Raw genomic sequence first — 72,089 nt, 5'->3', positions numbered from 1 at the left:
TTACTACTTGCTGGGAAACACTCTCACAATGTTTTTCACCTTTTAACAGCATTTCAGAAACACACAAGGCCATAGTGCTCTCACCAGCACTGAAAACATCTGTGACATTTGTTCTCAGTGTGCCCTGTGGGACTTGTCACTGCTCCACCTGCAGTGGTTTGCCCACAGTGCTTCATCTGTGGGATGCCAGATCCCTTACACAAAGGAAAAGAAACCTCCTGGGAGAAGTTATATGAAACCCTCACTTGTTCTTCTTTTGCAAGACTTCACTTGAGCAAAACTAGAACAAAATGTTACATGGAAAAGCAAATAAACTAGAAGAAAGGATGTATCTGAGAATGGAAATACAGACTGAAAATTTAGGACGGAATCTGAGTTTGTAAACTGCAATCCTTACTTTCCAGCTGGCTCAAAGTAAATGCTACACTTATTCCAATGGCTGCCAACAAAAAGCAAATGTCAAGAGAGTGAGAGGAGGAAGGAAGGAAGAGCCAAAGGCAAAAGGGGGCTTAGAGAGGCTTCTGCCACAGGATTCTCTCACAGAGTACATTCCTGCTACCAAAGAGGATACATTCACCTACTTTGTTTTGGAACCACTGTTTTTTTATATTCTTCCATTTCCCCAGTAACATGAAGCAAGACTACTTCCTTCCTTATTTTTTTATTAGTTATTGTCTGATACTGAATTTTAAAGCAATGAGCTTCAGTAAATTAAAAAAAAAAAAAAAAAAAAAAAAAAAATTGGTCTGAAACATCCTTCAGGACTTTTTGAACATTTGCCTTCTTTCCAAAGTTCATGCCATTCCTCTACAAGACATCTTCAAACTCCAGTTCTTGAGTACTGCATTGTTGGAGTCTGAGGTCTGTGCTAAAGACCCATCTACGATCTTTTGCAAATGATAATGTGTCAGCCCAGGATGAGTCTACTTTGCTTGGAACACAGCACCATTACATTGGCATACTTTAAATCATGTTTGTGTATAATAAGAATTTAAAATATAAGATAACAAGTAGACTGTAAGTAGACTCTTTGAAAATAGGTAGTTATTTTTCTAAATTAGTACAACTGTGTATATGATAATGTGGTTCCCAAGCACGGCACAAATTGTCAAACAATATTTTCTTCAAAATTTTTACCCCAAATGTGAATCTCTTCACCTAGATTTTATTTTTCTTTTCCTGTAGGGTAACATCCACAGCAGGAACAGAGCATCAGCAAGCCTTAATTTCTAAATTTGCTCTTCATTCAGCTGGTATAAAGTTTTTCATGGTGGCCTTTCCATGTCATAAATATTAAATGCTAATGTGTAAGCTCCATCTGGAAGACTCTTCATTCTCGAATTCTCAGCTCTGTTTCCTCACATAACAACCAATAACAGAGATCATTAAATGAGAAAAATTTTATTTAGGAACACTGAGAATGTAACCTATAGTAGGCAGCATATGCAAAATATTAAGAAGTCATGTTTTATTGGCCAATTTTTCTTTATTGCTGCTTATCTATGAAGAAATGAGAAGATAAAATCATTAGAGTCATAAAAAAGCTACCATACCAAGTATACTGCTTGCATCTGAATTTGCTTTACTTTTTTCATGTTGTTAAAGTACAATAAGGAAAATATGCCTATAAAACATTTCATACTAACTTCTCCAGTGCTGCTCACTCTAATATGAAGCTCTCAATTTCTTGTGTTCCTATTTGACACTAATTATTCTCCTTGGAATGCTTCATTATGCTCAGTTTTCTTTGCATGTATATGTGCTCTCGTGTGTGAAAAAGATGTAAAGTCTGTTGTTCACAGTAAATTTTACTCAGATTCAACAGTACCAATTTATAACCATTTACATTTACAGAATGCTTTTCACTTTGGATGATCCAAATGTGCTTTTCAGACTTTTATATTCAGAACTGTAGAATGCAGCCAACTTCATATGGATTGTTGTACTGTCTGATAGCATCCAGTAGTATAAGAAAAATGGTCTGGAAATCCAACAGTAAGAAGTGCTAGTGCAGAATATCAGCACCAAAGTGGCTAGTTAGTGGTGTGTGAAAAACAACACTTTCTGTGACCTTATGAAAAAAAATGTTTGTTTATTTTGTAAAATTAATTTTTTTGAGGGAGTAAACTATCACTCTGATATAGGTTTATTATTAATAAATATTGAGTTTAACTGGAGCTTTTATAGAAAATACATGATTTTCCATTAGCCATATCATGCTAAGAAGTTTTGCAAATTCTTCCTAAAACAAGATCTGTTATTCACATTGATAAGCAGCGCCATAGAAATCAAAGGAAGTAAGAACAAGGATGAAAAGGAACTGTCCTCAACCTTGTGAGTTCAAAAACTCACAGCATTTCAATAGCAACATTTTCAATATCAACATTTTTGTCTTTTGAGAAGGAGCTCCAGAGAAATTAAAAGTGTGTGGCAATTCTCCAGGAAATCTTTCCAAATATTTGAATGTATGTTCTATGTAATAGGTTTTTTTTTTGCAGACAACAGGCCTGAATACAAGCATGTGTTGCACATGGTAACTTCTTTGTTGGTGGAATATATTCCTATCATTGATTCCCTTTCTGATTTCTATATTCTTCATTTATTTGTTGGTTTTTTTTTCAATTAGAAGAAGAATAATTACTGTTTTTTTCCTGTTGTTTCAAGTTTCCTTCTTTCCTTACACAAAAATAAAAGCAAATGGAAACCAACTCTTGCTGATTTTCTAGTGGATAGATTACAAGCAGTTCACATTGTTTTTCCTGAATGGTTTTTGTAATTCCCTAGACCATCTGTAAGTTTTAACATACATCACAATTCCATTAAGCATGACACATAACTGTTGCACACCACGGCGCACCCATCAAGCTGATGTTTACCTGAAGGCCTTTGAATAGATTTTGTCAAGATCAAAAGTAATTACTTCGTAAAGTTCATTTCCCACCCTGCATCTCTTTTCTGCTGAATAAATATTGCAGAAGATGAAATATGGAAGGGTCATTTACATCCATCACTTTTAAATATTAGCAATAGGTGTATGTAGCTCACTGTTGTGTAAAAATCATTTGGATACATCATTCCAACTTGAATAACAGATTATTTTAGATAAAGAACTAAGCACAGTTTATCCTTGTCAACCTGTATTGAATAAAATGATGGGAAGGGGCTGCCTATTAATTTTATGGCTAATATATCTTCACTCAAAATTGTCATACTTCGTAAACATTTTTGTTAGCCAATAATATTCAAGTGTGTATATGATTCAAGCAGCTTTTATGTCTTATTAAAGTATGTATTAAATTATGTACAGAAACACACAGTAATACAGCATTTCATTCAAGTAATGGATATTTTAAAAATGCACCTACTTTCCAAGTAAAGATTTACTTGGAATATAACATTTCAAATGATTTTTTTAGTGATTTCCTTCTGGAAGACTCTCGAAGGCATCAGTGAGCATCCTCCAGTGAAGCTTTCCCTATATCAGGGGATGGAAATGCAGAAAGAGAGTTGGAAATGTTTAATATCACCAATCTTTGTCCATTTTTTGAAATTTGTAATAACTTAGTAAAAGATGTCTCGAGATGAGTCTATATATCCAATAGTAATGCTATCCAAAATGATATACTGTAAATCCTTTCTAACAGAGTAGTGTAGGATGCTCTGGCTTTATTATGCTGTAGCTTTACTCAGTCACAACTTGACTGTGACACAACTTGAAGATTTGTGTTCATGTGTTCATATTGGCTCATTACTTTTTGCATGTAGACTTCCAGCACAATGTTGATTTTTTTCTTGCTTTAATTGACATGAAAATGGACATGCCATAGCAGAACTAATCCTTATCTGATTTCACTACTTTGTCTTTTTTTCTCTTCCCTCCAACAGAATTCCGCTGGACATTGTTGTCTAAAGTAAAAAAAAAAGATGGGTGCTGTTGGGTGAGGACTCAGATATTTTGTGTATGAAATTGTTTTGTAAGCATTTTCAGAGAGACTTAAAAACTCATATTATGAAGGATTTTGCACATGTTCTGTCATGTAACGAAAGACTCATACATAACATTTGTTAATCTTGGATGGTGTGACAAATTCAAAGTGTTTGAAAGTCTCTCAGGACAGTTCTTTAAAGTGTGTTTTGCTCTCTTTTTCATTAAAGATCCAGGCTCATGTTTGAAGATGAATCCTCAGCTGGAAAGTTGCTTTCAGTTTTAAGTGGAGAATTGACAGATTTTATTCAATCAGGTTTTGGCTCCAATCCATTCTTGTCTGTCAACCTTTCCAGAACTCCAATTTCCTTCTTCTTTTTCCTTTTCTTTTTGAAGTCTTGGGAATTGAATTAAATAAATAACATGTGGCATCCCAGAAAAAGCAGACTAATGTAACTACTAGAGCAAAGGGAATGTTTTTCAGTTGGAGAGTGAACAATGCAATGGAATGGTCTGTTACATCAGTCTGTGCTACCAGTCCAACTGTCGTTAGGGAAATTAGGATTCTTGCCATGTTTCATATCCAGAAATACAATTTTGTTTGTACCCAAAAACTAGATTCTGAGTGACAACAAACTTCAAAATGTGTATGAATTCATATTGAGCTCTAAATTAAGTGGCTTAATCTGTCATTTCTTGTAATTAAAGATGTGGACGCAGCAGACATTAAATTGCTGGTAGGATTAGCATCTTTATTTAGGAAATTCATTGTCCTTCATAGTCTTTAGATAGATTGGGAGTAACAGAAAGCTGTAACTGCTAACTCTGTGTATCTCTTTCCCATATTGCAAAAGAACTGTGGAACTTCTTTGATTGCACAGCTTTGACTGAAATCCATTCAGAGACTTCCTTGTCTCCTTTGCCTCACTGACTGTATGTTCATCTATTACCTGTTTTATTTTTATGCTGACATATTCATCCGTCCAGCCTGAAGTAAAATGGTTTATCTTTAGTCATTACATGAATTCTTATAGCAATAACATTCAGAGGAGCCTTTTACTGAGACATAAACTGTAGGCTAAAATGTCACAGAATTTTATTAGACAATCTAAACTTAATTGCAGATAAATTGATGCTCTCATAAAAGATGATGCGAAATTTCTATTAACTCCAACATATGGTAACTATTCATAGGAGGACAGCAAATAAAGATATCACTAAATGTTGCTTTAAAACAATCAGATTAGCAAAGTGCTTTATTTATTTTGAATGAAAACTCCTAATACATCAATTAATTTTAATATTCCATAAGATATTAAAATACACCCATGTTGCCAAACTATTCTGAACTTTTACTTATACCAAATCTGAGAAATGCCAAAGGCTGAAATAGAGAGCTGCAAGGTTTACTTAACAAGTCTTCAACTTGTTACTTCAACCTCAGTAACAAACTATGACACAAATAGATGTCACTGCTTTGGCATTTCAGCTCATGGCTGATATTCAGCACTGTCACATTCATGATTGCTGAAGTTTGAATTTTCTATACGGAATAAAATGGCCTTTGCTCATAATACGGCCCAGCAAAAGTTGGACAGAGAGCCATGGCTTTTGGCTTCTGTTACCAGTTTTGTCACCAAGCTGTCAGATAATCATGTCAGCCGTGTAAATCTTAAACACCTTTCTCTTCTTTCACTGAAGTTCATCTGAGATTTAACTAATAAATTAATCCTACAGTGAATGACACTTGCAGGTAAAAGATACTGCAGATAGCAAAGTTTAATTATTTGTGCCATTACTGACCCAGTCTTTAGAAATGTTAGCAATAAGCCCTAACAATTAAATGAACTGTATTCATTACAGTGCAAACTTTATTCCGTCTTGTTCTCATGCTGACAAGTTCTGAACCATCCCACTTTGTCTTGATACACAGTTTAAATGTTCCATGGTGACTTTAAAGCTGTTCCAAGTTAATCACAAGCTGCTAGAGACCATTGCACACAGACAAGTCCTGTGCTAGCAATTCTGACAGTTCATAGACAATTATATTTTGTGTTCGCCTCAGCTAACATATCGACTGAATAAAGAGTGAGAACCAAAAACAGCTCCAAATGCTGCACTCAGTAGTTAGTTAAGTAATTTCTTTCTTTTTTCATTTCATTGCCAAAAATCAAGACGGTTTCTGAAGACATTTTAAGTCTATATAGACACTTGGCTATAGTACAGTTGTTCTACTGCAACTGTAATATGTAAGGGAGGACTGGAAAAGATCCAGGGAGCTTGTTTTCACACCAAAGATCCTTTATAGGATTTGAAATCATACTGGAAGGGCAGTGCGCCCCAGAGAGTCAAACACCATGATGTGAGTTCCCATTTGACACTGTGAGTAATTTGATGCTGCATAATATTTACATAGCCACCTCTTCAGGAGTTGAGATTAAAGCATTCTAATTATATCATATACGTATGCAACAGAGCTGAACATCCCAACCAGACTGTTATCATGACATACTTCCAGTTTTCTCTTTGCTTGCCCAACTAGACAAAGGACACTTTTAAAGGCTTAATAGAGTCCACCAGTAATGTCACTACAGAAACATAATCTCTTAGAGACTGCTACTTAAGCAGAGTGCCATCTTTGCTCACCCAGAGAGGACTTAACAAGTCTTAGCTAGAAATACCCTGCAGTGCCAATGATATGTATAGTATTCAGGGCTGTCGTGATCATACAGAACAGGACAAGAAGTAGGACATCAGTGAAAAAGAGTACTAAAAAACTGCCGTTACTGACTTATCATATTGTAAACCAAAGCATGTGAATTGCTAGTACTGTGGGTTTTTGTTAGAAAACAGTAAGTGTGAAAGGCAAAAAGCAAACAAATTTGCAACTTAATGGAGGATGCTGGATTTGTATCTTCAGTACTTATCCTGGGGAAGAGGATTGTACTTCCACAGGCAGATGGTCAGTGCAGATAGACACTGCAGTTGCCACCTAAGAGGTTTATTCCCTTCACTCCACAGGGAGTTGGGTTCCTGCTGCAAGAGGCCAAAAATCCACTAATTCTCTATTCACTTCAATATATTCCTGTGTTGTGCCATGTTTGTATTATCAATATTTATCATACTCAGTCAATGAGTTTCTGTCAAACCTGTCAAGGAATGCACTCTGGAGTTTCTTGAGGAAAGCTTTTGTAGCTTTTAAGGATTTCATTGATTACATTTTTTGTTCTCATTAGTACCAATTAAGAACCTAGACATTATGTGTCATTGTGGAGAATGCTAAAAGAGTATTATAAGTATTTTTTAAAACTTTAGCTTTGATTTTCTTAAACAATGCCTTCCACATAATGTGTGATAAAATATTATATATTCTGGAATGTAACGCTCAGATATCATATTACTTCTATTCACACTTGATGAAAATGGATAAGACTGTTTCTTGGACTGTGTTCTTCTATTTTCCCATTTTGCTACATAGATAACAACCTTCAAAAAAATAAACAGGCTTCACAGAATTAAATCTATTTCAGCAGCCTAATCCTCCAAGTTTAGTAGAAAGCAACAGGAAAGTGAAATATTTGCATTTCAGTTTCCATGTCAAGGCTGTACTCAGTTGTGAATAACAGTCAGAATCCTGGGGGTACACGCTGTCCCTTCCAGTGCCTCACAGCAGCTCTTCTTTATTTCACTTCTCTTATCCTTTCTGGTATTTTAAAAGCAGAACATTAGAGCACTGCTACCCAAATAACCAAGATTTGAAAGGTCCTGCATTAGTTATTGATACTGGAAAGTGAAGTAGTGGATAGTTCCACTCTAGTCTGTCTTGATAAATTTGCTGTGATAGGTGAGTTAATAGAAAATAAATAGAGCAGATCTAGTAATAAATTTCTATCCTGACAGATTTGACATCTCTCCACCCATGTACTGAAGACAAGTTGAGAGATGTGTGTATGATTAACATCGCCTAAATGGGTGGTGTCTGAATTAGCATACTGTGCTGTAGGCACTTGGAAGGTTCTATATTCTGTAGTAATACCTAACAATTAAATTGCACTTTACATTTTGAAAGTACTTTGGTGATGAGAGATTAGGTTCCATTAAAAATAGTTACAGATCCATATGTGGGAGAGAAAAAAAATGCACAATGCTGACTGTAAGCATCGAGGCACTAGTGGAACAGAAACAACAGGAAGATGCTGCAGCATTTCATAACAAGGTAGCTTTGCTTGTAAAGACTGTTTTATGAGAGTTGACTGCTGAGAACAGTAACGAACTGTAGGAAGAATGACTTATTCTGTCCAGTTTGAGGTTCAGTTTCTCCAAGTGTTTAGGCACAGACCTAAATTACCTTCTTATAGAGGTCTATTCCCAGTTGATTTCCATAAACATGAAAATGGATCAAGGACAGAATGAAATGTGGATTCTCTTCTTCCCATATACGTATTGAGTGGAACAAATTGAATTGCCAATATAGCCTAGGAGAGACATGCAGTACATCAGTACTTTCTCCTTTCCTATTAATTTTCTCTGTATTCCTTTTGTGCAAAATGTAATTTTTTGATTGCTTCCCTGTGTGGCCACACTCAGTTTCTGACACGTTTTGCTATACAGTGGTCCAACACGAGCAAGGAGAATCCAGCTGACCTTACATTAAACATAAGAGAAAGGTAAAAAGTGCTGTCAAAGGCATAAAGTTAGCTGACAGACACAGTAAATCTAATTTTGGGTAGGTATTGTTCATAACCAAAACAGAAATATATTTGAAAAATAAAAAAAGTGATTTTAATCATTCCTTTTTCCATGGAAACATTTCAGGGTGGCAAACACCATTTCAAAGTATATGATGTGATATTAACCCTGAAAAAAAATGAAGCAGTGGAGAAATCTTGAGTGATTTTAAATATTTGCTGAGAATCAACGGCTCTCTGGCTCTCACTGCACTCAGTAAAGCTGCAGGAGCTCAGCAATTCATTATGCTTGAGATCAACAGCCTCTAATCCAGACCTCTTTCTGACACAGTTTTAATAGAGTTGGTTTCTCTAATAGATGAATGTATTGCATTCTTTCTCCTTCAACATTGTTTCCTATTTTTTTCTTCAAAGAAACTTTTTATAAATTTACAAGCAAGGCAATGAAGCCCTTTGATCTCTACAATGTATGTACTATTTATACCTGAGATGGTGAAGCTGGTTTTGTCTAATTATTTTTGACATCTTGCAAATATTTGCAAAATTTTTCACGGGGATTAAAAAGAATCACAGCGTTCTATCTCTCTGTGACAAAAAAAAAAAACCAAAACAGTGTTCTCAAAAGGTAAAACAATTGTTTGTCTGTTTTCTCTAAGATCCTAGACATTTATCTTCCAACATGGCACATTTTCTCTCAGGTAGCAAATGAATGCATCCCATTTTTAGAGGATCGCTAAGTTTCCACAAATAGAACTGTTCTTTGCAAGATCAAAATGAAATAGTGCTTAAAATGGAGTGCATTTGAAAAGCATCAATTCCACCTTTTCAGAATGTGTGACTTCGACGTTGTGGAAGCTGTTCTATGCAGAAGCTGCCATTTTAGGGTACAGTATATTTGAGCTTCTGCTAAACCACTTACTAGAACAGAACTGCTGAGGCAGTCACTAATTTGCTCATCTCTGTTGGCTTACACAGGCTTGGAGAAGCTATAAGGTGCATGGCCTCCATCAGGACATGCTGCCAAAGCCAGATCGTAATAAAACAACAACAAGTTTCATGTTAGTTGCCAAAACATTACTTTTTAAACTATTGCACTGAGTGGAAACTTTGTCTCAGAAGTGATTTTGCACTGCAATTTTGCTGCCTTTCCTAAAACTCCTGTGTTGTTCGTGGAAGTGCAAGAAGCACCATCAAATTAAGATATATAACTTCTTTAATAGTCACGTCTTATGGACTTCAGTTTCTCAGTAAATTGTTTCAGTTTCTTAGAAAGGTTCTACTGTGGACATGACAGGATTCACGCAGCACAAGCACTGCAGTAAATTTATATTAAGAATGTCACTGTGTCCCTCATTTTGTGTCCTTTCCAAGGTGAACAGAAGTGTCATCAGCAAGTGGTTTGTGAAGGTGTCTGTGAGTATTGGCAGGTAAATAATTTTTTTAAACCAAAGTTAACAGTCCATGTAATCACGTGCATCAATCTGATTTCTGTAGAGGCAGCTGTACTGCTTAGTCTGCTCAGGTAAGAAGTCCAAAACACACAAGATAAATGGGAGCACAAGGCTGGCAAGGAGCACACTGAGAGCACTCCGTGAAGATGGAATACATGTGATAAGCTCTGAAAGTATGAGGTACAGAGGGGCTATGCTAGGTGTGTGCAAAAGGAGTGACAGATACAGGGGGCCTGCTGGTTTGTAGGTGGCTGTTTAGATCAATCTCTTGTTATTATTGGAAGCGCTATAATGTTCCTTTCTGAGCGGAAAAAAAAACCCAGCAAAGTATTTAAGATGTTAAAGCTTTGTACAATAACTCAGTCTTGTATGCAAACAGCTTCCAGCTATCTGCTAAATCTGGATCGGGATAGATGCTTGTTTGATGCCATAGAGCCAATAGGACTGCCAGAACCAGAGCACTCAGGACCATATTCTGTAGGGTTCCTTTAGACCCTGACTATTGTTCGTGTAACTCATTGAAGGGAAATCTCAGCCTTATGGGTCTGTTCTACTGTTTTTAAAGGGCTGCTATAAACTTCACATAGATCCTGAGATTTCTCTGATGGTGAGATGTTTGGGTACCGCACATCCAGGCAAACCCTACTTTTTCAGATGTAAAGCAGTTTCTTGACAAACACCTTCTGCATCGCTTCTTTCTACAAAAGCTTGAGGAAACTTCCATACTGGTATAAGAGGTTTTCTGTACGAGGCAGAAATTGCTCAATGTTGGATTATAGGACTAAATAAGTCCCAGTGGCCTTATGGCTATAGACAAGCTCTTCAAGTCTTTTAATATGTTTTTTACAATCAGTTGCATTAAAAAATACTATTTCAAGTCTCCTCCTAAACCCTGATGATTGCACCAAAGAACACCCACATTTTAGTTAAGATCCCTTGTTTTCTCCCATTGTGTGCCACCTTGTGTTAGTGTAGCCTTCATGTTATTCAGCCTCTTGGCCAAAGACCACTGGTATCTCATGTCCTTTTGGTGGATTTAGACATCTCCCACGCCTTCTACTGACAGTCAACACGAAGGCTTGAAACTCTTAATACTACTTTGAGAATCTATTCCTCTGTACTTCAGATGACATTTTGCTGCACTGCCTTCAGCAGAACTGCAGTGCTATTTGTTCTCACAGCCAATCAAAGCTACAGTTTGTGTGGCTTTCACCAGTGAGTGATGGCCTAGTGCTGTCACTTTAAGGATGTATTGCTCTCTCAGAGTATTTACATCTTGAGCTGGACTGACAGGAAGATGAAAAGAAGGCTTGGGTGCTTGGCCAGCTTTTGTTTTATAATTTAAAAGAAGCTTTGTATTCATACACTGCATCCCTATTTCAGTGTGTCTCTATTTCATCCAGGAGCTGAAAAAATTTATAGCTCCCAGATCTTACATAATTTTTAAAGTAATGTTCAATAATCACCATCAAGACACTGATAAAGAGCTATTAGAATTCTATTTCTTATTAACCATTTATAGTTTTAAATTGTATACTTCGGTAGGAGTGTAAACTAGGCAGAAGGACAAATTAGTTTTGCAATTTTGATTGCTAGCCATCCAGGTAAAATATTTCACATGATGGCAGAAGTCAGTAAAAATTTCTGCAGCTGCTTCTGTTTTCTGTTTGGAAGACAGGTAGTAAAATCACACTAGATTCAAGCTTTGTGAACATACATGTGAATGTAGCTACTTTTGGTAGCATCTCCCACTGGTAAACTATCAAGACACTAAAGATTGAGGAGGCCATTTTGAAAAGCATTAGTTTTATTTTATATATCAATGAAGAAAAGTCTGTAATCAATCATTAATTACTTGTACTGCAGCAGTACTCCAAGACACAAGCAGCTGCTCAGGTTCCAATGTACTAGATGTGCTGTGAATGCACTGGAAGATGTAGTCCATTCAAAGAAAGGGTCGGTGTAAATAAAATAACTAAACTTTTCGCTCTGTCATATATCAGCAACCGGCACATTTTTGAAAATGTTCCCCAAATGTTCTCCCTTGCACAGACCATACAAATGCAGCGAGTAGCAGACGGCACCCAGCAGGTGTCTGCACAAAATCTGCTCCTGGAGAGATTTCCGAAAGCGATTGCTCTGCCTTCACTTTTGATCTTTTCCCCAACCAAAAGCATGTTGTGTTTTTGTTTTATTCTATTCCCTCTCTTACTATTTCATCCTCAGCCACAAATGCATTCTACAGCATTTCTGCCCCTCGTGTTTTTCAGTCTCAGTGAGATCTTTGAAATTTGACTGGCAAGGCTAAATACCTATTTTGCTGTTTAAACACCAATTACTTACAAGAATCTTTCATTCTTCAAGTAGTTCCGAATGTCTCACGTGAGACTGAATATGAAGACAAGAGCACCAACACTCTGCTGACCTCCCGTTACTGAGTAGCTAATTTTATTGCACACCTTATCAAATTAGGTAGCCTTTTGGAATTCAGAAATGTTGTCTTATGAATTGTTATAGATGCTGTGCCAGAACATCAGCTGATTAACATAAAGATATTGCTTACTAATAAAAATAAATATGGGTTTATGAAATTAAGTATTTACATAAAAACATATGTCTGATGGTATGCTTTAGGTGTGCCATCTGTCATGCTACCTTGTTAGCAAACACAAAGATGCTGCCAGAAAAGTTTACTATCTGAAACGGACACAGAAATTATGGCGGTACTGTGGAAGTAAAGCTTGGACATACTGAAGGAAAATCAGGTGGTGAGTATTGGAGAATGACCACCTTTTTTCCACCTTTAATACTGCTGCAAAGCTCAGCTGCATGCCCACGTTTCTGTAATGAAATTTGAGAGAGAATAACATGTATTTAAAGCTAGCTCAGGGATCAAACATAACATTTAAGCTTATTTTAAAAATTAGGTGTATACAAGAAATGCTAAGTCACAGTTTGAACCAGTGATGAAGCACCTGATGGGAAAGCAGGGCCAACCCAGGGGAGCTCAGCTGTATGCAATGAATCTGAGTGACTGGAAGGGCTGGAGTCAGGATCCTCCCCTTCCTGGACCTCATTTAAGGTCGGCAGCAAAGGCAAGGATATTTTGTTGGAGATTGTTGCCTACTGAAGGTCTTCTGAAAATAAACAACTTTCTTTCTTTCTTTTATTATGTCTATGGTAGCTGCATTTGGGATATCCTTATTTGCTGTAGCTAAAGGCTTTGCCACACTACTATTGTCACTGCATTTTTCCATCACATTATAGCAGTACAAGGTGGCATGGAAGTTCTTAATGCCTCGTTCTTGATGATGGTGTTATTTTACTTTGTGTTAGTGTTTTTGTGCTTGTCATGGCAGTGAGTATTTAAACATTTTTGTTGAACTGCTGGATTAAGATGTATCATCTTAGTTTGTTTTAAATAGGTGATATAATTGCCAGAAGGTTCTGAATAGTGTTTCTCCAAAAGAAAGAGAATGTGTAGTCTGTACAGGAAGGGTTAAATGAAGAAGTAGTCCATGAGATTTCCTAGGAAGAACCGAGCTGTGGTATGATTAAAGATGACAGTTCCAAGGATAGTAAGGGAGGTAACATGTTCTAGATGACAGAGCACGCAAAGAATTCTCTCATGCTTTTATGAATACTCATTTTTTTAATCCAAAAGGAATAGTCAGTCATCACTTTCTTCTACAGCTGACAGCTGATTTGGTAACATAAGTTTGTGCTACTGCTTGGGGTTGCAAATTCTGGAAGCATTTCCTTCCTTTCTTGTTCAATCTGTGTGTGTGGCCTTTCCCCTATCAGTAGGGACTCCAGGGTGCTCTGCAAGTCCCCTCACCGTTGCTGGAGACTGCCCAGCATGCTGTGGTTGGCTGCTCCTGTTTTGCCCAATTAGTGCCTCTCCATGCAGCATCTCCTGTCAATCATTGTCCTGCCAGTGGTGCTGCTTCCAGCAATGCCAGCTCAACAAAGAGGAGACAAACAGTCTAATGGTTGCCAGCAGCTGAAGTAAAGCTGAGGTAGAATAATTGTTTCAAGTGTTTTAGGCATTTCTGAAATACTCACATACAAAAGAACAAATTGCTAGACAGGCACGGGAATGGCAAAGTGGCACCTGAGTTTAGCTCTTTGGTACCAGCTGCAGTTTGTTCCTGTTGCCAGCAGCAGGAAGGTTCACTAATTGAATGGAAAGCTTTAGGATTTGCCTCTCTATTCTCTTTCCTGTAAGCCAGAGTCAGTCAAGAACACTTCCATAGCCGTGCCTGTCATGGTCCTCCTGTTCAGAAGTAACAGGCATGGAAGTGTCAGAGCCACAAACTGGCCCACGGAGACTGCAGACCCTGATCTCTACCATCATGTGACTCACAGAGATAAGCAACAGCTGCTTTACATTTAAAAGTCTGAAATGAGTCATTTTTGTGGGAAAGAAAAATAAATGAGCCTCTGAACAAACCCACCTGCAAGTACTACTGAGAGCTTCATGCAGAGTCTTGTTCCAAACAGCCTCTGGGCTTCATGCTATGCCATGAAAGAGATACCACCTCTCCATCACGTTATTCACAGCTGATAACATTTCTGCAGCTTCACTGCACTATTTAACTTGTCAATTTATGGCTGCAGCACAAACTTTTGATTTCATTTCCTTAGATGTGCCCAATGAGAAAAAAGTGTCTCCAACTTTACTAAGACTGTCTTTGACTCACTAATGTGATATTTATTGGCTGAGATTAATTTCTTCCTGCATTAAAATTTCCCCATCATAGACTCTCTAACTAGAAACATAAATTCTGCGGACAGGACCGCAGCGTTGTACTTCACATGTTGCTTAAAACCAACATGAAATCCATCATCTCCAGGCATGCAAATTTCCTGCAGATATACGATCTGTTTTATGTGTGTGCACACAAGAAACAGTTGTGGTTTACAAAAATCTTTTACTTTAACTTCCAAAAATCTATTCAAAAGGCAAAAACAATCTCCATTTCGTTTTCTGCCTTCCAGACTTGTTAATAATTCATGTAATAATAATATTAATGAAAAAATAAATATAAAATCCTAATAAATATGTTACAACTAATTAGGTGGAATGTGGCTCATTGACTTGGTTATTTTTATATCAGTGTCAATAGCTGTGGGATTTTCAGGCTTCATTATATACTGCATATACTTGCTGTTGGTGCTTCTCCACTTATTTCTGTGGTAATACATTTGACACAAGGGACATATGTAACAGTAACATTTTTATGATATACCTACCCAATAAAAGCTTTTTCAATTTTGTTATTTTGACAGGCATATTCCATTAATATATCCACAACAACCATGTTCCTTTTCTTCAGAATGCAGGAGAAGAGAATTATTAAAAATTACAGTCAATGCTTTTATACTCTTAATCTCTCCAAATTCACTTTACAATTGCTGTCAACATCAATAATGTCAGAAAGTACAATCAGGTTTGCACAAAACATCACGACATGGATATTCTCAAGAAGGAATTTTCTTTCCCTGCCCAGCAATGCAATTGTTTTGTTGGGGAGGTCTTTTCTATCACAAAGAGAATTCCAAATGCATGTGGAAAAGCCAGGTGCTGTGTGGTAGCCCTCTTGTGAGCTCCTTCATCCAAATCCATTCTCCTTACTGTACTTTGCATTTCAGAGAACATTTGGTAAGTAATGTGTGGACTGGGTCTTCCAGAGATCCAGAGGAGATTTCCTTTAAGAGAGGAGGGAGCTTAGGGTTCATTCTTACAGTTAAAGCTGGGAACCTGGCCTTTACTAGTTTTGATAGCTGGGGCAAGGACAAATTGAATCCTTTTGGAAATCTACATTTCCATTAAGGTTTTATGGGGGGGAAAAAAAGCACATTATCTTCATGTATACTGACCTTACATCAAATTTATAGCTACTGATTTTGTCTTTGATTTTACTGGTAGAATTTCTGTTAGGTTCCTTTAAAGACAAACTAAACACCCAGGGTTTGTTGCCAGTCTCCAGTGTGTTATTCTAGCAATTCTGAGCTGTCACACACAGATAACTGAGATACAAGGGTATTTCTATCTAAAATCAAAAGTGATTGAAACTGGGAAATAACTTTTATGCTACAAATGTCTGTATGGGCTTCCAACAGTAAGTTAAATAATGATTACTTAATAACACCAACTTTATATTGAACAGGGTACTTTCATCCTTTTATATTCTGGCATTTCCTAAACTCATTGCAAATATCTCTGATGGAGGAGACGCGTAGCAGAAAATGATTCCAATGTTTGAGCAATAATACAACATCAATTGCATAGATGCTCCATATTCTTAATGTGAGTGATGAACCCCTCATCCCAGCCTAGGCAGAGCCTCAAGCAGATAATCTGATTCCTTTTTTCTTAATGCCCAGTTTGTAAACTGCGTGATAGATACTTCACAAATATGCATATGGATATAGATCAAAAGGGTGACTGCACACGTTGACAGGACACTAATTAAATTGATCCACAGTTAATGATTTATCTATTCAGAGCTGTTAATTTTGCAAGCGATAAGATAGGCTGCCTTCCTTTTTATTTTTTTTAATTAAAGAGGCGCTGGTACTGTCTGTCTCCTCAAGACATTGAGTGCCACCTACTGTGCACTCGCTTCCTCTGAGCTGACAAGAATTCATAATGCTATACGTGCACACAAAGAGAATATTCTGCTGTAGTACAAAAAATTGCTCCTCTGTCAGAGACAGTCTCTCAGTTTTGACCTGTGATGATGGGAAATAGTTTTATGGGGATCTCTTTCAAAGAGTGAGGGGCAAGAAAGGAGAATGCACGTAAATGCTTTTGGGGAATGCTGGTGACTAAGAAATAAGTGTTTTGTTATGAATTATCTGTAAAGGAAGTAGGTATGAGGAGGTTTGAAAGCAAATGCATGTTCTTTATTTTTGTGAAAACTGTAGTGGATGCATAAAAGTCTTTAAGTTGATTTTTTTTTTTCAAGTTAGTTTACCTCTTAGTAAAGCAATGGAAATGGTTCCTTTTAGACTGATGAAACCAAAACTATTCCCAAGGCCAGAGGAGTCCACAACAACAGGAACTGCACAGTTCCCTCTTAACTGTCTCTGGCTTAACTGGTTTAGATGAGAAAAGGATTTTTTTTTTAAGACTTCCTAGAACCGTACTTGGATAAATAAGAATATAGTTTCTTTACTTAGATTGGAACACTACACAAGTCCTCAGAAAGTTCACTTTCAGATCTTGATTTCTGTTGTTTAGGAAGGCTTTTGTAAGGCCAAAAGCAACAGCATCTTTCCTTCCTCTATGACTGCCCACATGCTGCTCTGAGTATTATTACATTTTATTGTAACGTGCCTGAAAAAACAAGAAGTAGGTCAAGAAATTGCCAGGTAAATGAGTTAATATATAAACCATTACAAAAATCAAGTGCTATACAACTGAGTATTTTCTATTTAACTTTGAGACAGTAGAGTCAGTAGAATGTGGTGACATTAACGATTACAGTTCTGAGATTTTGTTACCATGGTGTGTTTTTAAAAAGAAACCCTTTTAAGATGTAAATTAACTTTGTCTTAGAATTTTCCTCATCACACTCTCAGTCAAGCAGTAATCATTATTTATAGGCATTTTGTCAAAAAGATATGTTGAGCTGCTAGCACAACTCAGAGAACTTATTAAGTATTCCCATAACAGCTACCATCATCTTTATTTTGGCCCTAAAGTAGAAGTATTCAATTTCTGCTGTGTCTTCTTGCATGTTCTGGCAGATACTTTAGTATTCAAAATTTTTTTGCAATGGTCTTAACATGAAGGCTGGTAATACTGGATTTGTCCCTGCCTTTGGACAGCCCAATTACCAGGACAGTGCAAAGTGCCTGCAAGCCCTGCTTGCTCCTTCCTTCAGATCTCAAACCAAGTATAGCTCAGCTGCTGGGGTAAAGTCCCTTTTATACACACACACATTCATTAGAGTTTGTTTCTGCAATAGCTACCAATGAAGACTGCAAGACAAACAGGCATTTCACCTAATTCTCCAGATTCATCTCTGTCTTCTGGGTTTGATCTAACTTGGGTTTTTAGAGGCAGCCAGCAGCAGACTGGGCTATTTTCTGAAATCAGATTGCTTTCTCAGGAAAAGGAGCTGGGAATAAAGTCTGTGAGGCCTTGGGGCAAGACCAGAATAGAGATGCTGGGCAAGCATTTCTGGGTTGGGTGAAGAACTGTTGAATAGATGAGATCAGGGAGCTGGCAAAAAGGAAAAAGAGCAGGTGAAAACATGCTTTAAGTAGGCACTTGTGATTGTAAATCTACAGTGAAATCGGTGTTCCCAAATACACAAAGTTGAATTTTCCAGTGGGGAATATTGTGTAAAGTACCCATAAAATAGTCCCTGGAAGGCAGACAAGAGATGTTATGGCTACAGAACAAAGATGCTATTACTGTAAAGAGTAACCATTTTGTGTTTTCTGAAGTGAAAGACGATTGTCAATAAATTAAAGTCAGAATTCATAGCAGAGCACAAGGAAGTCAGACACTCAAATGCCACTGAACTTCATATAAGCAGGTGAGTGCCTACATCCTTTAGGCTCCTCTTGTAAACCCTTCCCTGAAATTATGAATCTGCCCTATAAATAGAAAAATCTAATAGATTGAAAGAAAGGTTTGCAATAAAGTATGGATCCATCCTAAATCCTTTGTTCGTGAGCTGATGATCAATATGTATTAAATATACAAAGCTCTAATGTGTTAGTGCATCACTTTGACATTGAACTGTTTTTACTTCTTAATTTAACTTTGTCTTTTTTTGTTGCCAACTATTTAGATCAGCTCTTCTCTGAAGTAAGAAAAATAACTTTGTTAATTCTATGGTTGTTGGCTCAGTCTGTAGGCAAGGTTTGTAAATCTGCATCTTTTTGCTTACAAGCAAATCCCTCCTGTAGAAGAGTTGCAAAGTTTTCTGCATAGACATTTGAAGTACATCTTGAGCTTCTAACCTCACACTGCAGTGAAATTTAGAAAATGAACTGGAGTTGGTTTTGATTTTAGCTAAATTTCAGCTTTTCAGCCTTCAGATGCGAGTTACACCCAAATTTATTTTTGTTTATTCCTGTTTAGATTTCAAGAAATACTGCTTGATACTGCCATGTTTAAGAATGTCTGAGTAAGAAACTGCCAAGGTTCTTCATTCTGTCTCGATTTTTATAGTCCAAGCCTTTTCAACTTCTGATGGCACCACAAGATTTTAGTTTCTTTTTCCAAACTCTGTGAGGTTGTCTCCTTTTAAATGTATATTTTCCCAAATATCCTCTTTCAGAAAGACCTATAGTTCCTCCTGTGTAGTGACAGCTGCTGTAAACAGCATGTCCTGGTCACAGGCATGGATGTTCTGATCAAGGAATGTATGGAGCCTCATTCTCTCAGTTTGATTCATTTGAGCACTCTGGCTTTACTAGAATCACTCCTGATTTACCCTAAAATAACAGAAAGATCAGGCACTAGCATGAGAAATCCTTTCCAGTGTAGGTAGAAATAAGAACTCACTTGTCACTACTGCTTTCAAATGAATTTCTAAATGAAAATACCTTTTATACTGTCAGTAATGTAACGCAGAGATGACAGGTTCTGTTGGTTTTCCATCAGTTACAGTCTGTGTCAGCAGCTTTTCAGGATCTGAAATACACTTTGGTTCCTATACTAAAAGCCCATTTTTTATGTTGGCTTTTTCCTAGGAGCAATGGTGAGTGCTTGTGCCTTGTAATACATTTGCTGTTCTTTTTTCATATAGAAATCTGCAATGTGTTCTTAGAAAAATGTGTTGGTAAGGTTTCCACAATCAGTTTCAATTATTTTGTGTCTCTCCTAAATGCAGTTCAATTAGATAGGTTGATGGTGTTTTTATCGATCTAAACCAAATTCTTGGCAAGACATCAGGCTGACCTGGGTGAGTTTGTGTTTTATGGTAGCCTTTGCTATAGCTAATATTTCCTAAACTACATGTTTAAAAATCAAAATGTGTTTTTTCAAATGTAAGGCTCCTGTTTTTGGGTAGATAGAGGCTATTTTGTGCAGGAAGCAAATATTACAGGGTAAAAAAATCCTTCCACAGAAATTCTGCAAAATATGTTGGAATCTTTTTCAAAAGTTCAGGTTCTGTGTCTGACTGTTACTGCTTTCATTGTGGGAACATCTTGGAACCATAATTTAAAGACTAAAATATCTTCTTTCAGGTACTACAATGAAATAAAAGATGACAACAGCCCATACAATATTTATACTACAATTAATTGATGTTTAACAGAGATCAGGAAGGAAGGTCCAACCACTGCACAGTTCTGGAAGAAATAGGTATGCTTAATATTTTTCTTCTCTTTCTCACAATATGCTCATTTCTTATAATCCTGGACACTTTACCTTTATCTGTTCCTTGGAGCTAATTCAGAACTTACAGATGTGCTGCTTGCCTTGCCTGCAGAGCTGAGCTGTTGCAGCTCCCAGCTGATGTGCAGCAGCACTACTAACCCAGCTCCCTGTAAGGAGGGGCTTGGTAAATGGCTAGGAAAATGAGATGAATTTGGAGACCATCAAGATCATTTTCAGCAGAATTTGACCCAAGGTCTGTGGAGAGTTACTTGTTTAATTGTGTTTCTTCATGAATTCATTTTTGGACAATATCCTGACAACCATAGCAACAGCCATCATATTCCAAGTTAATAAATTTCATACTAATCCCAAGGACACTCTTATTGTAAAGTAATACACTAAAGACTTGACACTATCAAATGTCTCCTTGAACCACGATGTGGGCATTTAAAAATGTTGAAGGAAGAGGAAGAAACTATTCTCTCCCTGATTTTGTTCTTCTCTGAAGTATCAATTACTGCAGTGTGCAAAGCACCTTCATTTCTAATGAACTGTATAGGTTTGAATACTGAAAATACATTTTGGAGTATGTAAATTGCTTATGAGGGAAGTTGGTATTCAAAGCCAGCTGCAAGGGTAAGTCCTCTTTTTGTGATTATAAATGGTCATTTGTGGTGTGAATGGATCTCCTACATGCACTACGATTTTAGAAACTAAGACCTTTTGAAAACTGAATGGAATGAAATGAGCTGCACAAAATATAAACAAATACAGATAGAAAAAAGTGTAGACATCTCTTATCAGACATTGTTACTATCTCTTTTCTGAAACAAACAGTAATAGAACTTATCTAATGTACATAAACTAATCTGAAAGAAAGATCCACAAATATCTGTTCAAGGTTTTCATATTTGTCTCCTCATCTTCCTTTTTTTGAGTATTTCTGCATAGCCATTGAACAGCACTTTCCTTGCAAGATGCTGATGAGGAAGTCTTAGAAAAAAAACTTTTTCCCAGTGACCACATCAAAATATGAATCCTAAAGGGCCTTTTTCGTTTTCCCTTTTTGCTACTGGAAGGTCCATAACTGGCTTAGGTATGCCATCTTCAGGATATCTGCAGAACTATTTTTATGCAGAAAAAGCTTCTATTGAGAAACATTAGTAATTATCAGTGCTCTGGAATAATTTGCTAATTGCTTCCCAGAAGTAATTTTCTTTCTTATTTTATAGAATTTAGAACAAAGCAAAAAGTTCTGAATTATTAATAACATATCATATTTAGCATTTATGAATAATCAGTAGGTTGCACCAAAAGGTCTTTGTACGTGTGGTCCCAACAGGCAAAGAAGAAATGTAGAAACATATCCTTCAGAGTAAGACATGCTTTGTGAGCCTGAGACTCAGTTCACTACCCATAAGGCAACAGGCAAAGCAGGCTCCTACCCCCAAGACTCAAGCAAATCAAAGCAGGCATCTGAAATGCTATTGGAGTTTTTCAAGTGTCTTCTCTTTCTTGAGAAATATACCACTTCCCAAGAATCACATCTTCAGGCTAGAGTTGAGTAATTACAGCAAATATGCATTATCTTATTCTAAACATCAAGAAATTGCCAGGCCAGCTTGCTGTGTTTTGCTGGCAGGGCAGGAACACTGAGGTTTCCATTTTGAACTCTTCTCATCACTTTTGAAAAGCATTAAATAATGGGCATGGAGAAGGCAGAAATGGCACAAGGATGTGGTGGTGCAGCAGCCATATCCCTGTTCTCTGTGTCCTCTGGCTTTTCCCCAAGCAGCAGCTTTCCAAATGCAATTACAGAATAAGATGGAAAACCACATTAGAATGGCATAATTCTCTCTCTGTTCTCAGAGTTCAGCAGCATAGCATGTCAGTTAACAAAGAAAATGTCCATTTTCATTTTCTGCAAAGGTAAATAGTGGCTTTTGAACTGAGTTGAGAAAATTTTCCAGTACTACAGGTGCTCTATCAGTTCCCTCCTTCCTCTCAGCAGACAGGTAGAGGAGCCCCATGCCAGGCCCTCTTTATGAAATATCAATCCAACGTTCTATTACTAAGCATACATGTGAAGCACAACAACTCCTAAGGCTTTACTGGAAGTGACAAATTGTGGCCCACCCAGCGTGTGGCTTACTCTTCACTCATAAAAACTCTTCTCACTCGCTTGTCTTTTAAATTACTTCTTTTAATAGCTTAATTGGGATAAATGTGTCCTTCAGAAGGGAGAGATGATCCTAAAATGGCTCAGAAAAGGCTCAATTACAATTCATACTCCTTCTCAGCAGAACAGAGGAAATAGCAGGCAGGGAATACATTTTATTTTTGAGACAAAAAGATTTCATAGATTTCATTACTAATGTGCTGACATGCACTCTCTATAGGGTCTTCCTGTGATCAGTCTCTCTTGTTTCCTTTTAAACTGGGAGGCAGAACCTCAGCTCCGGTGTGATTAATTTCCCCTTTCCTGATTATATGTCATTTACTTTTAAGTAAGGTTTTTATAAATGAGGCAAAACAAAGACAAAGATGAAGATTGTGCGGAGATAAACATTTGTGCTGCTGGGACTCCCACTGACTTGGGCACAGCGGGGGCCAAAAGTAATGGGGATTCACAGGCATGGTGATTAGACCTCTCACTGCGAACAGGTAATTGAAACATCGTAGCCCATCACCAGCATTTAGGAGGTACTGTGAAGATACTTGGTTTAAAGCACACTCAATAGAGGCTTCTTACACAAAGCACAAGCTCAGGCCATCAGTACTATATATTTTTGTTTGCATGCACAGCACTCCTGTGATGCCACCCTGGCACTGACCCCTGAAGAAGGGCAATTTTCTGCTGAGATTTCTGTAGTCAATGCATGAGCTGTCTGCTTGGCACTGGGGGGGCACAAGCAAAGGGGCCTTGAGATGATCTCATTGAATGTTTAGGTGTTTGTAAGCATGACATGCTGTAGGCTCAACAGAACTTGTATGGAAGATGTTCTATAGAGCCACAACACAAGTCTACGTGAACACTACACACACACAAACAATACTTTCATTATTATTTTTAATCTTGCATCATTTTCAGTGGAAATAGCAGAACACAGCTCTAATCTTACCAGTGTGGTTCCACTTTGCAGCCATCTTGCTTGGCACTGCTGTGGATTTAAAGTTTTCCATTCAGAATGATGTGTACAGGGCTGTTCGCTTAAATTAGTGGTTTAGTGTAAAGAGATCTTGCTGCTGGCTTTTAGGGAAACTTAGCTGACTTCTATTCAACTCTATTCTCCAATCACGTTTGACTGAAGTTTCTAGCCATGTATTATTAGTGAATAACATCTTACAAAAGTGTAATTTATTGTCTAAGTAAACTTTGGAGCAAAAGAACAGTGCCTTTGATACCAGACTTAGTGTGTGCCTCAGGAGGAACCTTTCTGTTTTAGCACAGAAGTGGAACAGAGCAAAAGTAACACTGTGACTAATTCCACTTCTTATGTATTTCTTACCTGAGGGCAGAACACTTGAAGTTTTCTTTCCTCATTTGTGTTTTGTAGCACCAATAGTCCCCATGCTGTAACTGCTGTCAAACTCGTACCAACCACGCTACTTAAAAGTAACACATCTGTGGGTCTCATATAGTGAAAATTCATACCGTCCCTTCTTTACAGTGCTACTTGCTATATCACTGATGCCATACCTTCAACTTCGCAGCATGTTTACAGTGATGTAATAATGCCAACAGCCGCTAGATGCCGGCACGAGCATGCTAGCACTAAACGTGTGCCTGTTTCATAGGTCGGATGCCATTTACCTTTTATTATGGTTCTTTCTTTCTTCCGCACCCCCCAAAGGGTTTTCTGCTTTACTAAATCCATAGCGATGTAACTGCTCTAAAACCAATGTCTTCTGGTACAGAAAAAAAGCTATTATTTAGGGATGTTCTCAGAGCAGCTGTTGTTTCTTCCAGAAGCTATCTGAAATTCAGGGATGAGAAAGTAGTGAAAGAACAAAGAGCTCCAGTTCTGCCCAGCTGAAAGGGAGAACCTTTCAGGCAATCTGTTCTTTCACATGCCAGACTGAAGGGCAGAAACCAGAACTGGGAGGCTGTTCTGAGGGGTTTATTAACATGACTTGTAACAGGGGAGGAAAAAAAAAATCAATAGCTGTAGTTGCACTGCATTACAGCTATTCCAGAAGAAAACCAAATCTTTCTCCATTGTCAGATGGAACAGAAAAATGAAAATGAACAGATTATTATGTAGAACTTAGATGGCTCAAAGCAAAGCTCAGTGCTTTGGTGTTCATCTATGAGGATTTGTAGATATGGATGGGGCTGTATCATCTGTTTTTGGTTGTTTTGGTTTTTTTTGTTTGTTTGTTTTTTTCTGATTATCATTTTCTTGTATGATTGCCCACAGAGGACCCTTGAAATGCTTAAAAATTACAAAAATAGTAAAGCAAAGGGACTTTCAGAAATAGGAAATCCCATTTTTTTCTCTGAATTTCTCTCCGTTTCCTCCTTGATTAGTCTGAGCTGAATGTATGAACACACAGTGTGAAAATATTTAAAATGCATTCATCCACCTATATTATCAATACAGAAATGTGGCTAAAAAGTACCTCTGCAAGCACTTACCTGTATGCCTTTGCTGTCTAACTGAAATTATAACAGAATATGAATTGTATTGATCAGTGCATTTTAAATATGAAAACTGATTATATTTACATCCATTTGCTGCCTTAAGGGCACTATTATAGAAGTGACTGCCACGTGGAGTAGAAGCAATTATTTTTTAACCAGCTGGTTTGATCAGCAGCAGGAACATGGCTGAGGTCCCTGAGTGAGGAGTTCATTCTGCAGTGAAGGAATTTTCTACAAAAAAGAATTCAGAAGTGCCATCTTGTGGGTAATGAAAAAACTACAGCTAAGTAACCAGTAGGCAGCATCTCATTTTTAATATAGTTAATAGGCAGTAACTTTAAATTACAAGATCACTTTCCAATGAAATTTTCAGCAAAAATAACCACAAAAGCTTTGAATAAAAAAGAACAAATTATTACCAACATCAAAACCTGGACTCCAAAAAACTAGCCTGTTTTAATTATTTTTCTTGAGGAAACCCAATAATAATTCTAGTGGGAGCAATAAAGAAAAGACTGAATGTTTCAAAACAAGGGCCAAAAAAAAAAAAAGAGTACATTACAGGCAGTTTCATACTATAGAATTGATAACTATATCAATTCCAAAGAAGGTATCACATACCCACTTAAATAAGTCAGCCAAACTATTCTGAACCTTCTAATAAATTCCTTTAAATGAGAAATACAAAAGTTACCTCAGTCAACAATAAGTGACACACAAGAAAGGACAGAAGAATAATAAAATTGCAGCATAATTAAGAAGGATGAAGTCAAGACATTTTAGTTCAGGGATATAAGCATAGTTATCCTGTGCAGCATTATTCCCCTCTTCCATCACACTGCACAGGTCAGAAGCAGATGACAGAAGGGTGTTGGTAGCACATGTGCAACAGAACTGCAGCCACAGCATCCTGGAAGAGGTGCTCATGGGAGGTAAGAGCTCCTGCTTCTGGCCACCTGTTTTATGCTAAACTCAACTTAGAAAAAGTACTGCTGAATCTTTTGGCCTCTTTGAGAAGTATTATAATTCTAGTACACTGAATTTGTACCAGCAAAGGTAATCTCCCATTTGCAAAGAGAAATGCAATCCACTTAACCAGCAAGTGGCCGTGCCGTGATTCAGCATGCTGAACCAGCAGCAGGGACTGATTGAACACTTCCTTTCCAGGCTCCTTCACTCACATGCCTCTTTTCCCAGTATTGCATGCTTTGCTCACACAGTAACAATCCCTGTTTGAAGCATAACTTCTAAGTGAGCAACTGCTGAAGCTTTATGTCTGTGTAGATAACAAAATGAAGATCTGAAGGTATGGTGCAGAAACATCAGAACCAGCACCTTCAATTGTAAGCTACCACAGGCTGTGTAGGAGTGCAAAGGGGTGAAACCATGGCTGTGGGTGAAACCACAGTATTTAACTAAAGAGACGAAAGTAATGGAGGAAAAAAGTGTCTCGAGAGCAAAACAGATTTGTTTTAAAATCCTTTCCATTATACATTAAAAATACTACATAGCAGTGCTATGGAAAACCATTCATACGTATTGGAGCAAAACTATTGGGTTACATCTTTGTAACCAAGTAATTTCGTTGAGAACAAGAGCTGTTCCTAGCTCATACTTGTGTAACTGAAGTAGACTCTGAGTATTTATTTAAAATGCAACCTGAGGCTATTAGTTTTGTAATAAACCTTTACAATATCTAGGAAAAAAAAAAACACTCAATTTAAATATCTCGAATCACTTCTGCAAGAAGCATCTTCAGTGCTAAAAACACATAAACATAAGAACATACTGCTAAATACAGTGAAAATACAGAAATAGCCACACAAACACTATGCTATGGAAATATTTTAATTCCAAATGGAATGTATTTGATGAAATAAACATTTCTGCTATATTCTGTTTCTAAAGAGAATGCCCATTAATACAAAATCAAAGAAAGATAAACCATAGTCTTCTTTATAGAGGGAGTTCTTTTCAGCTACAGGTCCAGAACACAGACAAGCTAAAATGGAAGCAAAACCGGTGCTGGATCAATTCCAACACTTGCAGATCTCCCATTTAAATAATTATTTTTGAGGTAAAAATCAGAATTTCTATTTCTGTATGCAAACAAAGTAGACTTTACTATATAATTATCAAATCAGTGAACAAGAACTATTATGTGAGATAAACTTTGTTTGTCCAGACCACAGCCAATGAGTGATGAACAAATATTCAATTTATTTTCAATGTCATCACTACTTCTGCCTATTTAATTTTTAGAAAGTCTCCAGCAATAGATTTGCATTAGGTGTGCATTAGACCACAAGCAATACATTAAAACAGAATTTTCTAATTCCTAGGTCTGCAAGGAAAAGAATTCTCTGCCAGTTGAGTTTGCTCTGGTCAGAGCTGACTGAAACACTGTTTGTTCTTTAAGAAGTTAGCATGCAAAACGTGCGTGTATCTTCATGCTCTCCTTGTAACCTGAGGAAGCACCAATATAAAGCAACATATCAGAGGAAATTTTGCATACGCTAATTAACATTCAGCGTTATAATAATACACTAAACTAATTACTGCATCTACGAAGATGTGTTTAAAAAATCTGCCGTTCTGATCCTGCTCACCTTGCTTTTGGAGCTTACAACAATGTGCTAAAATAGTGTACTAAAATCGTGCTCATCAGCAAGAGCAATCCGACTGTTCCTAATCTTAATGTAAATCAATAAAACTGCTAATGAAGGCTCATAGAATTTGGCAAAAGCTTGAAATCCCAGCACTGGATGCAAAACCCTTTCCATCTAAAGCAGCTGAAATACAGGAAGAGTCTGGAACAAAACAAAAGGATAAAACTGTAACACAAGCATGTGCTAATGCTCTGCAGCTGCTGGTATTTGAATGCCATCCTGTAAGTTTCTCCACACCTCTGACAGCCAACTTATATGATCTTTGAGGACATGAGATTAAGTTCCACTTTAATTGCATAGCGCAGAATGTAGAAGCAACTACCATTTACTTTAACTGTATCCTAACAAATACTGCATATGGAAACATAATACTGTATATTAAAATTGTTTCTTTCATCAATTTAAAATTTCACATTTGGTCTCCAGTAACTAGGAAAAAGCCACTAAAAATATTTCTTAAGTCTATTCCTGAGCATTGTTTTTGTGTAAAATACTCTGGTTTATTACTACATTTATCAATATTCTCACATTTTAAACTATATATAAATCCATGCTTGGAAATTTTACAAAGCTGAAGACCTAGTAGACACAATGAAAGAACAGAAACAGCTAAGCATCTTAAGACCAAGAGAGATGAGATCACCAAGACAAGTGCAGTTTAACTATGTACATAGTATATTCTTTAGTAACTGATGGTTTCTCACTGGCTATAGGAATGAGAAGGATCCACTTGTAGAAACCCAGTCTGTCAGACCTCAGCTTACTTCTCATCAACAGTTCACTGTGACAGGTGGCTGAGGATGAACAAATGGTGTTCAGTATTTCATTTAAAAATCAAACTTCAAAACGATTTCTAGATTTTCAACAAAATAGTGTCCCCTGCTAAGAGCTGAACTGACACTTGAATACTCGCTGAATTACTTTCATATTCTCCTGTATCCCAGACACAAGAAGAATCAAAGGGTCTAAGGACAGAACTCAACTCTGGCTGAACAATTTTATGGTATTTCCCCATGCCACTTGTCTAAATCTTCAGATAAGAAGCAAATCAAACTGACACAGGCTGGGCCATGGAATAGAGAATAGTCATCACAGGTGGCTAAGAATAGGTATTTTTGTATCAAAATATATCTTTGCTTGAACTTACATTGGTCTTCAAGCTCATCCCCTAAGAGTCTATTTTCTGGATTTTGAGAGCTTACCAGTTTTGAACATTAGGTCACAGATTGTGCAGTAATATTTTCATTTGGCATTAGTCATCAATATCCACGTGCAATTTGAAATATTCAAGGTTTACAAAATGAACATGAAGGAACGCTGTCTGTAAACAGTGAAGTTTTCTGGGTATAAAAATATGCATTTGATTTTATTAATCTGCCACTATTGAAGCTGTCTGCTCTCTAACAAATGTCTGTCTTTAAAAAAATCCTTTTAGTATTAAAATATTCCAGTACATTATCTTCATTCTTCTTCCTAGCAAAAAAAACCACATCCAATTCATCCAAAAATTCATCATCTCCTATGAAGAATTAGTTTCACTTTGCATAGATAAGCTGCTCCATTATTTTATAAAAACAATTGAGCCCTTTCCCATCAGAACAGAACACTATGAAACCTGTCACAAAATAACATCTCTTTTAAAGAGCTCAGATCCTATTCTCTCAAATGCACAAAAAGGAGTGCAGAAGAAACACTACAGACTTCAGCAAACTTCAACTGGTGCAAATAGGAGGACATTTTATAACTGTGTATATCTCTAAACTTTCATAGTCTTGAGCAATTGTCAATATGCTGAAGGAAAGACCAATGGAAGACTTGCCTTCAGGGAAAAGATTTCCTGCTGGCCTTGCTGGCTTAAGATCAAATGTATTGAAATGAACAGTGCTGACTCAGAACTATGAATCAAGAACATATTTTCGCAGGATCTTCCTGTGAAGATAACATGACCCTTCTGCATTGGCCAAACACTTCAAGAAACATCAACTAATAAACTTTTCACTTAAATTTCCGTGATGTCTGCTTTGTGCCATTTGTTTTTATTTTTCTGTCCCCGGCTGATTTTTTAGAAGGAACATAATTGTTAGCATTGCCATTTTTCTTTGTGTTTGTACATGCATATGTTTTTAAGCCTTTGATAGGAGCAGCTGTACCATGAAATGCTGGTGCTTGCTTAGGGGGTCTGATATTACCAACACTTTGAATTTTAGAATTGTTCTCAGATGGCTGCATATTGAGAAGCTGTTGCTTTGCAGTTGTTTTTTTCAGTTCATTTCTTACTTCACCAGACTGTCTCTGAGAAGACATCGCATGTCCCATTCTTTCAGATAGTTTCAGGTGCCCTGGATGTGAATAAAACCGTTGACTTTCTTCACAGCATGGATCTACTCTGTGACCTGAATAGCACGTGGGGAGTTTTGTAACAGTTTCCTGGGGAACCATTTGTTTGTTAGGCAAAGGGCTAAGCGATGCTTTGCATTTGCCAGGGCTTTTTAGGGTACGTACAGAGCTGGGAGCAGTCTGTGGTCTGGCTTTGGCTGCCTTTGCTTTCTCATTCTGTACAGTCTGCATTTGCAGCCACTCCAGCTGCAAAAGACGATCAATGTATTTTTCAAGAAATCCGGTTGGCTTTGGTCGAAGCTCAGATCTACCTTCTACATTAACAAAGATGGCCAGTTGCTTCAAGTCCCATGAGTTAAAAGGGGGCGGCAGGAAGTCTGGGTAGTAAAATTCTGAGTCTTTAAAACCCGTATCAGGCACACGTTCCAAACAAACTGGATCAATTTCTTCAGCTCTGAGTATGAGTTCTGGTGGTGTGCAGGGAGATGGAGGAATGGGAATCCTTTCTGAATCAGAGAGATCACTGGCACTATCATCTTCAGCATCTTCTTTAATAATTTGTACCGATTCAAAATCAAGAAACATTTCGTTCACAGATGCTTCTTGCCATTTAGAGGAGCACGGACCAGCTTCAGCAGCATGTTCTTCATGATTCTTTTCCAACTGTTCTTTTTTACTGCAATAAAAATGTTGCACTTGGACATCTTTAACTTTACAGAAGCTACCTTGTGTGCTGCCTTTTGTGGCAGGAGTGATCCTGTGCACTAAAGATTCACTTTGCCTTGTTTCTGGGAGACTCCTCTTTGACCTTTCAACTCTGGGCAGAGATGTGCAAACACTTGTGATTCTAAACAAAAAGAAATATCACATCCTGTTAGAATGGTTAAAGTCTCTGGAACGCCAGCTTACAAACTTTTGATTTCCCCCTTAAGGATTTGGATATACATGAATTGAGGTAAAATTTGCATGGAAACTTAGTAAATCAGTACAGAATACTATCTAGCCTTGAATTTTTTGCTTTATTTCATTCAATTTTGCCTGAGATCCAGTATAGCAAGATTCCATATTGATAATTTAAACTCAAAATTATCCTCAAAAATGCTGACTTTTGAGTGCAGTGACCTCAAAGGCAACACAATGAAGCCAAGAATTCATCACAATCATTTAAATGCCAGCTTGAACTGCGTACAAATTAAACAGACAATCTTTAAATAGAATTACTGTTTTGACTGAGTACTGTCATCTAATTGGTTCCTCCCCTTCTTAAAAACACTTCGTTGGTTATTGTCTTGAGTGTCACAGGAAGTCTGAAAAGATAAGAAAATATGTGATGTTATTACAAATGCTAACATAAACTTTGTATCCTTTTTCTATAAAAGAACTGGTATGATTTACCTTTTCATTGGTAGTTGGCACATTTTTGCATAATCTTCCAGAAGATTTCACATGAGAAACTGATTTCTTTACTCCTTTGGTGCTTGGGTGGCTTTTTCCATTACTGTTACTAGCAAGGATTAAACACAGTATCACACATTAATAGAAATGTTTATGATAATCAGAATAGAAATTCAATAGAAGTTTACCATTAAGTTTCAAGAAGAGAGAGTTGGTTGCAAACAGTCTTAATATTCATAGTAACTATGCTTTTTTTATCTAGCCACTATAATACTACATTTTTAATACTATTACTGCAAAATGCATAATTAAATTAGAAAACATATTAAGAGAACTTAGCCTTCATAAAGAAACTTCCATCAGAGGATCCCAAAGTTCCTTTGCAGATAATAAATAGCAAATATTAATTATTAATTGAGCTACCATGGAATACTCATGGTCCCAGTGCACTTTAACAAAATTAATTATGCAGTACAATATGAATGCCACAATCAATCTTGCTTCCCTTTTTCACTTGCACAGTCTCAACAAAACTTCAACCATTATTCTTTATTATTTAAAAAGATATTTTTTTAAATCAAATCAAGAGTTTATAAAAGAGTGAAGACAAGTTTTGTGCCTCCAGCAGTGCTGCAGTCACCTCTGTCACTTTGTGACCTGCACGGTCATACCACACAATCATTTGTGTTGATGTGGATTGGAGAGGAGGATGAGAATTTGAACTGCGCAGTCATGCGCTTGTTACATCTTCTATAGCACTTTCTATAACTAGAAAGAAAGAAAAATAATTTCCTTACTTTACCATTCCTTTGTGGTTTTCATTGATTTGGCTTTCCTTTTTCTGTGCCTTTCGGTGCAGTAATAATGGATGTTCTTGAATGCCTGGTCCCATTATTACTCTTTTAAAGTGGTATTTACATCTTTATCTTTACATAATCTTCCAATGACTCCATTCTTTCTGGTCCACACAGCACAGCATGCTAAACACAAACATCACCACGTCCTGGACACGCAGAGAACAAAAACCACACAATGTAATTATTAAAGCAGTACAATAAACATTAATTAGCTACCAAACGGCACTGGGATGCAACATCCCATCCCTCAGCAGTCACATATTCATCTCACCAAGGCCACACATAGCCAGTGCTCAGCACCAGCAGCAAGTTGGCTGCACAGAGCCGTGCTCAGCGTCAGCTGCAGAGATGCAGCCGCTCTGCAGACAGCACACAGCCCTGCAGTGAGGTGAGCCGGGCCAGCACCACTCAGCCCATCCAGCACACACCAAACGGTCTGCAGGACTGTTGGTAAAGATACAGAACAACATGATGAGATGCAGCAGTGTTAGGAGAGCTACTTTCCACCGTGCAGTGAGCTCTTCATGTTGTCCTGCCTGCACCGAGGATCGGTCAAACAGGGATGGGTGTTTCTGCTCATAACTGAACACTGATCGCTGCCTGCTTTAGGTGCATGGAGTTGCCCTTTCTGTGCCAGAAAATGTGCTCGTGGCACGTTCATATACGTAAGTGTACCCAATGCTTCACTTTTCTCCCAAACCAAGCCTCTCACTGCTCATCCATCCCACTAAAAATAGCCACAGCAGAGCACACAGCATTCCTTCATTTTCCAGAAGCCGCACTCCCCTCCCGGGGCTGCACAGTTCCTGCGATGTGACAGATGCTCTGCACCAGATCACCTTTCTACACCCACCCTCAGTTTTTTTGCAGTTCTATAGATAGATTTATTGTTTGTATGTGTTACTGGATACTATTGACGTTTATCTGACACAGTCTCATTTCTTACTGCCTCTCCTCTTCTCAGAACAAAGCCCCGCAGGGCACGATGTCCCATCGATTCGGATCTCCGGAGTTCGGACCCGCGCGGTCCCGCAGCCCAGCTCCGCTCCGCGGGCAGAGCACCGCCTGCAGCCCCGCACAGCCCTGCCCCGGAGACGCAACAGCTCACAGCTCCTGCTACAGAACGGCCCCGCAGACTGATGATGAGGTCATGCTTCGTTATTTAACCTTCTCGATTTCTCCCTTCGGTCCCACCAACCCCTCAGCGCTACCGCCTCCCAGCCCGCCTGTACCTGCCTCCCCTGCAGCCTCCTCCGGCATTAAGGGCACCCGGAGGGCAGCGACGTCAGGCAGGCACTGCGCATGCGCCTGGGGCGGTGCTTATTGGCCGTTCAGTTTGATAGACAGGGAGGCGCGGCGTGGGTGGGAATGCTGCGGTTCCGCGCACGCGCCGTCGGGCCGACCGGGCGCCGGGGGTCTGTGCTGAGAGGAGCGCGGTACGGCCGGCCCGGTGCCTGTGCTCTGCCTGCAGCTGGGCACTGATGTGGGCTGTGCAGACCCCGGCCGCCGATTCCTCCCCTTCCAGTCACAGTACTGAGTCCGCCTCCCCGGCCCCGCCCGACAGCCTCCTCACGCCCTCCAGCCTGTGCGGCAGCCTCAGCTCCGGTTCGCTCCCGCCCGACAGCCTCCAAGCCTTCCCCGGCCTCGGCAGCGGCCGCGAGTCGCCCAGCATCCAGTGCGACAGCCTCGAGTGTCCCGGGTGCCGCTGCGGGAGCCTGGGCTCGGTCAGCCCCTGCGAGGACAGCCTGCAGACCCGGCTGGCGGCGTGTAATGGTCCGGGGTGCTTCGGGGTGCACCGCTGCAGCCCTCACGCGCCCCGCGACCTCAGTGACAGCCTGGAGTCCTTCAGCGCCCAACACGACAGCCTCCAGTCCGTCCCCAGCCTGCGCGAGAGTCTGCAGTCCTCCAGCATCGCAGGTGACAGTCTTGAATCTCTTTCTAGCCTGAGCAACGGGTCCACCAGCCTCGAGTTCACCAGCCACTGAGCCTGCCTTCAGCTTCTCCATACAACGCTCCGGGCTCTGCTTTGCTCCCAGCTGCGGTGAGAGCTGCCAGTTTTCTGCATTTCCTTGCAGAAGGCTATGTTGTTCCAGCTTACTCTTCTGTATCCAGGGTAGTAACCTCAAATCCTCGCTGTCCGTGGCTCTTTCCCAGTTTACATCAGAGAGGCAGTACTCCCAGCAGTGTTAACGTCAGCGCTGCCATCAGTGAAGAATGGAGGTGCGCGGTCCTCGGAGGAATCGCAGATACCTGTCTAATCTCTATGAGAACATGCTGCGGGCTCAAGACACAGCAGGACGAGGACAGGAGCAGCCCTCAATGGTACGTCCGAGCAGCAGCCCATGTCTTGTGAGCCGTGCCCCAGTCAAGGTGGTGGCCCAGCCTCATCAGCCTCAGAGCAGCACTTCCAGCAGCTGTGATCCAGCACTGCGGCCTATCATCCGCCGCCGAGCAAGGTCTTTGCCTACAACACCTGAAAGAAGGAAGCGAGTGCAGTGTCAAGCTCCTGTGTGCCAGAGTCGCATGAACAAGGTGAGATTTGCTGATGCTCTGGGCTTGGAGCTGACTGAAGTCAAAGTCTTCCAGAAAGGGGAGGATCCTTCAATTCCCCTACATGTCCTTTCCAGGCTCTCGATAAATTCAGATCTCTGGTACAGCAACTTGGAGTTTACCATGCAGTGCTTAGTCCCTGATTTCCAGCAGCCTGCAGACTGCATGGATTTCTCTGCCCGACTTCAGGAGCAGCAGGTGTGTCTTGAACGAGTGACCAGTTCAGATCTGGGGGTCAGTGGCACCATCCAAGTTTGCAACATTGCTTTTGAGAAGCAAGTATCTGTGCGATACACCTTCAACCAGTGGAAAAGTCTCCATGAAGTATGTGCTCATTGGCACAGTAGCATCTCTGAGAAAAACGGGCAGGATCAAGTTGATGTTTTCACATTTTTTCTCCCTGTGCCTTCTTTCCTCCTTCAGCTGTGCTCTGTAGTCCAGTTTGCAGCAAGATATCAAGTCAATGGGCGGGAATATTGGGATAACAACAAAGGCAAAAACTACAGCCTCACTTGCCGGACTCACCCCCTCAAGATGCCTAGAGAATGCGAGGAGAGCTGGATCCACTTCATCTGAATGAAGGAAAGTGGATGCAGAACAGCTTTGCAGTAGTCTCAACGGCCCTTTCTTGCGTGGCGTTGCTCTGTGCTCCTTTTTGAAGCCTACCAAACCTGGCAGTTTCACAGCAGGCAGGTAGCCAATGAACCGGACGTACTGTTCTAAACCTCTGAAAGTATTAAGGGCCAAAATGTTAGAGCTACATCTGCTGAAAGCCTGGGTGGTTTCTTGTAATGTATGAATCAAGGCAGAATGATTCAAAGGGATTCTCTCAGGCTATTTAGAAGAGATCAAGAGAAGACACTTTATGTTGCTAGCAATATTCTAGATCGCATAGAGTATTTCTAACAGATCTATTTTACTATTTTGTACTGTCTGTTTTTTAAATGGGCAGTGCAGCTTTATTGTTTTCATTTCTAATTTTGTTTGTATTATCACACCAACTCTGGGCACTGTTCCAATTACAATTTGCATGGCAGACACTGTAGGGAAGCACTTACATATATATAATATATATATGTATATATACATATATATATTGTATATGTGTATATATATACATATATATACATATATTGTATATGTATATATACATATATAATATATATATATGTAAGTGCTTTCCTTATATATATAAAATATATATACTTTTTTTTTTTTTAAGACTGTTACTGTGCTGAGTATTTCCATTAGTTTTGGGGTTGGAAAGTAAAGAAATGTTATGAGCAAAACTTGCATGAAAATTTCCAATCAGCCCCTGTTTCCCTTTTTATTATTATTATTATTATTTTTAAGTGCCTTATCTCCACTGTTTGCGGTAGGCAGGGGGAGTGATTGTTACCAGAGTGTATGAAGGTACTCTGATGCTTCATGGGGAAGCTCTCATCTTGTTCACCTGATTAACCAGTAGGCTTTTCCTCCAGGTGGTGGTACAGGAGTTGTCCTTCTGCAGCTGCATTCACTAAGGAAAACCAGAGAAATTTTGCACTCAAATTACACTTATGCTCTTACACTCGTACTTGAAATAGGTAAACTTGTAAATCAAGCAGATGTGAGAAAGGAAAGAAAAGACAATACATTGAGCTTGTAACAGAGCCTTGCAGTAGGATTCTAGGACTCTGAATCCTGGCTCTCTGTTTCCCAGCATCTCACTGCCTTTGCAGTAGTACTTTTTGAATGCTCTGATCAGCTACTTTTTTTTATAAACCAATTGATCTCTAAGACTGCATCCTTTGCAATGCGAAACAGGAACCTCAAAGCAAAATAATGCTTCTAATAGTAAATTAGTATTAAAATGTGTCCTCAGATTATCTTCTACAGCAGGGAAAGCATAGCAACATAAGTACTGCATACCCAATACTTCTTGCTCTGCGACTTTTGTTCTGAGGATTTAGTATGGTTTGAGGTAGGCAACAGGCTTGGTGACAGGCTTCAGTCTAGTAAGTAAAAGATTGTCTGTTTATTTGTTTGTTTTTTTCCCACATATTCAACACTTGCATGCAAAATTTATTACAAATTTTCAAAGCTGTCTGGGTGGAATTATTAGAGCTGCTTTTTGAAAGAACTGTGCTATAAAAATCAAGCCATGTATTCAGACATCTAACTTTAGATTTCTGCTTATTCATCAAAATCACAAGTGATTTTTAAAACCACAGTTGTAATTAACTCATGGTTGGGTATGTGCTAATGCAAAAGGTCCAACAAGTAATTCTGGAAGTGCAGAAACACCAAGAAAATTCAAGTGTTTGACAACTTAATGTTACTAGTTGGGCTATTTATCAACGCCAGGATTTGAAGTGAACAGGCTTCCCAGTTCGGTAGTCTTTATCTTTCAAAGGAACAACTGATGAATGATGGTTTTTTGACCTGCTTAGCACCTCTTTCATAGTACAGTGAAAACTCAATTGTATTGGAAACCGCTGGGAACTCACTGTGTTGTCATACTGGAGAACTCACCCAGTTAATGTGCACTTACACATCTGCCATTTTGTTCTTTGTTATGAATTGCATGCTTATAATTTCTTCCATAGCAATCCAGTGCATACTGCTTTCAGTTAGAGTTTTCTTTAAGAAAAAAAAAAACCAAGCAACTTTTGATAGAACAGGCAAACCATTTGTTTTCATTCTATAATTTGGCCATTTCTGTTAGAGACTGCTGCTTAAATGCAATTTTGATTTCTTTCCTAAGTAAATGAAATGTCCACAGATGACACATGTCATTTATAAAGCTTACATAGCTGTCCAGTGTAACAGCAGAAATGCAAGATGTACTTTGGCTTGTTTTCAGCAGGACACTTGTCAGTAGTTGAATTCAGTTGGGGCTGGCAGGGTTTTCCTCTGAAAGCCAACTTCTAAGTATTTCTCTTCCTGTAAGCCTACCTACCTTTGGTAATTAATTTTGGTTTTTAACTTGTATGTATTTTGATCAATTACCAGTGGTTATCTGTGGGTAGGGAACAGTAAAAATAATCATTTCTTTATTAACTTTTTGCATAAAAGAGCTTTCGTTTTCTATTTAACAGAAAATGAATTTAATTTTATATTGGAGCACAGTGAGATCAAAAGTTCAAGTTGAAATTGTTTTGAACGAGTAACACAACTGCTCCATTAGGAAATTTCATATCTGTTAAGTCTTCATAGCCATTAAGACAGGCAGAACACTTCTGAGATTAGGGTGAGGCTGGAGATTTATAGCTATACAGATTAGAAAGACTGTGTGCTTTCAGTCCACCTGCATTACTTTCCGTATCTCAGTTCAAGAGGTAACTGTTGAACAATTGAGCTGCAGCTCTTTTGTCACAGGGGAAGGAGAACTGAAACTCTGCTCTTCCTCATAGGCCAAAAAAAAAAAAAAAAAAAAAAAAAAAAAAAAAAAAAAAAAAAAAAAAAAAAAAAAAAAAAAAAAAAAAAAAAGGAGAGATGGAGCAATGCAAGAAGAGGCACTTCTTGACTCATGCCCTCTTTTTTTTGGGGGGGGCTCTGTATGGCTAAATGACATATGATGGTGTATGACATAACACATCTGAAGTAATCAACCCAGATGTTCTCTATACTCAGTAGCGATGTTGCTGTAGTTTGCAAGCTGCCTGTAGTGTGACTAACTGTGTCAGCTGCTGCAGGATGAGTTCTGCTGCAAAGAAATTCTCAGTGCTGTTGCAGATTGTGCCAAATGTCAGGTAGGATAAAACACACCTTGAGTAACTGCAGAAGAATCTTTCTTGGCATGAACGGAACCTTACTTTGGTGACACTTGCTTACTTAAGTAATATCATTAAAGTTTATTGCTTGTTGTTGAACTCCATAGAAGTGGAGTTTTACATATTTGTTAGCAAAGTAAAAAGCAAACATAGGCACATGCACACACAAACGTGCACAGAAGAACCTGTGCTGAATAAAAGGCACTATTTTAAAGTATTACTCCTTCCCCCCCTCCCCCCCCCCTCCAATTACTGTTTTTCTTTCCTGAGCAAAAACACTGAACTGTCTCTCAGCACGCTGTTAACTTCCTTCTCTTCTGAGACTGCTATTTCATACTGTTTTACAATGGGTGTTGCTGGAGCCCAATGTGATACTTGGCTCACTGGTGCTAATATGCTGTTGCTGTGTTCTGAAAGAGAAACATTCATGCTTGCAAATGTCAAAATTGCCTTGTTACTGCAAGGAGCAAGAGATTATAGAGAGACAGTTTAAAGTCACTAGGTCAGAGAGGTGAGAACTGAATATCTCAGCAAAGTGAGTTTGGTTTGCATTGTCTTCCTTCTGTAGCCTCTCAGGGTATTTGCATGTACAAAATTTTGAATATTCACATGTTATCCCAAGTTTGCCTTTTATCTCTGCATGTCTGTCACTGCTGTAGAAGAATGGACAGCAGCTGTTACTAAACCAGTTGCCTGGCTTTGCTGACTGAGTTGAGCATGCCTACATTAGGAAGGAACTGGGAGGGATCGCTGGATTCCTTCAGTACATAAAAAACATTTTTCTTTAGGGTGCTCCTGAGCTGTTAAATATTCACACAGGTACTGAGTCATGACAGATGAAATCTGTACTAGTTTTTTTTCCTGTCATATTCTGTAGGAACATCAGAAGGATTCTAGTTGACAACAACAGAAGGATTAAGCCATTAAGTAGTGGTAGTGTGCACCTATCATGAAGGCAGACTTATGACCACTTAAATTCTCAGGATAACTTCACTGCCTGCACTGTGTTCAAACTGAGCACTTCCCTTATAATGAGGATTTTGTAAAACTGAATTCTTCACAAAAGTTATTGCCATGTAATGCACTTTCAAAACTTGTCTATTTTAGTCATAGAATGTCCAGTAGTCCACAGTTTCAAAGTCCTTTCAAGTATGTTTTTGTAAACAAACGTGGAATCCATGTAAATGAGAAGGTTGCCTTTCCTGATTGTCATGTCAAGAAAAAAAGTACATTACACAGTATGTCAGTGAAGTACATCTGCTTGACAAAATGTCATTTTGTTTTACTGAGGAGTTGTAAAGTGTTTATTTCCTTTAAGAACAGTAAGAAAACTGACTATTTTAATAGGAGAGGTTGCAATAAAGCTTTTCACAGTTTTGTGTTGTCTTTGTGAATGGTACTCCTGTTAACAGTTAAGAAAGCTTTTTAGCTAACATAGTACTGAGTTGTTACTTACAGAGCAACATCCTCAGTTTAGGAAGTAAGTTGGATTCAACAGTTGCTGAAAATTGACCAAACAACACTTGAAAAGATTACAGTGTTTATGTAGCTTCAAAAATGACTTTACTTCTATTTCTTACATGGAATTTCGCCTTAGTTCTGTGCAGGATTAAGATCTAATGTTGGAAAAAGGCATGTTGTCAGTTACTCTGATATGACTACTATTGTTTTGAGGGAAAGAAAAAGTGGTTCTCTTCTAAGCCCTTCCAGAATTGCACTAGATGGTCTTAACTGAGTCTGAGATTCACAGTTGCATTGTTTTTCCCTGCGTGTCTTTTTTCCATTTTTATTGCTACATTTTCTCCTCTCAGACCATGTGCTTTTCTCTTGGAAGTTTCATAAAAATGTGTATACAGAGGGTAAGAGTGTCCATCTCTACAGTAACTATTTATCCACTATGTGAAAGCATCTCCCTCTGTGCCGACCATTTAACCCACACAGTTCAAGATGTGAATTATGTTACCAAGGTTCCTTGTAAAGCAAATCAGAAAAGTTTAATTAGAAGACATAATTGGTAATATGCTTTTAGTAATTACTTTTTAATCAGGACTAACAGCTTTAACATTACAGTGCCAAAGTTGTCTGGGGGAAAAGATGGCTATCGCAAATCACATTAAATAGGTGGAAATCTCTGTATCATGCTGAGTTGTTTAAGAATTTCAGTATCATTTTTTATTTTGAAGTATAGAGGTTGTGTTATAAATAATGCATACAGATGCACAAAGGAGTATGCTTCTAGACATACATGCTATTATAATGTCTTTGTGGCACCTCTTTTCCTGTGCTACAGACATCAAACAGAACTCATAATACTGCCTTCATCCTTGTCATTGCACTCGTTAGAAAAGAGTATTAAGCACCACCTGAGGATGCTGTCAGAGTGCAGACTGACCTGAGAGCAGTAAAGGAGAGTGGTCTTTGACTTTTAACACGTTACTGGAAAACAATGTGGAGATACTTGAGCTTGTGTTATATGTGCATGCATGTGCACCAATGCCACAATTTAAGAGTATTCAATGGTTAGATATTACAATCCCTTTACTTCATCAGAGATCTTGACATCTGAATACCCAGCAATATAAATGTCAATATATTTGTTCAGCTGATTTTTCAATACTTTGACTGGACTTCTGCTGTGAACGCCCAGCGAGATTTGTCTTACAGGCAGTGTTATTTTTAGTATAGGTTTTATTTTTATATTTAGTCACAAATTAATAGTGAATCTGAATGTATCCTATTAAAAATCCAGCTTCAAGTAATAGCAATATAATAATGGTCTGTTGTGAGCATAGCACTTAACAGCTCAATGCTCGTCAGTGCTCTGTGTATTACTTGTGTGTACTTTTCAGCACTGTCTCATAAAGACACAGAATGGCAACTCTAAACGTTTATTCATTTGCCAACATGGGTCTAATGTTAGTACTGACTTCTTTCCTGATTTGGTCTTCTCCTTATGATCTCAGATCTGCAACTATTTCAGCTGACACTTGATATTAAAACTGTTTGGCATAAATGCTCTGACCCTTCTCAGCTCTTTACACAACAGTACCTGTGCCAAACACTGATTTTATTGACTACAGTGTTTTCCAGGACCTCTAATTTTCCAAGACCCTGTTCTGAACACACTTCTGCTTCCATTTTCTCCATTCTTTTTTAAGTGTAGGTGCCATGTATCATGGAGCATAGGTGGCCAAACCGATCCCTTTGAAGGGAAGTATCAGCAGAAGGGCCAGTGAACTCACTGAACTGGTAGACATATTTTAGCAATTATCTTGTGGCTTCAGCAAGGAAAGAAACATCTTTTCTAAAAGGCCTGGGGGATACAGAAACTAAGAAATATTTCCCAAAACGCTGTTGAAGTCCTTGCAGCTGTTTGTGCTGAGGAGGATCGAAGGCTTTCATTGCTTGCTCCGGTCCGTGTCACGCAAAACTCCATGCAAATTCTACTGCTGACCTTTCTCGTGCCAAACAAAACTGTTAAGTATGCCGAGAGAGAACGTGATCGCAGCGAATGCTGCAGTTAATGCTCAGCGCCCATTAGCCCGGCGCTGGCCGCGCTCCGACCTCATACCGCTTGTCATTTGCTTGAATTGCAGTGACATCTGGTGGCACGCTGAGCGCTTTCTGTACAGCTGTTCTGCCATTTATAGCTCCCATTTGCTTTCTTTCCCTTTTTAGAAAACCGGTGGGATGAGTATTTTATTTACACGGTGCAGGTTTGCGGGCTGTGACGCGCGGTTTTCCCACACGGTGCGATGCGGGATCAGCACAGCCCCGTGTCGGTCACAGGTCTGTAATTCTGTACTGTGCTCTGACGGTAATGAAAATGTTTTTTAATTAAGCGCTTGAATGCATTACATCGGTTTACCGAACTCCATCGTGCTGGCTCGTTTGCATTACACCCTGACATCGTTATTCTAAACGAGGGACGGCGGAACATTAGAGGTGCTCGCAGCTTTGTAAGGCGAGGCGTGACCGCGCGCAACGCACGGCTTCCCTCGGAGGGCACAGCCCTGCCCACACGCACGTCTCCCGCCGGCCGATGCACTCACTGCCCGGCGCGAGCCGCACCTTCGCGTCAGCGCTCTCTGCCAGCAGGCACCCAACGAGCGCCGCCCGGCGGAAACTGCGCGTGCCCGAAGAAGGCGGAAGAGTCTTTCACAGTAAGAGGAATCCGCCTCCCGCTTACATTTCCGACGACGATTGGCTGCATGGGTCCACGATCTCGGGCGGTGATTGGCTGGGAATCAGTAGGTCTGGGTGTGATTGGCCGGCGGGAAGTGGCGGTTTTTTTTCTCTCGCCGGCGGTGAGGTGAGGGCCGCCATGTTGGAGGTTCTGCTGCTACTTGGTGGCGCTGCGGGGCGTTCTTTTCTCAGTAACGAGGCCCTGGGGACATGCCAGTAACTGCGGGTGTTCAGGTGGTGGAGGTGTCCGTTGTACGTCGGGAAAGAAGCACCTGGAATGGTGGTTATATCGAATTCTCTGGCTAGACAGGAGATGAGAGAATTGTGAGGTGATAATAAAGACCTCAGTGTAGACAGTTCCATTAGTGTACTGGAAAACTTAAAAATAAATCACCCTGGGTTTGTTATTTCTGTGTTACTCAGGAGTACAAAAACAGCTGTTGGGTGCCCCCAGTCGATTCTTATGCAGAAGTCGTTTTCTGTTTTTAATTGCTGTTTTCCCATGTCTAGTTCCATGTGATTTCTGGAGTGGGGAGGCCAAAGCACTCTGTGTACATCAGTAGAGACATGTTAACATTCACAGCATGGGGATGTTTTGCTCTGGGTTAAATCCAATGCAATTACTTTTGTCTGCTCTTGAGTTTTAAGCTAATGTTTTCAGAAATCTGTAACTTAAAAATCTTGGAGCTATTAGGCATCTCAGTGCTCACTATTTTCCGTATAATTAGGACTCTTCACCACGTGCGTTACTGTATCTTTCTTAAATAATCTCATTTTCCATTTTATAATGAGGCCTTTCTATATTCTTGCTGTTGGCTTGCATATGCTGAACAATCTATGCTGGCAGGACAGCCTGCCATTTTCTGCTCTTCCTAGCTCAAGTGTATTGAGAATCCACTGCAGTACTCCTATTTCGATTTTGTCAAAGCTAATCATTGGAACTGGTATTATAACTAATTAATTACACAATGTTTGCAAAATCTATTGGAAGTTTGTATCAGTGAACTGTGTTTCACTCAAGTAATAATTGTTCCCTTCTCATGTAGCTCATCAATTGCCAAAATGGCAGCCAGGAAGGAGATGCAGGTATGTGCCTATGGACTGGAATATGGTGTGGATTGTTTTAATTAATAACTTTAAGGGCCTCTACTGGTGTTTTAACTAGAAGTACAATTTGTACAACAGCAAACAATGTGTTCAGAAGAAATTTTCCATTGCTATATGTTACTTCTAAGCAGCTGGTTAGAAACTGAGAACAGAAAGGTGTTATTGATACAAATAATTAATATGCATTTGATATACTTAATGTGGTTGGGATGGTACTCAAGACTGAAATGTTTAAACCTACCTTTAATCTAGTTTTAGAAAGAATAGAGAGGCATAATAATAAAGGAAGTTATACATATGTTGGTAGCTTTTAAAGTCAGTAATATGTAATTTAAAAATGCAGTATTAAGTGCCAAGGAGAGGGTAAGAACACAGTAAGTACTTATGTAAGTGCTTACTGGTGATACAAGGAAAGAAAAAAGCATCCAGTTAAGGAAAACTGGCAAACTGTTAGAAGGTGGGTAAGTATTTGTGTGATTAATGCATTAGATATGGTGTTCTGTACCTCAGAACCTTTTTATGTTTAATGGTTTTGTGATTCAGTATATTTGCTGAGAATCTAACAGATGACAACATAAAAATAAAGATTAAGCATTATAAAATCAGAGTCAGTCTTAAGACAGAAATGTATCACTGTGTGCTTCTTTTATTCTAGCAGTTTGAAAAGCTAATTGATGAAGTTACAAGGAAAAAAAATTTTGAATTATTAGAACAATACCTGGAAAGAGAAGATTGTGAAAATATCTCTTACAAATGCAGCAAACAGTTCGTCAGCAAGTTAGACAAGCTTCTGTGTCAGGTGATCTCATTGTTACATCAGAATAATTCGTGCTCGTCTGAAAAATGCTTTTTTCATTTGTACCAGCAGTTGATTTGGAAAACTGAAATAAAATTTAAGACTCTCAGTTCTTGAGAATACAGAGACGTGCTTAATTAAATGTAAGATTTTCTGGAAGTATGAACTGAAGCCGGTGTTACAATGTTGATTTCAGGAACTTGACAAACAAGAAATCAAAAGTGTTTCAACTTTACTAACTTCTCTTTGGAAGTGTGGGGAAAAAATCAGCATAGCAGGCGACAATGGACTCCCAGCAATGATAAAATGTGGCCTTATTGGAAAGATAAGTATAACCATAAAGCATGTGGGAAAATATGAGTGAAGAATATGTGAGTAATGCTTCAGCACTGAACAACTTAGTATTCAGTTTAGTCTTTGATTGCCTTTTGAGTTAAGGATTTCTTACTATTTCACAACAAGCATTACTCTGATTAAAGTGTTTTAGCTTATGCAACCAGGTTTGCACTGAAATGTGCTCAGGAAGCTGGTAATGTTTTTGCTGTTGTTTTAATCTTTGTATAGTCAGTGTAGTTTTTCTGAAGTATGATACAGTCTTGTTCTTTTTTGTGCTTTTAATGTAAGTTTGCTTTTATTTTTCTCTTACATGGTTAATTGGTATGAAAAGTTAAAAGGAATTTTGATTCTCAGAGGAAATGAAAAGAACAAAATCGTTACAAGTCTGGCTGAAGATTTCTTCAATGTACTACTGGTAAAAAAAAATATGTTGATGATTAAATATATTGTTTGTGAAAAGAGTTGTTAGTACGTTGGCAACAAAAAGGCTTTCAAGCATTTTTCTATTTAGTATCCCTCTAATGCTAATGTTACAATGATTTCTGAGACAGATTATAAGTCTCTTCGGACAGTTTGTCTGCATTCATGCTTGTTAGCATCATTTAAAAAAAAAAAATTCAGTGAACAAAAATATCACGTCTCTGTTTTGATTTTTATTACCCAAGTTAGTTGTATGCTAATCCCTTGTCCAAGGGCCCACAGTTTATAAGATCTGGGAGTTTTTAATAAAAAATGTATACATAAAAAAGTTATAGGAAGCAATTTGAATACATTTACTAAAATATTTGAGGATACTAGACTTAACATTAGAAAATGTCTGCTGTGTTCCTCATTAAGGATTTGAGGGTGAAATAATTGTAAAGTCTTAAATGCTTTTTATTTGCCAGCTTTGGGTACGTTATCTAAATTTTATGCTGTAATACTTACAGTACCTTCTTTTTTTTTATTGTAGATTGTATATGACAGCAGACCTGAAGGTGGGCTTAAAGGAATTCTGTTCTAGATATCATAGTTAAAATCTCTTTCAGAGCTCTTCAGACGTTCTCAATGTTAAAACAACTATTTGTGGAACCATTTGAACACAAGGTGGTTCTGAGAGCAGTTCTGTGTGAATAATAAGGGTAGTATAAAATTTTGTGATTAATGTGAATGAACAGATCTGTGTTCTGCACCCAGTAAACATCGAGGACTTGTCCTCAAGAGGGCTGTGCTGTGCGCTTCTCTTGTGCTCGTGAGAAAGGCAGCTTGATTGTGAATTGCATTTTTATGTGGAGAAAAAGCCTGAATGACAGTTGTAATCTTTTATTGTTTAAGGTTTGTGTATTGACAAGTTTTCTTTGTAACTTGATAATATTGGCAACAAAAGCAAGAAAGTTTCTTCTCCTCAGTGATGGCGACTAAGAGGTTTTCATTAAGAGAGCAGTGTTACCTAACAACTGCCACAGCTCCACATAGCATGGTTGTTCTCCTCTTTGGATGGCTATTGTGAATATCACACTGTTCTTACCTTTCACTAAAGTAGCACAAATGGTAGAAAGTACAGACTGTTTTGCTGTCACTGTCAAAATCTCAAAGGGCCCGTTTTCCTCAGTTTTGGGAATCCAATCCCAGAGCTCTCAGAAGTGACATGTGCAACTGATTGGAATATATTTTAAAAATTAATGATCTTCTTGTACAAGGGATTTCCACAGTTAGAATGTGGTAGACAGGAATAGAAACATCATACAGATTTTTATGATATTTTCTGTAGATGGAAGTACTACTCTGTACTGCATTTTGACTACAAGATGCTTATTTTTAAATACCAGTAATTCTGTATAGAAAAGAAGGCATGCTGTGTTTTCGAATTTTAGTGCTAATTCTGAATTAGCACTATGTTTACACCTGCAAATAAAAATCTTTTCCCAAATGCTGGAATTTTTGCTAATTTTTAATGTTTTTTTTTCTTTTTTTTTTTTTCCCTCTGGTTATTAGGTAAAATGGAAATGCTAGAAAACTTTGTTTTGAGAACATGTACCATCATAACTGATGTAAGAATTAATATTTATGTCCAACAAGAGGTAAACACTTCTTTTTTTTTTTAAGCAGCATTTTTCTCATTGGTATTTAGATATACTTTGCAAAGATAAGTGTACAAATGCCACAATTAGGTAATGTTGTGGTGTAGTATAGTAGCATCTGAAGGACAAGTTACTATTTCTCTGGGGATGCTGGTTGGCATTTGTGCTACTAACCGTTCAGTTTTGCTTTGGGCAGTAAATTGGAAAACAGTGGTAGGATGATGCTGTTGAGAAAGCTATATAAAGGCATAGGAGATAAAATGCTCTATTACAGTTGCTAGAAATTCTTTAGATATTTGCAGGAGATCACAGAATCACAGAATTGTGGGGCTTGGAAGGGGCCTCTAGATGTCTGTACCTTCAGTATACTCCAAATTTCTCCTATTTAATTTACTAACATGATGTTTTCAAGGTTTTCCTTTCTCTTTAAAGAAAAGAGTTTTGGGTTTTATGTTTCTTTGTTGTGTTTTATTGTGTTTGATTTTGGCTTTTTTCTTTTTTCTTTTTTTTTCCCCTCCCCTGTAATCTTCTCTAAAGGCTACATCTCCAAAGCAAGGGTGTTTGCATGCAAATTTGAGGTATAATTTAGCTTAGCAATCAGCTTCAGATGGCAGTCTCTCTCTGGAAGTTTTCTGCTATATTTACACCTGGAAATAAGAAACATAAATACCATTTAAGGCCAAACAATTATTTTCTTGTTTTTCAATTATTTAAGCATGTTATTTTGATATATTGATTAGATCCTGAATACAGGTGCAGAATAACTTAAACTTCAGTAACTTACTTTATGTTTAATTTGAATCCTTTTTTTCTGACTCAGGTAGTAAGAAAACTTAATTTAATGCTTGACAGCATGCCTCGAGATGCCAGGAAAAAGATATTTTCTACGGAGGAGATGTTGCTTGTCATGTAAATGATCTTCAATATTTTTTTAAATCATTAAATTATTTGCATATCTGTAAAGATATTTTCTTACTAAGACTTTTTATAAGGCATGATAGTCCACGTCTAACTCATTTTTGCATTTTGCGTTTGCTGTTAAGTTGCCTGTGGTAGTGTCAGTGGCAGATATTCTCATCGGCTATTCCCCCTTATTTAATCCTTGTTACATTCATAGTCAATTATAGGACTGGGTGAATCCCTCACTGGAAGGGCAGACTATTTGCATGTTTGGAAAACTTTTCATAGCATTAAAAGAAAAAAAAGACGTGTACCTGGTGGTTCGATTCTCCGGTATTGCTTTCAGATGTATGTATGCTCTTTGCAAATGAAAGACCTGCCCCTCTGGAGTCTTAATAATTGGATGGAATCATATTTTCATCTCATATGTTGGAAAGTTGTAATTAAGTAAACTTTTCTTCTGTGCTTTGTTTTGCTGTCATAATTTGATGAAACGCTGCTTACTTTTTCAGGAGTGACATGGGTAGGAGAATTTTGGATGCTGGAGGTGAGCATGGCTAACAAACATTTTATCATTGATATTAAAAATTACATGTAGTCCCATTTAAAAATCCAGGGAATACCTTAGAAGCTGCAGAACATTGCAGTAATTGTCCTCTGAAGAATAAAATATTGCAAGAGTACTCTGCCTGCAAACAGGAATGTCTCAGATGTATGCAGGATCAGACTAACCTCGTGAACTTGTTGGTCCTCTTCTCTTGCAAGTGAATTTTAAAACAGCAGAAGATCAGAAAGTAGTAAGTCTCTGAGGACAGTGAACTGTTTACCACATTTAATATTTATTAATTTTTGCCAAGGGTCACTTTGGTTTCTCTCTGATTCAAGCAAAAGCTGAACATTTCCTATCTTTGCTTATATGTGTAGCATTGCTTTGACCTTCCTTGAGAGTTTAGTTGAAGTCTCATTTTTGAATCATCATCATTTTGTTCAGTCATCCTTATTCCCTTAATTCTATATTTCCTTTATGGATTACATACTTGGGTATAATGAGATATGCAATATGGAAAGTTTGACGCTGCTGGTAATAGGTTCTTACATAATTATTATTTTTTAAAATCAGTAGTATTCTTAAAACTACTATTCCTGTAAAATGTATTGTGCTGTAGACTATGACCTGCAAGTAGCCATCACAGAAGCTTTGTGCAGAATGATACCAGAGAAACAAAGAAGAGAACTGGCATGCCAATGGTTTTCCATGGAGTTTGTGTCCAATGCATTTAAAGGAATTAAAGATTCAGAGTTTGAAACAGTAAGTCATATTAAGAATATTTCCATCGTGATAGATTTTCATTTTTTACTTTCTACATGGAAATCTTTCTGTTTTAATAGGATTGCAGAAAATTTCTTAACCAGGTGAATGGCATGCTTGGAGATAAAAGAAGGTAAAATGTTTTTGTTTTTAAAGCTAGTATGTTTTTGGCACAGAAACTGCATTTGGTGAACTCAACAAAGCAATACAAGCAAATAAGACTAGTCTTACTGTGGTGCAAAGGCAAGGAAGTGTGCAGAATTCAGTTCTTTTAAAACATTAAATAATAAAGAAGCGCTGTCTTTTGGCATGTTACCATAGATATTATCTTCTCTATCAAATGCTAATTTTATGTAATTCCTATACTTGGAAAAAAAAAATGTAACAAATTGAAGAAACTGTTCTTTAAGTAAAGGGCATTCATTTGAAAAGATTCTTAAGCAATAAAAAATCCATGCTTTGTTAATTTGTTAATTCATTAAATGTATCATCTAATAATAGTTAGCAATCTATTGATGTATATATTCCTTTGATTTGGGATGTTTGTGCTGAGCTAATGATCAATGAAGATATCTGTTAGAGAAATAGAACATTTAAAAAGGAGAAAGTACAGACTCTTTTTCCTATCTATATGATCGCATCTTCTGTATATTTTATGTCACGATGGCGTAGAAGATATTGTCTACTATCCCTATAGCAGCTCCATGTTCAGTTTTGAATACCTATTATAAGACCATTTCTACAATATCAGTAAATATGAACGCAGAAAGGAGATCTGAGATCACTCTTTGCTCGTTGGGGATTCACATTATCTCCTTTGGGGAAGAAGTGCCAGGAAGTGACTGTTCCTTTCAGTCCTGCAATTCCAAAGTCTGTAAAGCACATAAATTTTGTGCTGAAAACAATACAGTTGCTGTGCTCAGATATGCCAAATTTACAGTGTTTCAGTCTTTGACAAAATATCCTTTTCTTACAGGGTTTTTACATATCCGTGTTTATCAGCAGCTCTTGATAAATATGAGGTAAATTGCAGGCTAAATCGTATATCCACAGATTTTTATTTGTGCAGGTGAGGTATTTCTTTGCCTTTTAGTTCAGAAAGCAGGGTTTAAATAAAATTATTTGTCAGGCATATACAGTATTTGAAATTTGTCAACCTGTGACACAAAGCCTAATAGCTGGTATAAACTCTCATTCTCAGCTCTTGCTCTTCTGTCTTCATTTTTCATTTCAGCTACAGCTCCCGTTGGATGAAAATCTTGAAGAATTTTGGATTGATTTCAATGTTGGCAGTAGAAGTGTATCTTTCTACGTGGCAGCAGATAATGCAGTAAGCTAAGTTTTGTCTGTCATATTGATCCTTCTGAAGAAGTAGATGTGTGCTTTCTCAAGTATATCAAGTATGTTATATATGCATCTACAATGTGGAGACAAAAAAAATAGATTTGGTGCAGAAATAGGTAAATATTGCTGGTAGAAATTGGTGTTGCTATTCTTTTTTCATGCATGTAGATCAAAGAATTTCAAAGTAATGACTTTTTAATGCTGTTTGTGAACAATTCAGTATATAATTGCACCTATGAACAAGAAACTGTTTACAAAATTGGAATCATAGAATCACATGGAAGTTGTAGGATTTGTAGGTAACTCAACTTTTTAGATGAGTATTTTTACCAAAGCTCTTCAGGGGCGTTTTCAGTTTCATTGTAATAAAGGCTGTTGACAACTGAAAACTTGTTTTCACTGGAATGCTTTCTAATTAGTGTCCTTAATTTATCTCTAATATTATATTTATCTTTTCAAAATTGTGTATTTTTCACATGAGGATCAGCAATGGGAAACAGTCATCATACCAGAGGAAGAGGTAGACCTATACAACCTTGAAGGTATTGGCAGTAATGAATCTGATGTTTTGTTATGCCCTAGTGGAGATTTTCAAACTGATCAAAGCAAAGTTCACATCCAAAACAGTGTAGGTGCATTTGTTTTTATCAAATTGCACTGCACTCATGTTAGTAGTTTAAGCACGCAGGTGCAATTTAAATAATTTTAAAGTAATATCTTATTTCAATGCAAAATAAAACATCAGATGGTGACTTTAATAATCTTCCGTTCAAATATCTTAGATTAGTTTTGTAAAAACCTATAATTGGTCTGCAGCTATGATAGGTAACCTTCAGAGAAAATGCTACGGGTTAATATATAAATATTTTTACATGATTGAATCTTAAATTACTTCAGTAATAAAGTAGAATAAGTAGAATTAATTAAATAAAAGGTGCATTTCAATAGCTGAATTGATGCACACAGTTATCAACTGTTTACTGCTTAAAGTGGCTACTTAAATGTAATGAAAAACATTCTGCAATTTTGTTTTTGTCCAGAGAAAGATTCAAAGAAATTATTAACAATAGATCTAAAAAGCCCAATGAATGTGGGAAATCAAGAAGGAGAGAAATTTTTTTTATACTTTGATTCTATCTTGGAAATCGAAGATGTAGCCAGAAAGATTTATGGGTTAAATAAATGTAAGGTAAGATGCAAACACCTTTCATATGTTTTTGAGTCAGTTTGAAATGATGTGTTATTGCCATGTTATTATGACTGATTATTGTATTGATTTCTACTTAGGGAGTTTCTTTAGTCACAGTGTTAGTAAGAATGTTGATTCTTTGGTAACGTGTTATTTTCAGTGAAGTTATGTAATAAATTTAAAAATAATTGTTACAAAACCAGACAGGCTGCAGTGGGATCACCTTTCTTTTTTTCTTATATGCAAAATCATGTAAATAATACTTATGACTTTGCAGTAACATGGGAAACAGACAGCAGTCTACCAAAATGTCTCATTCAGTTCAGTTTGCAGTATGCTTAGCCCTTCAGGAATTGACTCAGTCAAAAACTGTTTGCCAGACATCTTATTTCTTTACTGCTTGGTGCAAACTACTTTGCCCTGCGCTCTTCCTAGTTGAGAAACTCAGTAGGACTGGAAAAGCTGTGAGCTTGCAGACTGTATTTTCCCCTCTAACCTGTGTAATTTCAGGCACTTCTGATCTCTGACTTAAGCATTTTCTTTTTTGTTTCTTGTTTAAAAATAAATGAGCAAAGTGTTTTCTTAGACAGTTTCTCCCTTTATAGGAATTCGGTAAGAAGCAGTCTATGTCAGTTGCTAAAACAACAGTGCATATCATCTTTGATGAAAGTGGATCACAGGTATGCTGAAATCACTGTTTTCTTGCTTTTTATAATGGTTAGTATGATTATCTAACTAATGGTGACTGACTGTAAAAACAAGGATGTTTTAAATGCCAGTGAACAAAGATAGCTGTACAACTTACAGTTTCTATACTAATTGGCTACTGAATGTAAAGAAGTTCGTCTGAATGCGTGTGCGTTTGTATGTACAAATATAACATGTTTCAGTATGTTGATTTATGTATATTTGTATATGTGTATATTTAGAATTTTATTCATTTCTGTATGTATGCATCTTCACACACATGCACGTATAGGTTCTGGTGCCAGAAAGTCAGTTGTCACCATGTTTGGAAGAAAAATCTGAAGATGCCAAATTCAGTAAGTCCAAAGCACAGCAACTTCCTGGAATTCAGAGGTCTTTGAATAAAAACAACCAAGATAAATGCAAAGATGATTCCTGCAAGGTAAGTTGGAGTTCCTATGATCTTGCAGTAAGCTGTGTAAAACCTTCTTTGAAAAAGTTTGCCAGAATTTATTTATACTGTTTCAAAATACATAACAGAAAAGTAATGTTTGCATACTTTAAAAGACCATTGTTCTGATAGAATTCTAATTAGATAGAAATGATTTTAAAGCATGTTTAGATACCCTATGATATGCAGAAGTTCTGGAAACTTATTAATTATTAGCTATAATAATAGCTGTTAATTAGAGACAACTCCTTATAGGCTTGGTATTCACAGAGAACAAGATTTACAAAAAAGCTGAGGTGTGGCTGTCAGGATGTATCCTGTACCTTCATTAACCAAACCACAATCTGTTGGGACTGCTGCTATTCATTGCTTATTCTCTGTTTAAACTGGGAGGAGCAGAATTGTGAAGCCTTTTGCCACACAATCACTCTACAGTCGTGAAATGGTAAATGCATTGTGGTTCTACCAGAGCTAACTGCAGATATCACAGGGATAGGAGAAAAAGATGAAGTAATGCTGTCGTTTCCTCACCATGCAGTAGTTATGCAGTGCATGTGTTGCTGGGAGTTGTTTTCAGTAAACCTGTTCCTGTGGAAACTCCTGAAAGTAATCTTAGTTCTTTTGATTGTTAACAAAGGATGGAATTTGGCCTTGCTTTGTTGAGTTAAATTAGAAAAATAATAATGCTGCTCTCAGTTAAAATCCAGAGTTAAATAATCCAAGTGTTATGGTAAACTTTCTCATGGTGAGAATTGCATGAAAATCAGTTGTTACATTGACGAGTACAGCAAGAGCAGCTGGTGTTTCAATAACAAAGTGTTAAAAGTCTCTTGGAAATAGGTTTCTAGAATCTTACGTTGTCACCCTTAAGACTGTATATAATGATCAAGTGTTTTTCCTTGCCTCAAGATCACCACGTCTTGTAAAAGGAAAGTGTCTGAAGCATCAGTGCTTATTCCTGCAACTGCAAGATTTTCCACACGGAGTCCACTGGTATTTCTTAGTACATGTAAGTTTGCAGGTACTTTCAGGGTAGAAATAAGCTGTAGTCTTTGAAGTCGCTAATTGTGAATAATATGGTACAGGAATGAACTGTGATCCATTGCAGGGCTGGAAAGGAGTAATGTGGGCTTCATAAAATCTCTCCAGCAGATACTTTAAGCTTGAAATTTTTAAAGTAGGCCACCTGCTATACTGTTCCATAGACATGATGCAGACAGAATAGCATTCCAAACAGCTGAAAGCTACCCATTTCTTGTAATTACACTGACAGTAAGTTGTTTGTGATGGGGCAAGCTAAGTCATCTTGTGAGGTGAAGTAGTAAACAATAGGGTAGAACTAAAATATGGGAGGTTTTTTCTTGCTTTCCTCGTGACTGCCATTCACCACTGGTTTAAAGAATTCTTGGCAGTGCTTTTATGGCAGTTGAAGTGGGAAATCAAGTTTTTCCCGTATGCCTATCCACCACTTGCATTTTACTGGGATGTTTTAGACAAAACAATTTGCAAGCCTGTGATATTCATTGTGATGGTTTTGTAGAAACTGTTTCTTTGGGAGTTGATGATGTTTCTAGTGAATAAGGTGGAATCAAGGGCAGGTTTGAATTGCAGGTCTAGTGCTTCAGATGCTTACTTCAAAAGCTGTTTCTTATTAAAAAATATATATAAGGAGGATACTTTTCTTTGTAACAAATAGGAGTCATTGTTTCTTCCTAACAGCGCTACTGTAATACACTTAGCACTTTCTAAAAGGAAGTGACTTACAAGTCCAGTAGAGGCTGCAGATGAAACTAGTGGCCAAGCACGTGATTAATTTTCTGTTTTAATGGTCTCAAATGATCAATATACCTGTGTATATCCCTTTGTCATGCAATTAAAGAGTAACAGGCTAGAAATTAAAGGATTTTCAAATTAGGGTGGAACGGGACCAGAGGGAATGGTTTCAAGCTACGGCAGTGGAGTTTCAAACTGGACATTAGGAAGTATTACTTTTCAGAAAGGGTGGTCAGGCACTGGAATGGATGCCCAGGGAGGTGGTGGAGTCACCGAGCCTGGGGGTGTTCAAGGAAAGACTGGATGTTGTGTTGAGAGACATGGTTTAGTGGGAGCTATTGGTAATAAGTGAACGGTTGGACTGGATGAGCTTTTAGGTCTTTTCCAACCTTGGTGATTCTATGATTCTAAGACAGAGATAAATTCTGTACTTTTTTTTAATTTGGAACTTACTACATTATCTATTCCAGTAAAATGTGTTTTACTGTAAAATATCTTCATGCATGACTAAATATTTTCTTCCGGAGCACAGATGTAAAACATTGCTTTCTTCCAGACATCCACTGTATATTGGCTCATTAACCTCTGTGTGACTTAATTGAAGTCAGTAGAATTATTAAAGATGCATACTGAGTTTATGTAAATGCTAGTCACTCTTTTAAAGTTTATGGAATAAAAGAGATCATGGGCAATGCTCTTCATATTGGTCTAGAATTATAACACATCTCTCGTTTGCTTTCAGCCACTCCTTCTAAAGGACGATGCAAGTTACCTTTGGAAATGATGAGCTCTGTTGAAAGGTCTAACAGTAATGCAGTAAAGGGAACCAGAACTAAAAATTTATATCAGGAGCTTACTGAAGTATGTATGTCGTCTTTAGCTAAGTCTTTTACTTAGAATAGCATGTGTTCTACTTTGTTCCTAATTTGTGCTTGGAAGAGCTAGCGTTCTGCAATCAGTGAATATCTTACAGAAAACAGAGTGGTTCTTGGGTCAGATTCAGGTCAAATTCCTGATTACAGGATTCTGAGGCATTTTATATAGCCATGCTTCAGAAAAAGACTTCATTGTATTGAATGTATCATTTAGAATACTTTGAGCGTTACTTAGTACTAAAATTTGTTTTGCTTTTATGGATTGTAATGGTCACTGTTATTTATTGTACTTTCTAGAATGGGCAAAGATGTACATCAGATAATGAATTTTGTGAAACAGAGCAGAATACCAGGAAATCAAAAATCAGAGAAGAGGCAGAACTACCAGAAAAGGTATTGGAACCAGTACTTCAATGAAAAGAAGTAATGATTCAATATTTTATTCAAGAAATGATAAATTTGAGACACCTTTTTTTTGTAATGTTATGTAACTGTTTTATTTTGCATGTTGCTCTTCAGGCCACACTCCCTACAGTAGAAGTTTTAAAATTTTTACCAGAAGCAGAAAATGGAACCACTGAAAAACAAACTTTAGGCAAGTCATTTTAAGAGAGTTATTTGTCCTTATTTTATTTTTTTAAATCTTGTACATTCCTTTTGTAATAATGATTGGTAACAAATTAATATCTCATTTAGACGAGGCATTAGATATCGTTCCTGATTCCCAGCGAACAGGGAGAAGCAACAAACAACTGTAAGTACTGAAAAAGAATACCAAGTCACTGCTGGTTTGTGACTCAGTGCAATGAAAAGGTTTTCAGTTCATGAAAAGGTTCATCTGTTGTTTTTAACTTTATAATTGAAGTCTGATTATTTTGAAAATAGTGGTCATTAGCAAGATCAGAGTGGTAGTTTAATGTTCAGTGTTAATAAGGAGAATAATTCTTTCAGATTACAACAGATAGTAAAGTAAAAATGACATGGGTTTGCATACAGTGAGCTGTGCCATAAGAAGTAGTAAACACATTCTAATTGTAACTCTGTAGGGGCACCACATTGTTGTCTTGTTCAGTTTTAGTGGTGGCCATAGGATACCAAAACAACCTCTTTGCAACTGCCTTTTTGTATATATAATTTGTGAAGTTCTGTCATTTTACAAAGCATAGATTAATTGAACAATAGTAGCAGGTTTACACACCAGTGTAAAATGCATTGATAATCTATAAGCTAGCTCTGTTTCCCTATGCTGTGATGCGTGTTATTGTAGTTCAGCCTCACTTCCTGCAATTAACTGATAACACAATGGTATCATTTTTATTAGACTGCCTGGTCATTTGAAAAGTTCTTCTGATAAAAAAAGAACAAGGAGAAAAAGAATGTGTTCTGCCCCTGAGAAGAATATAGCAACTGGTGACAGACAAAAGCTAAATCTGTCATTGGAACAATCATCTCACACAGGTTGTGTTCATATTTTCTTAAGTGTTAGCTCAAAAATGGTGTTTCAGATGAGATTTTAACCTGTAGTTGTGCTTTCTTTCTGACTTAGCTCCTATTCTTAGTGAAAGAGCTATGAAACATAAAACTTTTTGTTCGGTTTTTGGAAGTGCTTCTCCAGATAAACAAATAAATAAAAGAAAGCAACAAAGAAATGGAACTGAAATCACAAGGGAAGAAAACTGCAAAGTACTGAGTGGTGAGTCAAAGTGCATTAATAACTTGGAACAGAAGCAGTTAAATACAGAATGGAAAACTATTTCAACTACTACTGAAACATTTAAAACATGTCTTTCTGATAAAGTGCCAGAAACATCTTTGCATTCTGATTTTACAAAACACAACAATACTGAAGAGGAAGCTGATGTTCTCTTGAGAAAGGAGACTGCAGGTCATGAAAAGTCAAAAATGGTGAGAGCTTCTTTCCTTCATTTTTTCAACTTGTAATTGGGCAAATTGTTGCACTGCCAGTATTTCCAAATTTATTATACTTTCATTTACTCACAAACTTATTTTTACATTGATTTTTTTCAACTATTACAGAGTGAATTAAATGTCAGGCAAACAGTTTACTTTTTCAGCTTGACCTGTTAAAGATCACTTTAGTCTGTATATTTTTTTTAATTGTGCTTTTTATTAATAGTTCTTAAATATGGACTGGCTTGTACTGCTCATACACATCTCATCCATTACTTCTAAATGTTACACTATGTTAAAACATTCAAAACAAGATATCTGCCAGACTCACATAAGGAAAATGATTTTCAAAGGAATGTGATTTAGTACATCTAGAAGACTGTTTAATTAGGTTTAGGTGATTGTTAGGAACTAGTAGCTGTTTCAGCCTTTTCTTTTTGCTGAATGGTGTCAAAGTTGAGTATTAAACTCTATTATTTCAGAAAATAAAATCTAAAGAAATCACAGATGCAACAAAATCACTAATTAGTAAAATCAGTGACAGATATAAAGATGGGAAGAGCAAAACAAGAGACTCTTTGGTTTTCAACAGGTATGAAATAAACAATTTACTTATGTTTTTTCTGCACAGCACTACACCTGCAATCTACTCCACTATCTACAGTTATTGCACATCTGGCTTTTATATGGCTTGTTCACTTCTGATAAACCACCTTGTACTGAAGAGTAAGAAGGGAATTAGCTGCAGTAATTGAAATAATTGAAATTGCTAGAGATTTCATTCAGTGTTCTTTCACTCATTTGTTCACAGAACTTTTCTCTGGAGAAAATTTAGCTGGGATATTTGGTGGGTGTCTATTCAGGGTTCAGTGTTATGAAGATCCTAGTTGTCATCTCCTGAAATAACTGCCTGCTAGATGTGCAGACCCTGTAGTGTTGCTACCTGATCTGGAATTTTTCTACAGCACAAATGAAATGAGTGGGACCTAATTTCTTTTTAGCCACTTGTTTTTGTATTTAAATGCTTGAATACCTTTAAATTTGTTGTATTGTGTGAGGCTCTTATTTATATAAGCACTACTTTAATGTAGATATTCTAGCTACCATTTAATAAAACATACTGTTGGGTTTTTGGTGGCTTTTGTTTGGTTGGGTTTTTTTTTTGGTTTTTTTTTTTGTTGTTGTTGTTTTGTTTTGTGTTTTTTTTTTTTTTTTAGATCGTGTCCAAATAAATCCTGTTTCAGTGTCAATAAGGTAACTTAAGCTTCTGCTTCTCTTTGACTCTTTTCTTACTGGATATGTGTGCAGATATGAGGACAGCTGGTAGATGTGAACCAAAAGTTCAAAAATGTTGATGAATGTTAATTATGCACTGATTGTTTCTAGTTGACATACTTTATGTACAGGTTTATGTTATCTGGAATAATATTTTTATGAGGGCAGTTAGCCAGAGAAACCCAAATTAATTTCTGCTTATGTATTCTATAATTGAATCTGTTTACTTATGATTAATATGGACTCCTTTGAATGTGACAATGCTAAATTTTAAGAATTAAATTATTATAACAGCCAAGCTGGACTGAATGAAACTATAGAATACTCAGATGAAATAAAGCCAGGATACAAAAACTAGTCCTAATGTATGGTGGGAAAACAACACAAGGCTTTCTTAGCATCCTTATAGAATAAGTTCTTAAAGGATTTAGCTTTTACTAGCTTTTTTCCAGTTTTGGCATATTCTATTATTGCTAATCTAGTGCAAATCTGAGAATCTTCTTGAGTTTTTTTTCCTTAAATTCATGCTGAAAACTTTTTTTTGAGGAGGCAGTTTGTATGGTCCAAATTTGGTAGATGAGTAACTTGTGATTTATGTCTAGGAAAATATTCAGAATAGAAATCTGAAAACTACTACTTGTCTGGATACGGCTGCTGATCATAGCGTGTAAGTAGTTATCACATTTTCAAACAAAATTTCCAGATACCCTTATTGAACTTTGAAAAATAATCATTTATTCACTCACAAAACTGATTTCTGCATCTGTTTGACAGGTATGATGTGTACAACTTCAACGTCAGTGTGTTTAATGAGCCTACAATAAAAGTCGGAGTAAGAATATCACTGAAATGCTTATGTAATTAATAGAATGGAAAGTAGCTTCATCAAATTAAAGTTACGTCTACTGAAAGTATCATCACCAGTTAAAACTCAAATTAGCATCACTGAAAGGAGTGAGAGAAAATAGCTTTGCCATATCCTGGTTTTTATGTTCATACACCTCCATCACTTTCAGATGTGTGATGGTATATGCTGTCTTACAGTTCTGGCCACTTAAAGCTTAAAGGGTTTTCTTGAACTAAGAATGAAACAGTTCGTTGGGAGTGTTACATATCTGTTATCCTAAAAACAGTATTGCCTTCTTTTCAATTTCCTAGCTTGTAAAGCTGGCTTTGCCCAGCTGCTGAGTAAAAAGAAAAGGTAAAAGCAAATGAAAGACAATGTTTTGCCTTTGTTGTTAAGCAGAGCCTGCTGAATAGGTGACAGTAGTGGAAAAAAGTGGTTGGAAACTAATGAATTGTTTGAAGACATGAAAGCTTCAATCAGTTCCAGTTGGTTTCAATTATCTGATTTTAAATAATTTCCAAGATGGAAATTAAGTTGGAATTTGATTGCTGAGTGTAAAAACTGAGCTAAAAAGCCCTTAAGTGTGTTATCTGGTGGCCTGTTTCATTTTGTTTAAAAAGAATAATGAAGAAAAATTTTAATTTGTTTCTCATTTATTTGCATTTTTCTAGATCCAAGACTGCTGTGCTAAGGAAGCAAACACTCATACAGATCCAAACAAAAAAGAGTATGGATGTCATTTTGTATTTTTGTCCTTTGATTATAAGCAAGTACAGTACTGTCTACATTCCCTACCATTGCATTATGACAATCCAGGGAACGTGTATATCTGTACTGCTTCTTTTCATGCAGTAAACATAGTTGCTGTCGTCTCCTAGGCTGTTTTATGGTTTTTCTTTGGAAAACTTCTATATAACTTGTAAAAATAAAGACTGTGTTTCATGAAGGAAATGCTCTTCAAAATTCTCTTTGTGGAATAATACTGAAGGGATTTTAACCTCCTGAAATTGGGTAGCTTTTTGTTAACGTCTAGCTTGCAAAGGGACATATTGCTAGGTGTGCTGTTACTGGTCTTTAGCAAATACATGCATGCTTCAGGGCTTACAGCAAACAGGTCTTTCTAAAATGAGTTTCAAATGAAAGCTTGGTACAGCCATTTGAAACCTTAAGCCATACTTCAGATGGAAAGCTGAAAAATTTGGTATTTTAAATGTTGATGTGTTGCTTAAGGGTGTTTTTTCTTTTTTTAATCAAGGAACCCAGGTGAAAGTAAAACTAGCTCTGAAATGAAATCAGGAAGAAAAGTAAGGTTCAGATTTTTTGTGAATCATCTTACCTTGTCTTTCTGTATTTAAATACCAGTGATGAAAGTGAAAGATAAATTATAAAAGTAAATGAACAACACAGAACAATTTTTTTTTTACAGACTAGATACAATCAAAGCAAAAAGCATTTTTTCAGTGACACAGACACAGAATACAGAGGAGATGACAGCAAGACAGACATCAGCTGGCTACAAAAATCCAAAGCACCATCTAAGCCACAGATAATTGATTACAGTAGAAATAAAAACTTAGGGAAGTCAAAAAGAGAAGGCAAAAGTAAGAATCCTTCTTAATTTCTTAAATATGCTGCAATAAAATTTGTCCATTAGAGTAGAGCTTGTAGCAGCTTTTATTTTTACATATAGTAGGTTTTAGTTGTTCCGTTTCCAAGCACAAAGACTTCTTGAATCTGATCTCCTAACCATTTAGAAAGGTTAATTTCCAGAAAGTCTGCATTTTAATATGTAAAATTATTGGAGAATAGGACTCAAGGTTTTTCTCAAGAAAAAACAACCCTATCTTTTTAATAAGTGCACTGAAGGTTGTTTACTGGACCATCTTTGTAGTGACAAAATTGTTCAGTGATTTAACAGTTGAAACTCTCTAAATGTTGAGAATTTAATGATGATGCTGATTTTCCATTTTTATTTACTGTAACATCAGAGAAGTTCTCTGAACTCCCTTGCTGGATGGATACGCCCAAAGGCAAAACAGCAAAAGAGAAAAAGGTAAATGTAAATTTTGCAAACTGACTTGAAATACATATTCATTCCAGAAACTGCTTTTTACATATTTTTTTGTAAATACGTGCATTTCTGCACATCTACTGCAAGGTCACTTTCTAAATAAAGTTAGCTGCTTTCAGGTGCTATAGTTTTTTTAGGTAGTATTTAGTAAGTATTTCAGGCATGATACAAGCTGTGAGTTAGAAATATTACTGTACATCAATACTTTTGTAAGTTTTTTTACTGAACTATTGATTATATCTATTTACTGTTTAATAATAATCTACTCCACTGAATGTGCCATTAGCTTTTTGCTGAGGGTTTTCATGTGGCTAATATGCTTAATTGCACATCAGTGGCTCTGAGATTATAGCCTCTTTAATTGAATATAGGCAATGTACTGAAACTAAAGAGAAAAATGCTTCACATTAATGAGGAATAATAATTGGAAGGTGTTGTGAGCCTATTAAAACTTTGGGTATAATAAATTACGTGTATGTTAGTGTAAGTTCTTTGTAAATACTTGTAAACCACAGCTTTGAAAGAAACAAACATAAACAAATGTTACTCTGTCCCCTTCAAACCACTTTTTGGTCTGTCAGACTGTACTATAATTATTTAAATCTCCTTAATGGTAGTAGCTTAAAACTGTTCACGTGCATTCAGTTTAAATTGTGGACATGAAAATACTGCTGTTTGTATGTACCAGTGGTGATGTCCATGTAAATCAAATCAGCTCTTTGAGTATTTAATTAATGAGCACTGAATAGATGTACAACTGTCCTTTTTTTAGTAGCAAGCTTCCCCAGAACTTCCTGTTAAAGTTAATTTGAAATAATGGATTTCAAGTAATTAAAGTAGCTTACCTGCTGTTTACTCTTCCATATTTATTATTTTGATATGAATTGAAGATGTGCTTATTTTTCCAAAGCTAAGTGAATGTAAAAAACAAAGTTCAGTAACTGATGACATGATGGAACAAACCACCAGACCAAAACGACCTCAAAGAGCAGTGCAGCCAAAAAATTACAAAGATCCTTCCAGTTCAGAGTCAGGAAGTGAATTTTCAGCATGTACCTATAAGAGGGAAAAATCAAAAGGACAGGTATGCAGTTGCAGTGTAAAAAATCTACTTGTGCCCTGTTTTTCAAACTAGAGTCTGGTTTACTTTTTGTTTTATGCTCCTGAATCTTAAGTTTCCAATACGAACAAGTTGTGTCATTTTTAAATTATGAGTAGTTAGCTGCTAAGGAAATACATTCAAAATAGTCACAGTAGCATGTCAGCTTCTGTGTATGAAATGTATTCAGCTGTGAAGTGCTGCTGTATCCTTTATTTAACAACACGAAAAACTTTTTTTGAAAATGTGCATGCTTTAAATGAGAGATTTTAGTAAGCCTGAGAGTTGTTGTTGAGATGATGTGATTCCGACAATGCTACGACAATTCTGCATGCAATAGAAAATACTGAATTGATAGAGGGGGGTTATGTCCATACATTTGTTGAGAATCTAAATAGAGTTTAATTAAGTGGTGATGAGTGCTAAATAAAACCAATTCATTCATTTAACATCACATTTCAATATACATGGAAAAGCCTGTTGACTTGGTTGGTTGAATTCTGAAGCATCGGGATTTGTCTGTAATGGTTCAGAACTTTGTAAGAATAGAAATTTGGCTTCTGAATTATGCTAATTCCGTGCGTATTGACAGTAGAGCAGCTGATGTCCTTCTTAATTATATTCCTTTTTGGATCTTTTGTTTGTTCAACTGTGCATAAAAATAATTCTCTCTTTACCTATTTGTATGTTTACAAGTAATGTTTATATTGACTCATTATTTTAATAGAAAGGTGTGAATGAGAAAAACAAAGATGGTAATCATCAGAAGGATCTCCAGAATTTGGTGGAGCCAAAGACAGCAGCAAACTGTGTAAATAAAGCATTTATTAAATCAAAGAACTCTACAGAACAAGAGGAAATTGAAATGTCTTCACCTGAGAGTCCTGCATCTCTAGAGACAATGAGATGTATGCATTTTGATTTTAGTTTATAGAAATACCACAGCAAGTGTTGGTAGTTAAAATGAAGATTGACACAGTACTACAATTTTACATTTATTTCATGGCTTTAACATGAGATCTCCTAAATCAGTGTGTATACTACTTAATTTAAGGAAATGTGTTAATGTCATTAACTCTCTTATAGATTTTTACACTTGTTTGATACCAACATTTTATAGTTGTGTAAGTGAAAGTAGGCTGTTAGAATTAATCTGCTAAACAGCTAAAATAATGTGGGGGATGCAAAAAGCATTGTGTGGCAAGAATTATACCAATAAGTGGAGTAAAATTTCCCCCATCTGTGACTGGTAAACACCTAGATTAAGGACAGTCAGCAGTATGGGGCTTTAGCATGCTGGGTTGTTGTGTTTTTTTTTTTCTTTCATTCATGCTGAAAGTTAAGAAATTGTTCTCTAGGTGCTGAGAGAACATCAGAGGGATGTGTTACTCAGGACCATACTTCTAGTGAGGGGTCACCTGGTCTTCAGAAGTCAACACCAGAAAAAAACGAAACAGTAGACTTTGAGAAAGGAATCTCTCCAAGTAATCTCTGTCTACAAAAGAAAAATACTCAACATACGCATCTAAACCTGTCTCCTGAAATGACTGTTACAAAGTTAACACTTGGAAAGAAAAGTTTTTCACCAGTTCTAACTGCTTCATCTTTGGTAAGAATGTTAAAGGTACTTTACAGTTATTTTAACTGAAGTTATTCCATTCAGCTGCTACATGTCTTAATGCTTTTGGAGATCTCATTTCAATAATGTTTTTTTTTTATTTGTTAATGTGTAGCTCAACTTAACTTCAGTAACCCCACATAAAGCATACTGTGGAAAAAACGCAGAGGGATCTGTATCTGAAACATGTGATGCTGATGAAAATTTAAGTTTTACACGTGGCTTTTCAGACAAAATTTCTATTGAAGGAAAACAACAAGACATTACTAAACCTGTCATGAAAAAGAAAGGAGAGGTATGTTACTAGATTCAGTGCTCCTTAGGAAAAAGCTGCTGCTTTTCACGTGTTTTATATACTTTACATTTCCCTGAGATCTCATCAAGTGTATTTTTCTTACTTAATGTTAAGCACCAGATATAATGCTTGCTTGTGACTTCCTTGAAAAACACTCATCCCTCAACAATACTACTCAATTTTTAAATACTTGAAATAATGTAAGGAGATCTATAAAGAAAGAATTGTATCCCAACAAGGCTAATTATACAAATATCTTAAAAATATATGAATTTTTTCTTCATCTTGAGCTTCAGTGTGAATGATAAAATATCTTTCATAGATTCCACAATTGTGACACTTGAATGGAGAAATTCTTGAGGTAGGGTAGGAAAGTTCAGTACAGTAATGTATTACTTAATGTAACAACTGTTGTAGCGTTGGCAAATTAAACAGAAATCTACACCTTCAACCCATTTCTCATATTCTTTTTTTTCCTGGTGAATAAAGTGCTTTTGACTCAGTTGGGAAATAATGTTTGTGTACCATTGCAAGTAGCCATTAGTTCTTACTGCTTATTTGTCTTTTTCCTACGATTGTTTATTTCTTTTAGGAATTATCTCCAGTATCTGTGTCCACTGGAAGTGAAGTACAGTCTTGGAGTCAAGAACCTTATGCCCCTGCACATGAGTCAGGTACAAACACTCAATTTAAGGCAAAAGACTGTGGCTTTCTGTGTGACTGTATTGGTTAAGAAAAGCATTTATTCACCACAGAAGATTCAAATAGTTGTGCCATGTTTCTCTTTATAGTTTTTCAGTATCATTCAATTTTTTTTTTTTTCCTATTTTCTCTGCTTTAAGTACCCTCCAAAAACTGGAACTTGGGCTCCAAAATGCAGTTACTGTAAAGAGAGCTTGTTCTCTTCAGAAAGTAGTAGATCAAGAAGCATTCTCACTGATACTGTGTGCATGGGGGGGGGGGGGGAGGGGGGCAGTGGGGGGGAGGAGGAGCAATAATAGTATTATCTGGAATATAGAGTTGATAGTGAATCTCTTTAATAAGAGAGAAGTCTTGCATGAGTAAAAAAGTTCTGTATTCCACTGAAATTTGGTTCATGAACATGAAGTGGTCATTATCATCTGAACATGCCCTGTATAAATGCAGTGCTCTTTTTTTGTTTAATGGGTTAATTGTATTTTGAGCCAGAGGGCCAACAAACTTTTCATCTTCTGATCCCATTGTTCCAAATAATTCTAAAATGAAACATTTTTTCACATTTATTTAAGGGCCAACTTCACATGTATTTCTCAAACGAAAGTATCAGCGAGATACAGAAAGCCGTTCTGATGAAGTAGAAACAAGCAAAGAGGAGGAAAAGAGAAGAAGCAGAAGAACAAAGTTACAGCCTAGGAAATTATTTAAAACAGATGAAGCTGTTACTTACAGAGGTTAATTATGAAATAAAAGTTGATTATAGTTGTGGAGAAGTTTGACAATAGTGTAACTTAGTTTCAAACCAAGAAGTTAATACCCATAAAAGTTTCAAAATGGTAATATCTATTAAGTTTCAAAAAAATATGCAAAATATTTAGAAGCTCTCCTTTTTAACAGACAGAAATTGATATGAAAATAGAACTGGGTCAGCTGTCTACTTGGGAAAATTAATCTGTTTTTAATAACAGCCCCGTTGTTATTAAAAAGGATACTTCACTCTGAAGTATGATGATCTTTTTTTTTCAACACTACAGAGTATGAAAATTTGTCCTCTGTATCTGTAAGTGATCCAGCTGCTTTGGATGTGGACATCTGGGAACCTGGTTGTTCAACTATCGATATATGTCAGAAGCTCCAAAAAGAATACACTAAGAAAATTGAGGCAAGATATTTTATGTACAGTGTTAGTTATGTATGTGGTTGAATGTCCATATGAATTGTAGTTTTGTCTTACATTATAAAATTTGCTTAAAAAAGAAATTAAAAAATCAAAGCATTGTAGAGCTTTTAGGAATTTGTTAAAGGGAAAAAAAACACAAGCCAAAACAATGCATCTGTTCACCTAAGACAGCTGCAAGATTGCAGTTGTTATTCCATGTGTGCTTTCTCTATCCTCAGGAATTCTGTTTTTCAAGTAGTGTATTTCTAATTCTATCTTAAAAAAAAAACTTAAAAATAAAAAAAATGGAGGAAAAAAAAAGGGAGAGAAAAACCTATTATTTTATTTGATACTATTGCTTTTTTCTTCAAGTGAAAATGATCTGCAAGTAATGTTAAAATACCTCTACAGAGCCGTTCACGGAAAATGGAGCATTTTGCAAAGCAGTCATTAAGAGCTGCCAACCAGCATTTGACAACGTTGAATCAACAGCTTCTTGAATGCAGGTCTGTAAAGAAATAATTATCTTAAAACAATTAAAAATCAATGAATGCCTTCTAATCTTTTCTCTTTTTTTTCTTTTCTTTTTTTTTTTTTTTTAATAGGCTCAAGCAGCTGGACAGATTTCATATTGTTATTCTTCAGGAAATTGAGAATTTTGAGAAAGATTCTCAGTCCCTGAATAACATGGAGAAAGAATTACTGGTTTGTTTTTAATTACTTTATCACATAAAAAACAAGTTCTTGTGAAATCTATGGATTACTTATAAGATCTTTCACTTTACATCATTAATTCTGATTTTTAAAAAAACTCTTTGTCTTCCTTGTAGATGAGTCACGTTTCAAATAATGAATTTGAAATGTCAGGATTTGATTATGCTACGCTGTTAGAATTTCTGTCACTATTAGGTTTTCTTCCTGGAACAAACAACTCATGCTACTTCTAATGGGCTGTTAATGCCATTTCATGAGCCTTATTTCAGTTGGCCTGCATTTCAGGCTGTGTGTTCTGAGACAGGTCAGTTGCCTGCTGCATGGTGTAGTGTGAAATTAAAAAAAAATGTTCTGCCAACCAAACTTATGTTTGTTTGCTTTAAAGCCTCAAAGGTGACTGTTTACCTACTTCACATTCTGTGCTGAGCCTATAATTGTAGTTTATAGTATTCAAATTAGATTGTAGTCATTCCTAGTTTAGAAAATACCAGTTACTGTTGTCTGTCATCTGTTAATATCTTTCTTTCCAGACTTTTTGGAAAAAAAATAAGCATACTTTCAGTACGTTCATGAAGAATGAGCAACAGAGGTGAGTAGGCTTTATTGGTGATGTTTCAAAATTCCTTTTCTGATGTAAATTCAAGAAAAGTAAGCTAACTTCTGTTTTTTATGCAATTGCTCTCTTCCATAAAATAAGGATAACAGGCGAGATGAGAAAAAGAGATTAAAACATGACTGTTCTCCAATAGCAATAATGATGTTAAGACTTATTCACACATTTAAGTGCAATTAGACTACAAATAATGAGATGGACTCATGATATTTGTGAAATGGTCACATATAACAGATCTATTTTAATTGACTTATACTTCTTTAGGCTGCAGATCCTTAAAACATCCTTTGAAAAGAACATCCACCATAGTGTTGACTATGAAGAAAGTATTTTTACTTCAGAGGTAGTACAAGCTTTCAGTTCTTTTTCTGGTTTTAATCAATTCTATTTCTTTAATTATGCTAACAGATACCATTATTCATTTTTTTTTCCAAATAAATTCCTTATTCCTTATAGAAGTGCATTAATGCCATGTAGGTATTTTCATAGCTTGTCCTCTGTCATCAAATACTTGTAATGCAACAATATTCTGTGCTTAAGAGCTAGATTCCACCCATTAGGAGGTGCCTACAATTATCTGTAAAATCACTGCAAGATGATTGCTGCATTCTGTGACTGTTCACCATGGTTACTCATTCAAGAAAGATCAACGTAGATGCAAACAGTCTCTCTCCTTAAGCAAGTAGATGGATGTACATCCTTTTGTTTTACAGTTTTAAGCCAGTTAGGGATGTAATTGTCGTACTGAAAATGTGTTATCAATTGCAAGCAGAGACAATGCATTTGGTATAAATACCTTTTTATAGGTGCATCTGATGAAAGAAGACATGAAAGGACTCCAAGAGAAATTTCTTAAAGAAATGGTAAATGAAGTTGTCTTGTTTTCCTTTTTATTTGCTTATGATAATGTAAGTATAGTTGTTTGAACATTAGATTTTACAGTTTTTAGCAATTTATTGTCCTATCAGGGGGGGAAAAAAAAAGGAGAAAAAAAAAAAAAGAGAATCTAAGTATTACTGGTATTAAATATTTTAAGCATTTTAAGTGAGTGATAAAAGTAGCCAGTATGGATATGCTATTTGATTTCTGACTCCTAGTATTTTGAATGTTAACATGGAAAAGTATCATATTTCAGATACTTTATAAGCAGGATACTATACACAAGAATTACAATGTGGAAGAAAAAGAAAAGGTTTTATTCAAAGTAAGTGGTAACTGTAATGCTTTCTGCACAGCAAGAAGAGGAACTGATTAATGTTCGCAGAGGATTGCAGACATTATTTCTAGCAGAAGATGGAAAATTCTGAAGTAGTACTTCCATGTACCTTCCTGAAATTCAAGCTCAATATAAACACTCATTTTCAATACAAAATTTGACTTTTTTTTACTTAAGGAAACTACTGTAATGAAAGCATATTTTCCTTAATAAAGTTGAAGTCTTTTTACTCCAACTTCTCCATAAGACTTATCCCATTATTAGAAAAAATTGGGATTTTACTGAATCTACTAAAATACAATGCATATAATTTTTTTATTTTTAGCTAATGCTGTTTCTGAGGAAGTCTTTATTAACATTTTTCATAGGTTATTTAACTGAACTTTTAGAGAAATCACTTCAAATTTCACTTCAAATCTATCTCTTGGGTTGTTGTGTACAGAATATCACTTTTCATCTTTTTTCTGATCCAGAATACAGTAAGAAATTATTTGAAGATCCAGTCTCATGTGCTGATTTAATCCTATTCATTTGTGGCATTGTACTTCAGTAAGAGTTTCTAACAGAAAATGACTGTAAAATTTTATGGTTGAACTATATTGCAAATATTTATATTAAATATTTCATGAAAAATGTAGTGTTTGTCTTGTTTTTACTTCATTTCCAGAGAGAAAAATGACACGATTCAAAATTCGGTGTTAAGCTAAAAGTTAAAGTAGAAAACTCTTTGGCAGTTCCTCAAAGAAAATGGGAAATCTTACTGATTTCTAAATTACCTGTGGTAACTAATACAGTACGGTCTCTATTTCTAAGGAAAGTCCATAGTCATATAGAGTAGCTTGAACTCAGCAATTTGGAAAGCTAGCCTTACTCGCCTTGAGCAAGGGATTTGACTCAGTGACCTTCAGAAAGGTTCTTTCCAGCTTAAATTCATCTATGACCTTACATGAAAATGTTTATTAAAAATACCCTCTTTATAAAGCAACTTCTTAGGTCAGAAATGGCTGTGAGACATTTCCATCCCACATGCACTGAGAGTAGAATGGAGAGTGAGTGCTCTTACGCCACGGAGTGGAACTAGCTTATTGTGAATATATAGTTTTAAATGAAAAATACTTCTTATAAATTAAACTTTAAACATATGAGTCTGTGTTCTGCCAGGGAAGAATTGAAGTAGAAAATAATGTGGTCTATTCATTCCATCTATGTAATTACAGCGCAAAACTTCTAATTTTTGACCGTTTTTTTTAAGCCTGCAATCATTGCCGTCCCCACTAGATGGACCTCATGAGATGCAGAGTTCTTCACTGATCTAATCTGTGTTTTAAATATTTTCTCTTAACTGTACGGGGTTTTTAAAAGTACACTTTACAGCCCAAGTTGTTTTTTTTTTTTTTTAACACTGCACACAAATTGCAAAAAATAATGTTATTTTTAGTAAGGACTTCTATTGAAATAGAAGTATGAAATTTTACTATCCATCCTCCAGTCTTTACTCATTCACTTCTAAAAACATTGAGCAAATGCAACCAAATTCAACGAAGATACAAATATAAAGCATCATGATGAAGTATTCACAAAAGCACAATGTCTTTTAGTCTGTGGCTTGGAAAATCCAAAGTCATTCAAAGCAGACTAAAATGACAGCAATTGTGTGCTGGAGGACTGTTTCTTTTTTTCTTTGGGTAAAGATCAGCACAGGGAAAATGGCCTCCCTGGGCTAAGCTACCTTCTGTGAAGAGTATCTGAAGTTCTAACAGAAGCGGCGCACTATAGCACATGCAGTCTCCAAACGACTTGCTAGATTTGCCCATCAGCAGACTAGAGTGACAATGGTCAGCTGACAGTGATCGTGTGTGGCTCTGAAGTCGTCACGATTTTATGTCTCTTACCAGAGCGGAGCAGAAAGAAGGTTAGGATGCTTGTGATGGATGGACAGCTGAGGATGTGGGGAAGAACCTTGAGCACTTTGCTGCACAACTACAAGATAGCTAAGTGGAAGTAGTAATACAGCTCATAGGCACCGTTTGGAATTAAAAAAAACTAAGATACCCTTAAAATATTTATTGCATTTTTTAAACATCCTTTGAATGTATGTTACACGTTTTTATCAGTGAAGGTCTGCGCTGTCTGCACTGGTGCTAAACAGGGCATGTTACTTTCATGGACTATTGGTTAAATCTGTAGTTAACAGTTCCTAAGCTAAACGATGTGGTTCTGCCTATGAGACACTTCTCTCCTTCCTTCTAACCCTTTTTTGTACATTACAGCTGGAATGTATCTACCAATAAGTATTGCATTAATAAAAAAATATTGATAAATACAATAAACTGTATGTTAAAAGGTCATTTACATATTTCTGTGAAAAGCCAAGTTAAAAAACTGCAATTAATAGAAAAAAAATCTTTGGATCAAGTATTTGGGTGATTCAAGTCTTTGATAAGTAAAACGAACATTAAAAAGATGTACAAAACTACAGCTAGCTACAGAGCAAGCTGAATTATCTGTGTCAATTTGATTGGTCCAGGGCGTGACATCTCCTGTGATTCATCAGTTTCTTCTAGTGCTGCCCTTATGCGTGCTTTGTGTTACACTGTATGTTCTTACCTTCAGCTCTTGAATGTTAGTTTACCTGAAGTGTAATACTATTTGTATTCTTGCATTCCCACACTGAGCAGCTGAAAAGGCCCAACGTCCATCCGCTGTTTGCAGTTTCTATTTACTAGCTGGCAGCAATTTCAAAGCAGTCTATACAAACAATTCTACGTACCTTTAGTTTCTTGATTATTTTCATGCTTTGTGGCTTCACGGAGATCACCTCAACAAAGCTGTAACACAGCACCCTCTTCAGATTTCTGACATTGAGTCACTTCCTAAAAGGACAGCATTTAAAATACCTGCAGAGAAATTTTTGTCTTGGGAGTTTGCATCATTTTGTTG

At 36.9% G+C, this 72,089-nt stretch overlaps 3 protein-coding genes across 3 annotated transcripts; 2 read left to right on the top strand and 1 right to left on the bottom strand.

The window, feature by feature from the left end:
- Nucleotides 1-29,724: 29,724 nt before the first annotated feature.
- On the bottom strand, nucleotides 29,725-32,353 carry FAM217B (family with sequence similarity 217 member B; the record flags this gene model as incomplete). Its single annotated transcript, XM_079543246.1, has 4 exons — nucleotides 29,725-30,913; nucleotides 31,288-31,373; nucleotides 31,462-31,570; nucleotides 32,259-32,353. 4 exons carry the CDS (start codon nucleotides 32,351-32,353, stop codon nucleotides 29,725-29,727), a joined length of 1,479 nt encoding a protein of 492 aa, XP_079399372.1.
- Nucleotides 32,354-34,532: 2,179 nt separating this feature from the next.
- Nucleotides 34,533-35,514, top strand: PPP1R3D (protein phosphatase 1 regulatory subunit 3D; the record flags this gene model as incomplete). The annotated part of the gene is made up of 1 exon (XM_079543373.1): nucleotides 34,533-35,514. One exon carries the CDS (start codon nucleotides 34,533-34,535, stop codon nucleotides 35,442-35,444), a length of 912 nt encoding a protein of 303 aa, XP_079399499.1. The 3' UTR covers nucleotides 35,445-35,514.
- Nucleotides 35,515-43,870: 8,356 nt separating this feature from the next.
- On the top strand, nucleotides 43,871-69,240 carry SYCP2 (synaptonemal complex protein 2; the record flags this gene model as incomplete). The annotated part of the gene is made up of 45 exons (XM_079543573.1): nucleotides 43,871-43,894; nucleotides 44,571-44,714; nucleotides 44,908-45,040; nucleotides 45,362-45,462; nucleotides 46,000-46,024; nucleotides 47,022-47,107; nucleotides 47,928-48,016; nucleotides 48,520-48,554; nucleotides 49,174-49,316; nucleotides 49,397-49,449; nucleotides 50,293-50,338; nucleotides 50,551-50,646; nucleotides 51,142-51,202; nucleotides 51,701-51,849; nucleotides 52,455-52,529; nucleotides 52,829-52,978; nucleotides 53,897-53,996; nucleotides 55,503-55,621; nucleotides 55,933-56,028; nucleotides 56,155-56,230; nucleotides 56,332-56,389; nucleotides 56,957-57,096; nucleotides 57,182-57,328; nucleotides 57,434-57,540; nucleotides 58,029-58,138; nucleotides 58,764-58,800; nucleotides 59,424-59,488; nucleotides 59,596-59,653; nucleotides 60,340-60,395; nucleotides 60,924-60,972; nucleotides 61,095-61,269; nucleotides 61,657-61,721; nucleotides 62,650-62,823; nucleotides 63,566-63,746; nucleotides 64,197-64,447; nucleotides 64,572-64,751; nucleotides 65,344-65,425; nucleotides 66,020-66,181; nucleotides 66,482-66,609; nucleotides 67,018-67,112; nucleotides 67,212-67,311; nucleotides 67,851-67,909; nucleotides 68,198-68,276; nucleotides 68,740-68,796; nucleotides 69,169-69,240. 45 exons carry the CDS (start codon nucleotides 43,871-43,873, stop codon nucleotides 69,238-69,240), a joined length of 4,488 nt encoding a protein of 1,495 aa, XP_079399699.1.
- Between the last annotated feature and the right edge of the window lie 2,849 nt (nucleotides 69,241-72,089).

Source organism: Tetrao urogallus (assembly GCF_951394365.1).
Source record: "Tetrao urogallus genome assembly, chromosome: 16".
In the NCBI taxonomy this organism is placed as follows: domain Eukaryota; kingdom Metazoa; phylum Chordata; class Aves; order Galliformes; family Phasianidae; genus Tetrao; species Tetrao urogallus.
This window is presented reverse-complemented; position numbering and strand designations above follow the sequence as displayed.